A 72,089-nucleotide genomic window follows, 5' to 3' on the forward strand; every position below is an offset into this window, starting at 1 on the left:
GCCACCATAAGACAGTATAAAATATATATCTTAAATTAATTACCAATTCATGAATCGTTGCTCACCTCCCTGCATAGCCTTCATAAGGAGCCTGATAATAAGCTTTTTACATATAACTTCGCACTTAAATAAAAAGTAGTAGTACGGAATACTTTGAAAGGCACATTGACTTCTAGTAACCTCATTGTTATAGCACTGTTTTATAGCAGTGACAGCGTTCAGGCAAGGAGGCATGCAGATTCATTAAATACGAACTAGCCATGGATGATCTGCCATTCAATTTAGGAAGCTCGGCAGCGGTTGTAGCGACACTTGCACACTGTAGTCGTCGGAATAAGAATAAGAAGAACCCAGGCCGGCCAGCCACCATGTAAACCACACGTGGAGCGTGCTTCAGTGTGCTCACAGAGCCTTCCACGTGTCCTTTCTCGGCAATATCTTAGCGCCCATTCGCCGCACTACACGCCTCCCGTAGCGCAGGCGTAACAAGCTGGCTTCAGTTCATATTGCACATTCCTGACAGTCCATCGCCGTGCCGACATGTTGCTTTAAGCTGAAGCCCTTTTGGACAAATCACTTGTGGCAAGCGGATGGCTGCAACTTCCTATGCCACTGACGCCGACAATTTTTATAAAGGCTAAAGCCAATAATCTTTATAGTGCTGTGAAAAATATTGAAGTAATATTTTCTGTTCACTCGTGTCGAGCAGAAAGCTCAACTTGGTGGGATCCTCAAGCGCGCATGCTACGTACGTACAATAGAGATGTTGCACTGGAACTTTCGTTTGAACAGTTCGTATTTTACGGCATCTAAACCTTAGATTCAAATTAAATAAGCTGCATGGCGTAGCCTATTGGGATTATTGTTTAAATTTTTTAGACCTATTTGCTGGCTGCATAAAATGTGTTAGCGGGAGTAAGAGTAACAAAAAAATGAGCTATATCGGCAATATTTGGACCCGAAGAAATTGTTACTATATTGTGGATGTTAATCGTAATAATGCATTTCCTTAAATAAATTTCACCTTGATGACGCCCATAAACAGTAATAGCAACTTTTTATGTAGCACTATAGTGCGCGGAAAGAACGCCAACGTCTACAGAAGCGTCTTTTTACGATTGCATAAAGCACCTCTGACTGTCTTAGACACAAGAGAGCGTCCGTAAAATTGGTTCAAGTAGGCAGCCCGTCAGGCATTTTGTCCGGATATAAGTGGCATGCAAAGTGTTATATTTTTCGTGCCTTAAAAGGCAGTCGCCATAGGGACACTGCCATAAAAGTTGTAACGCCTCTCTGTGCTAGATTTACTGCCTTTTGCACACTGCAAACATTGCGCTTGCACAATATAGCGAATCTCTCCACGCTTGCGGCAATAATTTATAGCACTGTTCTCGCCAGTTTGACAGGCGGCACTTTCATAGGAGACGCCAGCAAGCTTCTGCTACACATTCGCCCGCACTGCGTCTGAAAAGCGAGCCATATTCTATCTCAACTGCAGGGTGGTCTTTCAGTTGCTTCATTCCAGCGTCGCCTGTGGTGTTGCTAAATGCTTCTATAGCTTTTAAATTTCAAGTGCTGCAAAATTGCCGCGAATGGATTCCGATCAACGAAATAGCTGGATTATATTCACTTGTTTGATCTTTGTTCACCGTACTGTTCAGGAGGCTTCGTGCATTCGAACAGGTGCATAAAATATACGTGTGCACTTACGCATTCGGTTCTGTGAACTTATGGGCATATGAATAAATTCCGCAAACGTATGCATAAAAAGGCGGATACGCATACGTCTGCGTGAACATATAGCAATATAACACGCTTCAGACACATATACATGCCGTAGTAGTAACCTATTCTCATAACGAGGGACTACCTTAGTAGCTTTTTGCCAAGCAGGCCCTTTATTTTTCAAGTGAATAGATTCAATACTCCTGAAGAACGCAACGTAGCGTTTCTGAAGCGTACATTTTTCTTTCAAGACTGGTCAGTGATCTACTAACTTCTTCAAGTTCAAAAAACGTACTCATTGAAGCACTTCCGAGTGAGAACATTTTCTTAGTTTCGACACAACAACTCGAAAACATCAAGCAACGGTTTAACTTCAGAGTGTCGCGAGAAACATATAATTCAAGGTCAGCACTTGAACACCATTGAAAAACATGCCCCCGATGCACCGCCCATTGACTGAGTGATGCGGTTAAGACGCGTGCGCAGTAAAGACATTCACAGGGGAACACTGTAACACTGCAGGTGCTTTCCGAAGTTTTCATTAAGTTGCATGAGTTCCATGAGTGTTCGCCAGTCGATTTCGGCTATGTTCAGAGCTGTGCAATATCGATTACCAAAAACTTCCATTGTCTGAAAGAAGGTGTTACGAAGATTGTTCAAATCATGCCGAACAATATAAAATAACAATTTTTTATGCCGCTTACTTTTGTTGCCCTGTTGCCACCCGGCGAGCAGTACAGTCAAAACGATTTACGCAATGTTTATGCAGAAGATTTTAAGCGATAAAACATGTAGCTGCTAACAACATTGAATTTCACGAAATCTTATTACCTTTTCTTACCAGAAGGGCTTAAACTGAAAATTTCTATGGAATTCTGTTTTAGGAGTTCCTAAACATCGCAGGATAGATGTAATTGAGTAGAGCTTGGTAGAAAGGAATGGTTCGATTGGCCTCCCCAGAATATAAAAATAAAGGCATGAATGAGTGACTTTCCAAATTAACCGTGGTTAATTAAAAACGGATAAAGAAAACACAATGCTTGAATTGTAAACATGTAGCGCCCTGAACCAACTGAACAGACCGACAGAGAAACAGACTGCTGCTTTTGCAATGTACCATATGGCAATTTCAAGACTCCTTCATTATATGACGTTGGGAGCATGAAGGTATACTTAGCGCGGGCACTCAAAATTCTAAGGATTTAAACTAGGCGTTGCAGACAGCCACAAATAAAAATGTATTACCCACGCTGTCACTGTACGTGTGAGAGGGGACAACTAAAGATATTACGTAATACATGAGTGAAACAAACCGCGTTAAGATACGCCAGATATTTAATTAGGACAGGTAGCTCAGAAATCTAGCTGAAAAACTTTCGGACTCAATCCAGCTGCTGAAGCTGGGGATCAGAACTCTCGTTGTTGCGACGGCTGCCTACCGGTGAACCCAACGCGCAAAAAGAAAAAATGTCGCATTTATATTTGGGAACACCGTAATGTACTCAAGCAGCTGGAAATGAGGCGTGCGCGTGTAATACGCGTGCATGATAACCCTCGGAGCTGATTCGGACTAACCATTTCTTTTACTTGTCCACATTATATTGTGCACACAGAAAACGACATGAATTACAGCCCTACAAGCGTCATATATTCTGTAAGCCCTTCATTTCAGCTACTAAAGTTGTGTATTTAAAGGTGAATTTAAAAATAGACAGATCCTTGGGCTCTCCTTTACCCAGACGCCTAGTTGCTATGTTCTTGTGCTTGGACTTTCTGTGTGAAATGAAGCTAACCCGAGTCGCGTACTGCGAATGAACGCACTCAACGTTGCGAAGTGCTGTGTTCCTGTATCTTAAACTTTATTCGCCGCTCTCACAGCTGGACAGCAGTACCGTATTAATTTTGGCACAGCTAAAATAATGGTAGCTTCACGCTTTATTCTAAGCTTATTTCATCAAAAGCTTTCGCAGGGGAAAGTTTAACCGTCATTCTCTGAAGGGTCCTACATTACCAATCTGTTCCTCTATTCCTTGAATCCATCAGCCGCACTGCCTTTCGAGGATTTCGGACTGAAGAACTTGGATGAGCGCCGAAAACATGAAATGCTTGCAGCGCCAATGTCATGCATTCGTAACCCTCGGCGCTGGATGCACACAGTCGCCTGAAAACATCGATCCCGTTAATCAGAAGGAAATTTACTACTAAAAACGCGTCTCGTAAACAACAGGCATTTTCTTCGCGGTGGAAGGCAGAAAGGGGCTCCCGTTCACTTGCTACGTTCTATGTACAGGAACTAGCGCTGACTGGAAATGGATTTGTGTCAGATGAATTTGAATCCGGTGACCTTCAAACCGCAGAAGCTAACGAGGCGTCAATGTCTGTACCCTCCCTTCCCCCTTCTTCCTTCTTTTCTTTTTGCTTCTTTGCTTCTCCTCTTTTTTTTCCTGTTCCATAACTCTAAGATGGGAAAGCCATGGACATGTATTCCGTTCCCTGTGCCCTCTCTTTTGAGGCGGGGGCTTCGCAATCCCTGCATCCTATAGCTTTCCGCGCGCTGTGCTCTAGAAAGAGTTACTTCCAGAAGTTTCCTTAATACGCCGTGATTTGGCAGCGAGATACATCCAATGCAATAGCCGGTAGGAATAGCATATCCGAGGTTAAACACTGGTTAAACACTGCGCTTATATGTTAATGTGCAGATCGCGTTGCTGCCTTCAAGCCGCTCAGCGCAAAGTGTGAAGGGTCAGGAGAAAGACGGGCTGAAAATGTAGACAGTAATGAAGACTCGTTCTGGAGTACATATTACAAGCGATTACATTGTCATTTATTTCGAAAAAGCAACGTCATTCGCTTGTCAAAGAGTAGTGAAAACCGCGAATCCTTCCTGCGACGATTGTGGGAACCAGGTGGCAAAATATGTAGGTACGGTCTCTGTCAAAAGTAACCAGGCTGCACCTTTTTCTTCTTAGTTGTATATTAAAGGTAATATGCCAGCCCTCAAGCTTTAAATCTCTGTATGGTAAGAAGAACCGCTGTCATTACCTTCAAAGAACTTTTTGATCTTTAGGGAAGCCGTGAGGGCTCTGTTATACGAATAAGAATCAAACCATGGAGCCTGATTACTTTTGACAAAGACTGTACATACGTTCAAAACAAACGCAATAAATAAAATTTTGAACAATTTTTTTATTTTTTAACTTAGATATAGGCTGTCTCTGGCTGAATTACAGTTCAGCGCACGAAAAAGTGAATCGAACCTCGCGTTCTTCACTTTTTTACTGCCTTAAGACTTTAATGAAGTATTTTTGTAGTTTTGGAGCCTGTACAGACATGTAAATGAAACAACGAAATATTTGCAAGCCCATTTCGCATCTCGGCACTGCGAAAGAATTACTAAGCGCGAATAAACAAAGCAATGATGCCCTCAAATGGCGCGTCACCCACCATTAAGCTTTCGACAGCAGTGAGTAAATGAATAAAGCGCAGATATTGGGTTTGAACTATGTTTTTCGTTTTCTTTTTCATATATCTCGAAACTGCCTGGGCTCCAGCACTTCATTATCCTCTATCTATTAACGTTTGACTCTAATCAGGTCTATATTTGTTTTCTTCGAACTTGTAGCTTGAACAAATTGTACAGCCTGTTTAGCGAAATGCAACTCCCTTTCTGACAATATAAGGGCGTTCACATTTCGTGAGAACGCTATGGAAAACAGACAGACATAAAAAAAACACTCCATTTCATACCATGTCTTTATCGGTGCGTTTCGCGAAGTCTAATAGACAGCACGTCATTTCCCATGCCGCTCAGCAGCAGAGATTTTTTCTCTTCTTTTGAAGGAAGAGGGAACATCTCCCAACCGTTGACAAAAAAAAGGAATAAGAGAGCGTTCCAAAACAAGGACACCTTGAAAGCATGCGAACATCAGGCCATTCCAGCGTCCTATGAAGATGAGATGTGTTCAAGAGATGTACCACTCCAAAGAGGATGTAAAAAGGTGCAAAATTTTGAACGGCACATCAGCTAGCTGTGAAATGATTTCAAGCTTCTCACTGGGCTCTTAAACGACTTTGAAAAGGAAAAACGTTCTTAGGGCTCGCTTCCGTGAAGTCATCTCGGTTGTATTTTTTTTTAAGTTCTGCTCTATCTTTTCTATATGTCGCATGATGTCCTACAGCGTGTCTTTGCGTCAACAAGCACTTACGAGCGTCACCGGACTGTAGTAACGGAAAGAGCAAAAGGCAATGACTAGGAATATAAAAGATGTCCTCCGTCGGCGTCTTCACTACCGAAGGCTGGGGCTAGAAAGCACTATAGATGCCAAGAACCGAAAGTGTTTTTCTGCATCACTTCTTTCTCTTGCGTTCATTGTGTCTTCTGATATTCAGTCCCTTAACTTCAAACGCGTCCCCAGTTGAGCGATCTTGTTTTATTCATGACCGTTGTACTAACAAACATTTTTTTTGCTGACTTGAAGTTTATATTTCGCTCTATCCAAATATTGATAGCATCGCTACCAGGAATTCCTTTGAATTGTTATTATACGAGCACTATTATTTTGCTTTTATTTGGAACCTAAGAAACTGCATGACATCGTGGCGTTGAAGTCGACAGTAATGATTTCGCTTCATGGCTTTTGGGAAGAAATCGATTTGATCTGCTGTCAGTGATTTTGTGCGGCGCTTGTCGATTATATCTTCCTGCGTTAGCCAAAGCAATCAGCTGCTTCACGCAAAATTGCATGCCTTTAATTTTAACTGATCGCACTCGATCTTAAGCCCTTTACCACAGCTGCTCATTCTCCATTTTTTCATACCTTCTTCATGCTTTCCATGATGTTATGGTAGAGGTGCCCACCGAGAAGTAACATGGATACTGGGATTTCTTATTCCCTCAAAACCAAATTTTCCTTTTTTTTTCATTTTCCTTTGACGGAAGATTGTGCGGCCTATATTGTCTAAAATGTGCTTACATGTGGTTTCCGATCACTGACCGCTTTTACGTTTCGGTTGCTTTGATTCACGGGCTTTAACGTCTCAGGCTATGAGGGGAGCCGTAGTGAAGGGTTTCGAAAATTTCGGAGACTTACGATTTTTTACCGCGCACTAGTATCGCAAAGTACAGGGGCCTCTAAAATTTCCCCTCCACTGAAACATGGCCTCTGCTTCCGAGATCGAACCCGCGTCTTCTGTGTCAGCAGCCGAGCACCGTAACCACTGAGCCACCACGGCGGCTCCATCTTTTTAAGTTTATGCACCGGAAATAGCATACTGAGAGTACAAACGTGGATTGGGAGGGCTGAACGGACACTTTCAATGTTGGAAGCAAACAAAATGAATCCGAAGTGACTAATTTAGCTATAATGTTCTTTATGTTTTGGCAATGAAAGTGATCCAGAAGAATTGGTGGTGGCCTCATGTACGTTTCATAATATCGTTTCTTTCAGAAATTGGGACCTACCTTTGATGGGCTGGTTAACTTAGAAATTATTATCATGAGTGAACCCTTGTAACAAGGAAGATGCAGCGCATGCAAAATATTAGGAACAAGAGTAGTTATAGCTAATGGAACTCCATTCTATCGTGAAAAACTCGCACACTCTCCGGAATATAAGGGCCTTGGCGTTACCTTTACAACATTCTACCGCTCAGCTAGGTTCACAAGGCGCGCATACTCAGCAGTACAGCGAATGCTTGGCTGCCGAGTTAGAGAGAAAAAAACTGTATAATGCTAGGTGGGGAATATAACATATAAACGGTACTGAACCAGAAGGAGGCGCCAAGCTCGCTCTCTGCACTTAGTGTCAGCTACAGCCGCCCGGTGTTCACAGATGTCGCTGACAGCCAGTGTATTCTTCCAGGAAAGAGCGCCTGATTCTTACAAGTGACCGAATCAGGCATTCCTTGCAGCGCGCGGTGGATACAGAGAAACTGTTTCACGACAGTGGCTCTCAGCAGTTGTTAGGAACGCCTGCATCCGACTGGACTGTAGCGCGAACGCAGAGTTCGGCTCACTGAGATTTTCAATGTGCCGTAATGAGTGCCTTGCTGCGGTCATCGCCAACACTACTTGCTCCTTCCCTGCACTACCCTGATAAAAATGGTTTGCAAGTACGTTTCAAACTATTTTCACTTCTGTTGCACCGTATTCTATCACGATATCAAAACATGTTTTTGGTCTCTGCAAAGAGAAGAGGACCTTTCACTGTTTTCCCGTGCCTGTTTAGGGCTCCGAGACGCAAGAAGAAATTCGTTTCATTTAAGGCGCGTGTGGCCACCTGCTTCGCTGCTGTTACATTCATTTCTACTGCAATCTGCTTGAATAAATTGCCAGCCGTGCACTTCTGCAGTGCCAGCGAGGCCTGCTACAAGAAGAGAGAAAATAAAACAACCTATCCGCAGAAGTGCAGTTACTACTGTTACCGCCAGTGAAAGCTACAGTTTGATTCATAGAGAGTTCCCAGTGCAAATACGAGTGAAATGGCACTGTTAATATCTGAATAAAGCTAGAGCGACGACCGAATACCTATCAGTCGTACTATCCTCATCGTTTCGAATACGACCACACTAGAAGCTATAAGGCGCAGCAGCAACACAACCTGCACAGCAGTGTCCAGAGCACATCCGTTACAAAAAACGCACACCTGTATGTGTTCCTATACGTATACCATTGTTTGAGAACTCATGCAGTAATTTTTGTGCCTAAATAAACAGATTTTAAAATTTCCAAGGCGCTACCTCCATTATGCGTTTCTCAGGTGCTGGGCCAGTTTCCGTTATCGTTTTATATATTCGCCGAATATATCGGCCTTTATTGGCAATTAATAATTTGTGGGAGACGACCTGAGCTCATCATCATCAGCCCAGCCACTTGAGTTCTAGGGCCCCTCATTGAGCAGTTAACCTGTTTTCCAGCCTGTGAGCAGCGCAATCGCTAATCATACATTGCATGCTTCCGATAGGCTCGAGGTCATGATGTACTGCGTATGCAATTCAGCAAGTGTTTCCAACACACTGCTTTCAGCATCTTTCAACAGATCTGCAATTATACTTTTCCTTTTTCCATTGCCTGCAGAAGATTCCCTACTTCCTCTTTTGTCGCACAAAAAAAAAAAAAATATCTGCTTCCTCGGTGCAACTTCCTCTACATTTATTACCGTATCTCTGACTACCTTCTTCGCTTTTCTTCTGCTTCACGTGGAAGAACCCTTACCGGTAAAAAAATTATATTTATTTTACGCGATAGCGTAAGGGAACCGTGTCGCACAACAGCAGGTGTTGGCGTTGCCGTCGGCGCGATGGAAAAATCCAGATTGTTCGAAAAGGTGGCTTTTACAACAGGCTCCCATAGATGTCGCAAGCCACACCAGAGGCGCACGGGTCGCGAATCAGACACACTAGGGCCACGCAACGCAGACACGTTCGTACAGGTTAGTTAAAGCAGGGCCTTATTCGTATGTATGTAGTGTGGTCTTGCACATAATTATTGTGATTGTGAAAAGGGAAATAGTGTCCTTGTCTGTGTGCGCAAAAGGAACCGCTGTTGCGTCATTCCCCTAAAGGCGGAGCTTAAGTGTCCCCCCAAATTTTCTTCTTATATTCGCCATCGTGCTAACGAGCCCCTGACCGATACCATCTTAACACGTTAGCGTTAAGGAGTTCATGTCGCAGAAAATCCCGCGTTGGCGCTTACCGTGAGCTGAAAATCCACGAAAAATCTCTAGTGAAGCAAACTAGGAGGCAGCTGGGCCACCTTGGCCACGTAACCTTGTGGCGTCATCACAACCTGCCCACCGAATTGTGAGCAGGGCACCACGACAGGTGGCGGTTAAACTTATGATCAATTACGCGAGGTTGTTCGGGAAGGGCAACCTGAATCGCCCATGTCCCACCAAGTGCAGCACCTGCCATTCTAGTGCAGTGGCGCTTCGCTTAACCACTGCACCAGGACTGGTATGAGTAGTCCCAGTGATCTGTGAATGTTACGCAGAGAAAGACCAAGTTTGCACATATGACCATTTAAAGATTAACTATCGAGCCATACCCTTAAGGCGGAGCTTAAATGTGTCCTCCAATTTTTTTTTTTTTTCACCGATTGTCTTACCGATTTCACCGATTGTCTACAATATTCAAGCCTAGGCGCCGTGGCTAGGCGTTGACCGAGGCGAAATGAAAATATGCCTGAGAGACTTGAGTCCCAGGGTGAGTAGCCGAGATAATTGACAATAATGTGGAGCACATTTCTACGCTATATAGCATTTTTTAAGCTATACGTCGTTCAGTCACATCAGATGGTGGATTGGTCTAGTTGATGTGACTCGGGGATGAGATGCAGCGCATGTGAATGCAGCCGTGTCTCTCATTCTGTAGTGTTTCTACCACGCGGTATCTCAACGCTATGCTGCATAATTCTTTCGTGTAGCGCAACAGTCAGCTCAAACGATAAGAGTTGGACCAATTTTTTCATAGCTTTTCCATCTCAACTCCTCCTAAACATTTTGCGATGTGGAAACGCGGATGTACAGTCTTTGTCAAAAGTAACCCGGCACAGGTGGTTTGTTTCTTAGCCGCGTAGCGAAGCACTCATGGCAGCACTTAAGCTCCGATTCTTTGTAAAGAAAGGTGAGACCTTGTCCTTACACTATGGCACCGTTCGGTCTTTAGGGCTGCTGTAAATGCTCCGTTATACGTTTGAGAAGCAAGAACCTGTTGCTCGGTTACTTTTGGAAAAGACTGTACGTGGGCTCTCTACGCTCCTGTCATTCTTCCTTGTGTCCATGCCTTTCTGAAGCCAAGATGCTTGAAATGAAGACAGAAGTAAGCGTTTTAGCGCTACGAACAGGAGTTCGCCTCAGCTATAGAGCTTCTCAATATTCCGTAGAGGGAAAGGTGGCGCCACAATCTATGAGAGTTTCATAAAAAGCAGCACTTCCTGCACCGCGAGAATGCCGGGGAGAGGTTTCGTATTTGCCTCGGCTAGTGTTGAGCCGAAAACGTCAATACCGCTATTCAATCGCCACCTTCACCGCGATCCTGCTCTGCGTGCCGACAAAATTATTTTGAAACTTTCTTTTGCACTTTTCCACTTTTTCACTAAACTTAACAAAAGAGCTATGCTGATATGGAAACTTTCACAGCTGTACTTTAAGGTTTGCAGAAAGAAGACTCGCATTTTTATTCCTTAATCTACGTTTCAGGTTTAACAACAGCCAACCCAAATACGAAACCTCATCTTCCTGGCATTCATCTGTCCCTCAATAGTGGGTGCGGTGTACTGGCGCTTGCCTTCCCTTCTGCAAAGTTGAGAAACTATACGCCCTCACCTTCCAGACATCCAGGCACTGGCGATGCAGAATGAGTCGTACTGCACTCATCCGAAGCAAATATGCTAGGCTGTACGTTCTTTACAAAGGCCATATTTGAAACAGAAATGATGTCCACCATCACGCACATTTTGCTTATCATACTCACAAGCAGCAGCGGTTTATACCTTCAAAGCTCGGTGCTTTACCTTTGCAGCTGTAAAAACCACAGAAAACAGCACGCTACATCACCGCTTTCCGGTGTAGACGAAGCAGGGCCTCTTTGTTCAAGATATATTATGGCCATTACGAAGCAAAGCACCGGAAGGCACAGAAGAGAGAGGAAGAATTGTGTCTTCCTGCTGGCACTGTCGTCCGTAGCGGTCGCAGGGGCGAAACCAACATTACCCTGCAGACTCTGAGGGAATGCTGCTGCCGCAGCGCCAACAACAAAGACAAATACAAGGGGCTCTTGACGCACGCTGCTTTGTGGCAGAGCAGGCCATTTCAGAGGTCCATCCTGAGACACTTCGCGAAGAAAGAAAGCGAACAAGACCACTGCTGCATATATAGCAAAAGAGCCATCGCTCAAAAAACGTTACTTACATAGCCTTTTGACTTTCCACACATTTCTGTCTGTAAAGTCTTTAGACTGTCTGTAGAAAAATCCTTATGAGCACTTATACACAAGCTATTTATTTATGGCTATACATTTCAATAGGCTTTTCCTATAGAAAATCTATAAACTATGAATAGACAAAAGAAATATCTATAGGAAGGGAATAGTCTATAAGAAGCCTATGGACCGTCTATAGACTATTATTATGACAAATTTGCGCCAGCTTTTCGTGTTGCGCATCCTCGACATCCCTTTAGAACATGTAAATAATAACTTTTTTATTTTCCTGGTGCCATTGAAAATGAGATACTTTTATCTTTGCTAACTGTGCGCAAACAGCTTCGATTTCAAGAAAGGAAAAGTAAACAAAAAAAGGACACTCTAATATAAAGCTAAAGTGAGCCGAATCACCAATTTCCGGTTCTCGTCATAGACGTCTACCAATCACTTTCTTATGCATGATATTTTGAAGAAGATATACTCTCTAAGTGATTAAAAATGATTTTCATCCGAACCCCCAAATCGTTAATTTTTTTTTTCTTGATGAGCCACTCACAAAACCACTGAGTAGATATTTACATGCCACTCAGGAATCAACAAGGTATGCTTACCCGCTTAGCTGGTTCTTGTTATGCGAGTTCTGCGCTAAGCTGCCATTCATCGCAGCTAGATTGTTACACTGGATTGCACAAACAACAATTTTTCTAACACCAACAAGAGAGAAATCACTGCCTTTCCTTGGACTTGTGCGGACGATTCGAACCACGCCTTTAACACAAAAATTAGTGCGGTGAAAGTAAATGGACCTAATCGAAGCTCCGAAAGAAAGTACTGCATTTGCAACAAAACTGTTATGCATGATACTAATACCGTCTACACCACAGGCACATTTATCGCAAATCTTTTTTTAGTTTACTCTCCCGCAGAGCCTACAGAGTTTACATATGTTTCATTTTCTATGTTTCGCCTTACAGCTAGCCCGTAGAAGGGTGGAAACTGCCAGGAGAAAAAGACGCTTTCTAGTTCAGTTTTGTTGGGTAGCAAGAGCGTGAGAACAGCCATGTTATAGAAGCTGTCGCTTCGCGCTTGTAGATTCCGTACGACCGAGAACAGCTTATGACATGAAGTGCAGTTGTATGCATTTTTCCTACGACTGGTGGCACGCTCATAAAAGTACAATTCGACTGAGAAGCATCTGTGTATAAATGACTTTCTGCAGTAGTGGAAGCGCATCTTGAGTTTCGAAAGCTTTGCGTTCGGAAATACTATGCATAGGTTACACTGCAAATAATTTACAATTTTATCCACACATGCAGAACAAGCAAGCTGCCACTATCTGAAAATATAATGGGACAGCCTAAGCGCCCAAATCTGTGTGCAGGCGTTGTAAACCATTTTTTTTTTAATTTAACTATTTGGCTTTTGTGAGTGTTTACCATGAACCTATATGAAAGAGTTTCTATATTACTGCTATCGGAGAGTTAAAAACATGCAGCATTTAATCTCAAAGCAAAACAATTAATTTACTCTTCAGTGCTTTGCAGTATCACTGAATAGGCGAGACATACCTTGAATTAAAGCTTTAGGTCGTCTTTCAGTCGCGCTTTGAGTACTTGAATGCTTCAGCTCGTTTTTTTGCGGCTAACCGCGGTGCACAGCTTCAGCGCACAAAAATTAAAAGGAAAGGTCCTTGTGGAGCCTGGCGTTATTTATCCATTTGACTTTCTACTCAGCGCAGACTGGTTGACACTGATTGGCAATGCCTGAATGTATCTCGCATGCGACAAATTAGCTCTCCTTCATTTGCTTCATTCTACCTCTCAGCAGTCACCCTATGCCTCTGACTTAGATACTTGTTGAACACAAGCTTAAACCTCAGACAGCTATCAGCCGCAGGCAGTGGGAGAAATCTGCAATAGTCTCGTCCATCAAAAAAAAAAGAAAAATTGCCCCAAACCGAAAAAAAACTGAGATAAAAACAAAAACACGTAAATGGCCCCAGCAGACGATGCCCCACATATACACCCCACGTGATTTGAGAAAATACGCATTTGAGATAACGATCCTCCATGCACTGGTAGGGTTATTAACGAGGTGTTTTATTAATTTATAGAATACTGTAGACCCTAAGATGGCTCCAAGCAGGAGGGGCAAAAATACTTAAAAGGAGCGCGCCAAATTACATAGCAGAAAGCTAACATTTGAGTATTAGAACAAAGTATCGCTTAAAATCTACAAAAAGTTGCCGGTCACCATTTCAGCCTGCTTACGTTCTTAGACTTTTTTTTGCTTTCTACACCTCGGCTTTTGTTAGCGGCAGCTTTTCAGAAAGCGCAAGCAAGGCATAAAAAAAAAATCTGTCCGCGTTCCTCTATTTTCACTCTCATGTCGGGTCAGCTTTGCCCTCTGCCTCGCAGTGGCACGAAGCGCAATGTCAGGAAGTGAGACCGCGTGGATAAATCGATGCCTTCAAGGCAGCTAACTCATTGCTTACCGGTGCAGAAAGTGGTTGCACACCCGACAAAGGCAGATAGAGAGATAGATGCAGGGGACAGAAATAGCGACAAAAAGAAAGACGAAGGAAAGTCATGTGCTCTCTGCTCCACTGGAGTGATGACTCACAGGGCAACGAGGTGACCCGAGGTGGAAGGAAAAAAGTGGACGGGTGTTTTTTTGTTCCGGCGACAGTCCCCAAACGAAAGCCAATGGGGTGAAAAAAGACGCATAGTAAGAAAGGAATGACAAGGCATGTAAGGCGAGAGTGAATGAGGGAAACTCATATTTCTCCTTTCAAAAAGGACTAGAAATATTGCCAGGGGGAAAGTCGGGCCATGAAAGGCTAAGCAGCGACTGTAGTGCTTGGCGGTGCTGTGGTCGATAAAATAGGAGTAAGTGATGAAAGGGATGAAGGGGGCTGTCCGAGAAAAAAGCGCATGCTTTCATTTTAGAGGCGCCAGTGAAACACGCAGAAACAAAAGCTACAATAAATTCGCAGACGCCTCTTTACACACAGATACGTTGCCTTCCCTTCCGCTGGGCCATTATTTCTTTCGGCGTTTTCCCCTGACGGAGAAGTTTCGAAACAGTGCGATGAAATTGACCGCTTCCTGTTCCTTTTATCTGCTTTCAACGTATGGAATTTTTTTTCTTCCTTTAGCCGCAGCCGAACCCTGCTCGCTCCGACAGCAAGTCACATTTGTTGTTGCTGGCCTCGCATTCGGGGAGGAGGAGGCTTGAAGGAGAATGTCGGCTAGTACGGAGTATACGGAGTACTGAGTAGAACGGAAAGTTCCATATTTGTATGAGCGTGCAGGGCTGTGTTCATTTGCTCGCACTCTTCGGCGTTAGCATCGTCCACACGGTAGGATAGGATAAGATAGGATAACTTTATTTGGCTCAGCACAAGTGTTTTTTTATGTGGTCAGATGAGTCCATCCGCAACGGTCGATTGCCCCTGTTCCAGGGCACCGCTGGATGCTGCCGTCAGCCGAGCTCGCCGTATCAAACCTATCTGGTCATCGCGGCAGTCGCTGGAGAGCAGACCCTGCCATTGCTCCGCACTTGGGTTTTGTATAACTGGGACGATGTCGACTTTCTGACATGCCCATGTGATGTGATACAGTGTAGGTTTTTCATGGCACCACGGACAATTGTGTGCGTAATGTGTTCCGTGTCCATTGATTCCTACGTCTTTGTCTTTTACAAATATGTCTGGACACGCTGATACTTCCGCCAAGTTCAGCTTCTGCTGCCAGGCGGGTTGCTAGTCTTCCAGCTGCGACGCTGCCCCTCCCCGGACGCCTGCGTGCGGACCCGGAGGGGCACGGGTCTTCTTCTGGCGGAAATAAAGTTTCTTCACTCACTCACTCCGCCAAGTTCCACATTTTCTGTGGGTAATTATTGATGAGTTAAAATTGAGATTTTTTTTAGCGATTATTAAGACAGAAGCTGGTTTTTTGGTTGAGCAGTAGCAAATCGGTATGAAGGTGAAGTGTGGAAAGTCGTGGTACACGAACTGTAGAAGAAAAGGTTTCAAAACGCCGTTCCTCTTGTATTGTTAAGAGCCAGTTAGACTTGTTGCCCTCTCACAATATGTACGGCGTGCCTTCAGCGGGTGCAAATGACTCCTACCTTTTCTGGCTCCCGAACGGGAGGCTTTGCACGAAGCGTCTTTGTAAAGCAGCAGTGCCATCCCCTTGGAGTCCAACACATGGGTTGTAGTCTCATTTCCCAGCAGATGAGTGCTTTCCCTAAGACATACCAACACAAACAACGTAAACGAAAAGCTCGCTATAAACCGAAGCGAAAGCCTCTCACACTGTGGAAGAACCGAAACCTGAGCGAGTTGGTGCATCGTTGAAGAAATAAAAAACAGCGCCGCGACGAAGGACAAGAAGAAAGAGGGACAAGCGCTGACTGTTGTTAGGAACCGCTTGTTGTCCTTGTCCGTTATCGCGATGCTGTTTGTTTCTCTCATGCCTTGCTAACACCGAGCCTTTCCGCCGTCCCAGCACCGATAAAATGACAACTGCACTGCCACCTCTCAAAACATGCAAGAGGTGGTGTGTGTCGTAGAAGGGCACTTGATCACATGTGTTGTACTCAACTGTTCATGTGGCCCGAACAATTCAATGCACATTGCTTTGCGAGACACTACGATCGGCTGTATACTTATTGAGCGTGCTGTGAACACAGCGCCCGCTTTTTTTTTAATATTTATTCATTTTTTCCGCGCGCTCCAGCGTAAACCTTCGACGCGGAAGCTTAGCTTCGGGAGCGGCTATCCCTGTTGCCGTCGTCCTTAGCGTCGTCCTTTCTCCTGTCCAATTTCTCTGGGTTGTCAGGACCGCCCGAATTCTGTAGCTGTTGCTGCTGCTCCTGTTCAGGCTCCTGTTTAGGCTTCTCAGCGCCGCCGTCCTTGGGCGTCGCCACGGCAGGCGTCCCTTCGGCATTCGGTGATGAGGCGGAGCTCTGTTTAAAACAATCAGAGGTTCTTTATTCTCGGGCGCCATTTTTTTTTGTCGTTTGTTGAGCACAGAACTCGGTGCACAAAGAGGAATCGAAGCCGGTACGTAGCCTCAATTTCAAACAGGCATCCTGTACATAATGTGTGCAGCTGTGCAACGGTTTCCGGCAGTGATTACAATTTGCTGTCTTATGTTAATATAGAGTACTAATATGTTAGAAAAGGAAATGCAGTGGCAAACTGTGTAACGGATATTTTTCTGTAATGTCGGAGTGGGAGAGTAGAAAATTACAAGGAATTTACAGGCACGCTTCTTCTTCAAATGAGCAGGCGTATATTCTGCCTAACTTAATAAAGTTCCTGCTTGAATTTTTGCGCGTTTAAAAGGTGCTACTGACGTCACCTCTTCGGGAGACGGTTTCTCAAAGTAGTTCTCTCGTTAGAACCGTTCACGATTAACCGGCGCATGTACTTACATGTTTGATTATCGATACTAAGTACTGCATAGAAGGCAACGAACTCTCGATTATTTCTCGCGCAGAGCCAGCTTCCGCTAAAGAGCAAAAACGTATCCCATAGACGGCCAGGACAGGTTACAAAAGCACTCTTGGCTACGTAACTTGTTTTTCCCCTTAACTTCTGGATTGTTTTTGTTCTGCGCCTCTTTCTTATTCATTAAGCAAAAAATAAAGCTAAAAAAAGCGCAGGACGGCTTCTACTATGCAATGCGAAGTTAAGCTAAATCTGTCTGCGGTGGTAGATACACGTCGTTCACCTTCTCTGGCAGACAGCGCGTGGCGTGTCACTGTGCTGTCACTGGTGAGGTTACTGTGTTCACACCACTCGATAACGTGTCTTGCACTGGAGCGTTGCAGTGACGTCACGCAATACGTGACGTTAAGCCTGACGTTGCTGCATACTGGTGGATTATAGGGTGGCACGCTGTTCCGCCCACGAAGGCGACGCTGCAAAACCGGGAATCGTGCTCAAAACAGCGGTCTCGGTAAAACCCCTGGCTGCGTTGGAGCAGTAGTTTAGGCGTTTAGGTGCTGATCCCAGGCTCGCGTGTTCGATCCCGGCCACGGTCGAGTGTTTTCATGAAGGCGAAATACAAAAGCTGCCCTATTCTTAAGTTAAAGCACACGTTAAAGAACAACAGGTTGTCTGAATGAATACAGAGTCCTCTCCTACTGCGTCTTTCATAGCTCTAGCGTCACTGCCTGACGTTTAACTTCAAAATTTACGACTTGTAAGCCCGATACATTCAATATATTGTGACACTGGGTGACGCGTGCATCTAGCTCAGGCCGCTTGGAGCACCCCATAGGGCGAATACGCAAAAATCAACAAGGCTGCTGTAGTTGAGTATCGCTGAGGCTTGTGTCATTCAGGCGACCAAATGCGCCTGAATGCGCCTGCGAACAGAACTGAGAAATCACCACATACCTGCATCCTGGCGCTGAGTGAAGCGCAGAAGAAGAAGAGTATAGAGGCCGACTTGACGCTGATCATGACACGGAACAGGTTCATGCCCATAGCCGAATTTTCATAGACGGCGCAGGCGCCCGAGCCACCACTGCATGTGCCCTGCCACAGGACACAGCTGCGGTCGATTAAGTGCCCGAACAGGATCGGTCCAGGGATGGTGCCTAGCGCAGAGCAAAGAGAGCAAGGATAATGCATTTCTCAATGATTCTGTACTAAATGGCATGCCTCTGCCCAGTTCTATCTTAATTACCGAAAGTATCCTTCGTCTCGATGTCGAAGGTTTAGAACTGGGTAGGCATCTCCGTATATATCAGGTAGAAAGAAGGGCAATGAAATGATGAGAAAACTAAGTTGGCGAAACCAACAATTACCTCGAGAGAATGAAGCAGCACAAGGTGCATGTCAAACAAATTAACAGAAAGTGAAGCGAGGTGACGGAACACTGTGAGGCATGTGACCTCAAAATTGACTTCAAGGGTGCCATTGTGCGCGGGGGGAATGCTAACCGCTTTCTAGGAACGGTTCAATTTCTTACATCCATGGTCCATAATCTCTGATAAGGTGGCTGACTAAACGAGGCCTTAAAAAGGCAAGCTCCAAATCGCCCACAGTCACACCTGTTGAAGAAACTAACCTATTACGTTCTGAAACGTCTTGTTTTCTCATTTTCGGTCGGCGTTCTTCTTCACCTAAATTAAATTCATTTTCCTACCAGACAGATCTCTATCGATTGTCTTCTTTTGAATTTATGGAATACTTCAGCAAACGTCAGTTCTGGAAAAGTTATTGGTTGCAACAGAAATGCGAAGAGAGCAAGCAGCTCAACAGCGTATGGGCGAAGTTTAAGCGCAAGGCTGGGTCAGCAGCGCAAACAAGAAATGAAATAAATGACTGTTTTAGCGGTACGATACTTCTGACAGCGTGTTCAGTGCCGTGTCGCGTGCTCTTCATACCAAGCAGCCTGATGGCCACGTAGTTGACACCGATGCCCGTGGATTTAATGTCCTCGTCGATGGACCGCAACAGCGCCGTCAAAGCGGGCACGATGAGCAGGAAAGTGAAGAAGAGAGCTATGAACATAGCACCCGCGTAGACGAGGATGAGGTTGCAGTCAGGGGAGCACGGATCCCGCTTGGCCATGTAGTAGAAAAGGGTGTCGTTGTCGAGCGGCATGCTCAGTGTAGGCCCGTTCACGCAAGTGCACTGCGTGTAAAGCTGGACACAGGCCAAAGATGCTGCAGGTAGGTGTGGCAGAGAACTACACGGCACAGATTGAAGCCGCTTTGAAACATGAAAAAGAGTCCTACTTTCACGCCGGTAATCTATAGAAACGGCTACTAATGAGAGCTGTTGCGCTCCGCAACTACTGGCCGCTGACTTACTAAGGCACCTCATCGCGACTGCAAACTCGTTGCGTCCTTAGTCAAGAACGAAAGCTCCGCCCTGGAGCGAGAATAGTTGCAGTACATCATATGTAGCTGCCTAGCCAGCTGATGTGCAGCGCCTGCTTCTGCGGTCGCCTCAAAAACTGACCGCATGTCATGTAGCGATTTAAATTCGTAGTTTTGTAGCTGCAATAATTAAATAACGCTCGGTAGGAATGCTAACGGCGCTAGTGCTGCCATATCTTCCAAACGTGCTGGCGAAAAGGCTGTTAAGCTTGGTCTGCATGGAGAGCATTAGTGCGAAAGTACTAGCTTCACGAGGTCCTAGCCAAGAATTTTGTGGCACCCCTGAACTTGAGGGCACAGAAAATAGACATTGCAATGGCTGTGTTTCGTACTCGCGGCGGCACGAACAAATGGGCTTCGCTGGCCACTGCAAGAAAACACTATGCTACCGCCGCAGCCATGCTAAACTGCAACACTATCTAGTCCTGTGCATTGTCAAAGTCTTCTCAATCAACTTCCATCTGCGCGCTAACCCTTCAGATCAGCTTAACCTCGAAAAGAGCTTAACCTGAGTCTGACATCTTCGCCAGACGTTTCGATGACCCAGCAAATAAAAACCATGCGCCAGCCAGGGTAAACACATTCTTTCGCAAGTCTACGCTCTTTAACTAGATTAAAACCCTACTACTTTTTCGCAGGCGAAAATGCGTCCGTGCGGCGAAACTTGCACTGTCATCGAAGCTCCCGTGATAGCCGAGTTTTTGCAAGCCAAAAAAGCACTTTTCCGCCTGAATGTGGAGGCAGGACGAAGTCGGGCACTCACCTTAGTCTTCTTGGATTGTTTCTCGTCAGCACAGCCGGCGACGCAGGGCGAGTAGTATGTGAAGTTGTCACTCCCGCAGACAGGGTCGAACATGACGCCCGTGCAGTTGCAGTGCGCATTGCACCCGCTCTCCAGGTCGGGGAAAGTGAGCTTTTGGCTGCACGCACGCACGAGCCGCGGCAGCTGCTGTCAGTCTTCGCGCTCTGATCGTTTCATGCGGATGTCCATCTTTATTGAAATTTATTAAAATTCAGACAAAATACAATTGTCCATGTGAAGAGGGCTAAAGGTGACACATGAGGTCACCTGACTAGGCCCTAAGCGCCCTGCATTCATACAGCACAGTGTGGACATGAAAAGAAATTCAGCAAAATTCTGCAAGAATATCTTAAGACAGCAAAAAAACACACACCTAAAAAAGAAAAAAAAAACATTACAACAAAATTCTACAGGAATACCGTGCGATTCCACATACAACTAGATTTGAAAAGCACACCCTTGCTACAAGTCAAAGTAATTGAGTAAAGAGAATAATCACCAATGTGTTCCCTTGAAAAAACAAACAAAGATAACCGGAATGAAAGGGATCGCCTGAAACATAACAGTAAATATACTGGCACCGCAGTTTCTACAAACATAGTCGGGTTTATCGGCAAGTCAAAAAAAAATTCTTTGCCTGCTTTCGGAAAGCATGGAGAGAAGAACAGTTTTCCATGAGGCCCAACAAATCAGGATGAAGATTCAGAAGGTTCGAAATAAGCCAACTGTATAATTGCTTTCCATATTTAGTCCTACATTTAGGTTTTATAAAAGCAGTTTTCCTAAACTCGTAATGCGACTCATGCTTCCTATGCTTCGATATGAATAGTTATTATCTTGCGCCATGAAACCCTCCTAGCGTGGTTTCACTGTGTGCAGGCCGAAATAACTTCCTTAATTTCGTCTTCCCGCGGCCCAAACGAAGGACAACACTTGCCTTATTGCGCGCCTCTCCAGTTACTACATTTAACCCCAATATTCTGTGACCACAACATGATCATCTGTGGTCACTCAGCCTATAGACCTTTCCAGGAAAGGCGTCACAGTATTACTCCGCTGAAATGCTATGCGAAGCTGGTGCAAATGGGGCATCTGTGAGGACCGGGTAAAGACAGCAGCCAAAAGAGCCAAAAATGCAAACCCAGAAAGAATGTTTTAGCCCCAGCTTCACGGAGAAGCCAGTCGACCAATAAGGGGACAGGCAGGGAACAATTTGTGTTGCATGGTAAAAAAAAAAAGAGACCAGTAAGGCGACGCCTAGGTTGGAGACGTCTGTATGTCCCTTCTGACTCGCGGCCCCACGGATAGCTTTGTCTTACAGTTGGTGAGCCCGGTAGTTTTGAACTATCGCACGGCATGACCCTGATGAAGGTACCGTTGACTGCGGAGAAAATCACCCTTGAACCTACCGCTGCAAAAGGTGAAATTTCGACCGAAATTAATGCGGTACGAGATTTGCATTTTCGCATAATCTTAGCATAAGGACATGTATTAGCGTAGACTTCAACCGGATAATCAAACGCCTGCGATGCACGCCCCGAGGAAAGTCCAGTGCCAAGTAAGGCGCACTATGCTGAAAACGCCCATCTTTTTGTAGGTGTTTTGTTAGCAGAGCTATCACGAAGCATCTCACATAATCTTAATGATTGCACTGTATTGAACCATCTAGTTCTCCTTTTCTTCTTTTTATTATCTGTCATTTCTGCATGCGTGTCGGTTCCAGTGCTCTGAGTAGACTGTAAATGACGTGTTGCGCAGACGAACTTGCATTTGCTTCTTCCAATTAAATTGGCGAAATTATGCATATTGCTCACGCTGTCAGAGAGCAAACTGACGCAGCAAGTAAAAACAAACCAGACATCGCTACGTCACTGGTATATTTATTTTCAATTTAATCTGCGCTTCATCACGCTATTTTTGATGGCGTATACTTGTGACAGAAAGCTCTCCACAAATACTATGGTTCGCAAGCCGACGCCGAATAGGTGGACTCAGCCTGCACAGGCCAAGACGCGGCAATAACAGTCGTTCACCATACACACTCCTGCCATCACCACTCTCCACTTTCCTGCCGCATCAATCCTCGGAGACTGCAGTCGCTCTTGCCCTTACACAAACTGATGTCCCGTACGTCCTTACCGTCTTAAAAACTGCACTCTTAAATTTAGCGCGACGGTGAATCCACGAAACTGCTTTCAACATCCTCATCTTTTCCCCCAGAAACCCGCCTCGCCATGCGGAGGTGATCTGGGCGCCTTCGCGCTCTGGAAACCCCGGCAACGAAGCCGCTAATGACCCCGGCAATGGTCTTATGAATCGGGTAGCGGCGAAATCAAATACGGGCTCTTCTTGCATGCGCTCCTTCTGCAAACTCACCCAGGCATATCGCGCTTAACGCCAGCTATGCCCAACCTCCCCTACAAATTCCTTAACAACTGCCAGCAAATATTATGGCGCAGCCTTCAGACCCGCCCCCTCCCCTCCACCTATTTGCTTTCCCACATCCACCCGGAACCATACATTCCCGCCTGTAGCCAGTGCACCCACACCAACGCTACTCTTAACCATATTTTCCTTGAATGCCCTGCGGACGCTCCCCCGTGGGGCGCGGAGGTCCTGACCGCTCGAAAGTAATAGATCCTACTGCACTCGACCGGCTGGGCTAGGCGGAAGATAGCCACTGACTGGGCCACCCACGCCATGGAACTCCATCGACTCATGAACGTATAGTGCAGTGGGGACATGCGGGGACCCGGAAACCTACGTGTCTCAGATATCTTGGTCATTAAAGTTATTTCTCTCTCTCTCTGTCTCTGCGTTCGTTATGAACAAATATGTACCTACATTTGATTGGTATGCCTACACATGTGGAGTGATGCACCTCTATGGAGAAAAGAGAAGGGAAGATAAACCCTTATGGGACCTATACAATGCTCCACGAAGCTGTTAGCTTTGCCGCCGAGACTCCCCGATGCCTTAAATTCATCATACAATACTGGCATATCCTAAATTATCTCTCCAAAATACGATTAATCTGCGGTAACTATACTGTATCGTACTGTCAATGCTAAGCAATATTTTAAAACGACTGGGCCGGGCACAAGTTAGTAACAAAACGCACATAGCCAACTTGTCGAATGACACGGCGCACTAGGCATTTTGCCCTATAGGTCGAGCAGCATGGACGTGCTTACGCGCCACTCTTGGTGGTGAGGTTAACGAGCGCGCTGTGGGTGTTGTCGCACGAGTGCATGAAGACAAACATCGTGAACCAGGGCACGAACGAGAGGATGACGCAGTAGCGCACGATGGTCGACGACTTCACGTTCAGCTTGGTGATGACGTAGCCGCCCAGCAGGGTGCCGCCGCAGGCACTGGGCACGGCCACGGCGCCTGCACGCGGCATGTGGAGGGCGCACGGGTCAGGTCCTCTGGCGATTTGTTGCGCCATAAATGCGGAGGCGACAATCTTATCATCATCAGATGCAGCAGCCTGACTACCGTCACCTACAGAGTAGAGACCTCCACCAGATCCCTCCAAGTAACTTTGTCCTGTACCACGTAGATTTGCTATTCTCATCTTCCCACATAACTTTATGCCGCCACTTGCTACGCTTGCCTTTTATCAGACTCCATCCGTTACGCACCCTTAACGACCATCGCTTATCTTCCCTTCAAATTACATGCCCTGCCCAAGCTCATTTCTTGCTCTTGGTTTTGAATATGATGTCATTAACCCGCACTTGCTCCCCGACTCACTCCGCTCTCTTCTGGCTTGTCAACGTTATACGTATTGTTTTTCTTCCCATGGCGATATGTAGAGATTACTAATTATGCGGCGTCCTGAATGAGACATTCATCGTCCTTTTCCCAGTGTCAAAGCCCTTACGGAGTAAAAGCCGCTTGTTCATCATGGAGTGTTAAATCAAAACGAAAACAAAATATATACTATACCAACCAATTACGAAATCCTTTCCTACGTACTCGTAAAGTTCTTTTCCTAGTGCTATATCACCCGCCTGACAATTATTTTTCGCTACATGGAGAGTGCCAGTTCGTGCAAGCATTTGTTTACACTCTTTTTATAGGCGGTGGTTTCAGCAGCAATATGGATCAAAGTTATTTCCGACGCAAACTTATGCTGCCTTTTCTATAATCATTTTCCCTTCAGAACGTGATTAAGTTGCTTACGCTCATCACCCATAAATCCGCAACAATGCAGGGCATGTTAAATGCCGGCATTTCAACGGAACCTATTTGAGCGCTTACTGAGTTCCCTTAGTGAAAAACCAATTTTTCCAAACGATCATTGTTTCGTGTCCGCGAGACACACATACACTGAAACACGCCCGCGGGTAATGCGCGAGACCTATTCAAGACCGTCAATGGACTAACACATTTCGGATGATCAAAGTGCACTGAAACTCGATGCATTATTTGGATTAGTGCTTGGATGAGCAAATTTCTGTGCCAGGCGTCGACGGATGCCACCGAGAAGGAGCGCCCTGCTCGGAACGCTACACGTAAACGGAAGGCGAGAACCCGCAATCCTGCGGCAGGTGGAGTACACAGCGAACGCTCTCGGAACACTGGCCACAAAGGGCTGCGCGAGATCTCGCAGTACCCTAAATCTAAACGTACAGGCGCGGCCATAAGTAAACGGAGCACGCTATTGCGTTCTAAGTGCAATCACGCTTTCTCGATTGGTAATGAAGTATTGTTTGTCTACAAGAAAGCCCACCAACCTCCACTACCAGCATGCGCGTACCACTGCTGGAAATTTCAATTAGGTTACGCGTGAAAAATATTCGAAGGCAGTTGCGTGCTCCGTTTACTTTTGTCCGCGCCTGTACGTGCTGCCGATATCGTGGCAGAACTACTTAGGCGTGACCACGCAGTGCAGCAGTTGGCGCCGCCGTTAAAGCAATAGAACATATTTTTTATTAGCATACCTGCTTTGATTATAGCTGACAGTCACCGCCTGCCTTACTATTATGTGCGTCTCTAAGCCCTATGCTTCACAGCACTATCCTATTTGCCAAACTTATGTGCAGCATGACAAAACCATATGAGATTCCTTTCTTGCCCTTCATAAATCGGTGCTACTGCTTACACGCATTTATGGCTATAGTTGTCAAGATTCATTTTCCTGCAGTTCAGTGCGCCTTCGGTGTGGTTACGGTGGAGGCGAAATTCTAGAGTCGCGTGTACTGTGCGATGTAAGTGCACGTTAAAGAACTCCAGGTGCTCGGAATTTCCGGAGCCCTTCACTACGGCGTCCCTCATAGCATGAGTCAGTTTGGGACGTTAAGATTAATCAGTACCAACTCGCCCCGTCGTCAGCCTTGTTTAGCCCCATAAACAACAAACTTTCCAGCAGAAAGGCAGCAGGTTGACGGTGGTTATGTGTGGCAGAGAGGCGCCCAAATAAGAGGCTGATGAAGCACAATACAGCGCATATCTTGTTAGCCTGAAGCAAGACTCGTAAACTTCTCGGGAGCTGAGTGGTAAAGGTACAACATAATGAAGTTGACACAGCGTGACTTGTTACCGCAATACCCTTCCCCAAACCAGCAGACCGCTATACTTACAGCAGTGCATAAAGTTCATGGTACAATGTCAAAGAGTGCATTAAAACGCAAAACCGTTATGAGTGAATGCACGCAGCGTATGAAAAGCCAAAATTGGCAGGGCATGCATATTTCAGCGAATTTGCGGTGTCAGAAGAGGTCCTCGAGCTATACACTGTTCACGTACCTAAGATACCAGAGGCCTTTGAAGAGGATATGCCGAACATGGATATGAAGATCTTCGTGGCGAATCCAGTCAGCCCCGATGCCACCATTGCTGAAACAAAGACCACAGCGACTCAAAATTTTCACTACTGGGATTTAAGCATCCCTTCCTAAGAAAGTTATAAAATGCAATACATCGCCTTAACTAATTCCTTACCGCGCCAATCAAATCGTTCCATTTGAACAATGACGCAAAATGCCCCACTCTGGGCAATCGTGAATGCTTCTGGGCAGCTGACGCCACTCAGCACGTTGCAAAAGGATGCTTCAGTGTCGGAATCGGATTTTTCGTCAGCAGCACGGGGAGAATTTCTAAGCTTGACCCGAAACCTGTCAACACGGAGCGATAGCGCAAGCATGGCGACAATGATGGCGCCTTCTTCTCGCACCCACTTTGCTTAGCGCAGGCGGTATTCACGCGATTTCGCAGCCTCAATAGTCGACTCTGCAGGTGCAAGCGATAGTTTTGTAAGTAAAGACGACGTTCAGTCGGCTTGTCCGCATAATTTCGGACAGAGAATATTGTTCCTTCAGCCTGCACTATAAACAAGTGCCCGACTCTAACTTTCCGTTCCACCATTGCTTCCAGAACTTCTCTGTAGGTAGCGGGTACGTTTTCAACTATTCAGCGTCATCAGCAGTGTAGCGGACGCAGTTATTGGCAAGACAGACAGGGGTACACCTTCGCACTGTACTGCAGAGTAGCCCAAAGCGCTATGAGCGAGCAATTCGTTTCGTTTTGGAATTTTTGTGGACCAGAAAGTTTAGCATGAATTGCTCTGTAACTCAATATACTTTTTGGTCTAGTGTCGCACAAAGCGTTTATTCTAGATTAATAATTCCTATTTTCTGATTGGCTACGGTAAATAATTTTGCGAGAGCCTCTCGAAATTCGCCTATGAAATATTTTTACTTCCTAAGTAACGCATATTGTTTTTTTTTTTATTTTATAACAGAAATCACAATTATACAAGTACATAATGATGTGCTCCAAAAAAAAGGTATTAAATTATTGGGTGAAAAAAAATTTAGGCACATCGCACTGAAGCCACCTGTTTTCTCGGGGTAAGAAAATAATTAAGTGGCATCAATACGATGAGACTTTGTAGATGGAAAGGCTTCGAAGGGTGCAAAGAAGCCCAAATAGCGCGGAAAAAAATGTCGGTCAAGAAACGATGCATGTCTCAAATCTCTCTTGAACACACCACATGGTGAAGCCGCTGATGTGTACTGCCACGGTTCTCCATGAATTCGCGGAATACCATTCGTGTTTGAAGACAATTTCCAAAACACGTTTTCCCTTTACTGCCCGGCCTATTTCCAAAAGGCATTCTTGCGCCATTAGCTGATATTTTAAATCCTATATATAGGTGGCCTATCAAATGAATCTTCAAATCTACTTTTACATCAAAAGATCGATTCACAGCCACCTCCTCCATTGCCCTAGCTGGAATCAACTCGAGCCTGCCTTCAAAGCTTAATTACGCAGAACATTGAACTTGAGTTGTCTTTTCATTCACCACTTGGCCGCAAGAAATCCAATGTCTTCCATCAGCTCCTACAGGTTAGATGAATATATTTATATACAGCCGCATTTACTTAAGCACAGTGCACAAACACTTCAGTCACTGTCAGTTTTTCAGCCGATCTAATTTTTACCTTCGTGTAAAAAATAACAGTTCTGTTTTAACTCCACTGCTTCAAAAAATCCCAATCCATACCGTCACCTATCGCGCCGCCTGTCGAGAGCAAGACGAACCTACGCCTTATCAAGAACTGCAGCGCGTATAGTGAATTGCCTTTAATTATTTCTGAGTATACGCAATTGCAGTCTACAATAATGAAAACTGGTTTTTTAGAAACGGAAATGGAAAAGTAACAGGCTCCCGTATCTCGGTGGACAACCAAATGGCGCGGTAAAGAGGGGATAAAGGAGGGAGTGAAAGAAGAAAGGAAGAAAAAGGGGTGCCGTAGTGGAGGTCACCGAATAGTTTCGACCACCAGAAAATCTTTAACGTGCACTGACATCGTACAGCACATGGACACATTTTTGCGTCTCGCCTCCATTGAAACGCGGCAGCCGCGGTCGCGTTCAAGCCACTGTTCTCCGGCTCAGTGTAGGAGCGCCTTAACCACTGAGCCACTGCGCCGAGTGCAGATTGTACATTCCCTTTGCAAAATTTTTGCCAAATATATGCTGGCATAAAGACACATGGAGAACAATCGGCGAACGAGTGCCTGATAAATCCCAGAGCCCTTAACAAGACAGGGCAGCTTGGAGAAGAAATTACGAAGAAGCTTTTAGGGCGCAGCTCTTAGGCGCCCGTTTCTGAGTTTCGCGGTGTCACCATCGCCGTCGTTGTTAGCCGATGTAACCAGGAGAGGGTAAAAGCGCAACCTCCTCAAAAGCAAGAAACAAAAAAAAAATGCCAACGATTACGTTACTTCCTAATGCAAAATTTGAGCGCGGCTCATCAGCTGTTTCAGCTTTTCGATAGATTGAGGCAAAGAATCCGAGCAAGGCATGCATGTACAATTACAGACGACTTGTTATTTTTCGCACATTTTCCTTCCTCAAGAAACACTCCACTAACAGTTCTTTATTGTCATGAAGGAAGCTTTGTGGTCGGAGAAGTAGATGGATATATGCTAGACTTGCTGCACCAATGCCTGGTTCTCAAAGACGAGGTCTGTGCAAGTGTTTCGCACGGTTGTCACAGCTGTGGGAGCCGTTACGAGCGAGAGGAACGGGATTCTCTCCCGTATAAGAGCTATGAAATTCCCGCTTGTCTTTATATCTACATCCTAGTCCCCACTTCGGCGGCGCGAACGGCAGGGTCTTCTCGGCGGCGGCGCTTAGCCTGTGCCTCAGCGACGCGCACTCCTGGATCATCTCGACGGCGGGAACGGGAAGCTTGCGCTTAGGCGGCACGAAACTCTGGATTCTGGCGGCGACAGCGCTGGGCATGTGCTCTGGTAGCTCGTTTAGCAGCAGCGGCAGGCGGACTTCCACCGGTTGCCTCTCTCATGGCTCACAAAGAACTTGCAGAGAGTAAACTGTTTATATAGGCAGGCGGTTCGCAGTGACAAACGGCGGCGGTTGTGCGTTTCGGCCCGGGCGGTTGTTACCCAACTTCGCGCACTTGTTGCGTGCCTTCCCAGACACCCCTAGAGCGTGTGGGGGTAGCGGTGTCGGACACAAAGGAGATGCCCTCGACTCAGCGTTGTAAGCTCAGCGGAGACCAGCTACCAAGTGACAAGAGGTTTTTGGTCGTTTGATGCCCACCTTTCGCCAGTCGCAAGCCAGAGAATGGTTAGGAGCCAAACGTTCACAAAACAAAGGTTGTACAGCAATGAGACAATACAGAGGATTTCACAATCACTAGTACAAACACATACAAAGTGATTAACAAAACGCAGCTGGTGCAAAGTTACACTTGAGAGAGATTACAGTACAAAAGAATTATCACACTTAAAGTGCACTACCACGAGAGAGAGAGGAACCCCTGGAGAGCGACTAGCCTTTTGTGTGTGGCTGCCCATTCTCTAACCGCTCGCCGACGCGGCGCCCGGGGGGATTGCGGTCCATTGTGCTAGACTGTCCGAGTCGTTTCTAGCCTTGCGTGCGCTAAGAGATGCCCTCCACCTCTTCACTACCACGACGGCAGCGGCGCTACGACAGAGAGTTCCAGGTACTCCTCGAAGCCACTCCCAGCGTTTGACCAAAGGAGACAGCACTGCCGACGCTGTGTGTATGTGCACGCCTGCTTTGCCACGAAGAGCAGACAGACGTGGAGCGAGCCTGTATAAGTAGGGCGCCGAACGCTCAAGCCGCTGTTTAAGCTTCAGTGAACAAATTGTGCTTTGTATGCATCTTTCTCTTGTGGTAGTGCACTTCAAGTGAAATAATTATTTTGTATTGTAATCTCTCTCAAGTGTAACTTTGTAAGAGTTGCGTTTTGTTAATCACTTTGTATGTGCTTGTACTAGTGATTGTGAAATCCTCTGTATTGTCTCATTGCAGTATAAACTGCTTTGTGAACCTTTGGCTCCGACCCATACTCTGGCTTGCGACCGGCGAAAGCTGGGCAACAAATGACCAAAAACGCCTTGTAACTTGGTAGCTGGTCTCCGCTGAGCTTGCCGCGCTGAGTCGAGGGCATCTGCTTTGTGTCCGAAACCACTACCCCCCCACGCTCAAGGGGTACCTCGGAACGCACTCAACAAGAGCGCGTGACAACCACCCGAGCCGAAACGCATAGCCGCCGCCATTTGTCACTGCGAACCGCCTGCCTATATAAATAGTTTACTCTCTGCAAGTTCTTTGTGAGCCATGAGCGAGGGAACCGGTGGAAGTCCTTCGTCTGCCGCTGCTGCTAAACTAGCTGCCAGAGAAGTGGCCCGGCGCCGTCACCGCCAGAATCCAGAGGTGCGTGCCGCCGAAGCGGTAGCTTCCCGTCGTCGCCGTCTAGATGATCTAGGAGTGCGCGACGCTGAGGCACAGGCTAAGCGGCGCCGCCGAGAAGATCCTGCCGTTCGCGCCGCCGAAGTGGGGACTTTGATGTAGATATAAAGACAAGCGGGAGTTTCTTACCACTTATGGGTAAGAACATCCCGTTCCTCTCGCTCGCAACGGCTGCCAGAGCTGTGACAACCTCGCGAAATACTTGCGCAGACCTCGTCTTTGAGAACCAGGCATTGGTGCAGCAAGTCGAGCATATATCCATCTATTTCTCCGACCACAAGGCTTCCTTCATGACAATCAAGAACTGCTGGTGGAGTGTTTCTTGAAGAAAGAATATGTGTGCAAAATAACAAGTTGTCTGTAATTGTACTTACATGTCTTCGTCGAATTCTTTGCCTCAATCTATCGAAAAGCTGAACCAGCTGATGAGCTGCGCTGAACGTTCGCCTTAGGAAGTAACGTAATCATCGGCAATTTTTTTATGGGGTCGTGGTGTTTCCTTAGAAAAGGGGGCAGGGTTTATCACACAGGTTTAGAGGCACCCATCTCGCTCCGCTTCAGTGAGAAGCGCGGGTTTCAGACTCCGGGTAATACTTGAGTCTTCTCGCTCGCTATAACCGAGATGTGCGGCCACACTTGTTCTTTGTATCTGAGATGCGGTGTCATAGCTCTAGTACATATTGCGGCATAGTATATATACTGCCGCCGTTTTAAGTTCCCTCCACTAAAACGAATTACTAGCACGAACTGCGACTGCCTGTTAACGTGCGTTGACTGCGTCGCGCAATCATGCGTCGAATTCTAAAGCACGTTAGAACACACTTTACTGGTGCTAGCAGGTTTACCAATCGACTATAGCTATCTTTTTTTTTTTGGTGAGAGTTGGCATTCACTAGTGGCAAGTGGACTCACTTTCGGCTGACGCCGCAAGCGTCAGGCACATGAAGGTGGGATTGTAGACCAGCCTCCGGACGTGGTTAACGAAGCTGCGCTCCCCGATCACCGGAATCGGGCTTGACCCAAAGTTCGCCTGCGGGCTCTGCACATCCTTTGGCTCCAGCGAGTCGTGCTGTTGGTTCGGTGCGTCCTTTTGTTCCCGAGCATCTTCCATCGGTTCTGGTGCGTCCTTCGGCTCCTCTGCTGCCTTCATGTCTTGCACATCGGGCGTGAGCCGGGATTGCTTCGACTGCTGCTTTTCCTTTTCCTTCTTCTTTTGGGCCACTTCTAATGCTTTCTGCTTGGCAGCTGCGGGAAAAACACGAACGAACATCACGTGACCATCCACCTAGTAATTTTGAAGCGACAGCTTCACTCTGCTAGGTAAAGCCATGTGTGCAACATGACTGTGGAAGGTGGTGTCCAAAGAGCAACCTAGGAGGCAGGTGGGCCACCTAGGTCACGTGACCTTGAACCGTCATCACAACCTGCCCACCGCATAGTGAGCAACCTGCCCGCCATGGAGGGTGGCAGTTAAATTAATGATTGGTCGCTTGGGAAAATGATCTTGGGCCGCGCAAGACCCACCCCTGGACAGCACCTTCCATCGCAGTGCAGTGGCTCATTGCTTAATCTCTCCACCAATGCGCCAGGAGTGGTATGACGAGGCTGAGGGATCTGTGATTGTAAAGTATAGAATGACCGTCTGTACATATGGGAATTAGCCCTCTACGCTATAGCGTCATATTGTCAAGGCGGAGCTCACGTGCCCCGTCTTTTTTTTTTTGCCAATTCCATTTCATAGCTCTCTACTGAAAGTTTCCGTATAAGGAGACCTATAGTTCCAAATGTTTCCATATTGATCTCATGGAGTCAGTATAAAGCATATGGAGTCTCTATGGACTATATGGAAGCACATTTTAAAGTTGCGGACGCCATATTACGTCATGTACACTGTATGGAAATCGTGGAAACATTTTTTATGTCTTATGGATTGCATATTTCCTTATTTCGTGCGAGCGGCTGATATGGAACGCTTCAACAGGGAACTACGGCTTTTTGCGTTGCTGGTGGTGGTAGCGTCAGAAAATTGTGAGCGATCTCTGGATATTGCGACGCGAAATATGCTAGAAAGAGAGCGCATTATGTAGTTCTAGACCCCTAATAGAATGCTGTCGCACTTGTTAGGTACTCTCCCGTCGGTGATTCCCCTAAAGATTTTTGTCGTGGTCTACTTTATGCGGCTTAATCGGACATTCATTAAAATTCAGTCTAGTTCTTGCTCTGAATAAAAATTTTGTTGCTCTTTCTGGTTGTGTTGGCCTTCGTCCTGCAGGAAAAAGCTCACGATAATGGTGGTGGGCTGGGGTGATGACGCAAGTGCTCAGCGGTGAACAATAGAATTTAGCACAAAGGCAAAATGTAGTTATATTTCAGTGCGTTGCAAGGTAGGGGAGGTTACCTGGAGCTTTTAGTGATGTAACACTGGTGCGGCAAAAATAGTCTGAATATATGAACGCACCGCGCGTTTCTGGACGGATTCCAAGGCGTTTGCAAGGTTGACTACATGGTCGTCCAAGATGGCAGATGCATATTCAAGTTTCGGCCTTACCTAAGTTAAACAGGCGGGCAGTTTTACTGAGGGCGGAGTTAAGTCGTATCTTGTATTATGATCTGGCTAGTGGCGACGGCTTCCATAAGTGTGCTCTCCTCAAGCGTGCTAGCAAGCTGAAATGTTCCCTTTCTGGAGCCGTCAAGTTGAGCTCTGACTTGCACTCTGCTGTTACACGTAGCGTGATGAAGTAGATACCTTATTGAGAGCAGCGTTATCTGTCGCACTAAACTAAAGAACGTTCGTTGAGGCACGCATCTGTCAAAGGCCACAATGTGGTCTCGCTTTTTTTTCAGTCAGAAATGGCCGTCTCCGCCAGGTTTTGGAATAGTGGCTTAACCTATCGCAGCCTAGACAGTGCAATATCTCCAAACGTCGCGTGGATGCGGGAATGGCATAACATTTCTAGAGTGGGAACCTAAAGCCTGCATGGTGTGTTTCATGGCGGCATTGCAGCTTAGTGACACGAAATATAATAAATTTGTCCAACACGTGACCCTGTATCCCACGTCATAGTAAGTAATAAATAGGGCCGAGCACGACTCCTCTTATCCTATAAACGGCAAGGGAAGAGGAGAGTCTGAGTGACCGCTTTCAGACCAGAAAAATGACGCTTCCAAAGAGGGAAATGACAAAATGGACGCTTGATCGAGGAAGTAAACATATTTACGATGATATCACTAGGACAGAAATGGTAAGAGCGCTACAGCAAGACGTACATAAGAAAGACTGACGCAGGACATGCGCATGTCCTGTGTCAGTCTTTCTTGTGTACTTCTTGCTATATTACCATTTCTATCTCAAATAATGCACCATCTAGCCCAAATTGACGTTCTTCTAAATCACTAGGACGTGGCACCAAAACTTTGGGTCATTTGTTTCGGCATTGTTAATGTCTATGATTTGCTCTGTTTCCAAGGAAGCTGTCATCTTCTCGGTTCCTCGAAGTCATCATACTGAATTATTCACATTTTTGTGGTGAACATGAGACCTTACATATCGAAGTTTCACAATAGGCAGATCTTGCAAACAAATGAGCTTCTTGTACGTACTTGGTAACTCCCTTGGAAAGCTGGCGACGGGAAAAGCAGAGAGGAACATAACGATCGAAGCCCCGAAGAATCCTACCCACCAGGCGCCCACCCAGTTTGTGCTGGAAGAGTCCATGCCCAGCCTGCGCAGCGCAATTATTGTATTGTGCGCATTAAAATGGGTACTATTTAGTACAAGAGCTACAGCGTCCTGTGAAACAAACACAGCTCCACCCGCCTAGCAAGATACGGTCACTCAAACATGCCATAAAGCCTTTTTGCTTACGTTGGCTTGTCAAGAAACCAAATTTGTGGCTCACCAAAAGGTGTCTCAAAATGCGCGAATCGTCTCCGCTCACAAAACTAGGTGCAGAATAGGTATTTCAAAAAATATATACGGCAAAGCTTCCGATGAGCCAGGATACTTGCATATTAGTTTTTCTTTTAGAACAAAGCTGCTAAATAGGAAACTCGGGGTGAATAAAACTTTTCACTGCTAGCACTATACTTAAAACTATTTAAATGAGAGCCTTTTATCTAAGCATGCGTTCTGGTGCAAATATTTGTCACATTCTCTTTCCTCCACAAATAAAAAGTCATCGCGTCAAATTCGTTCAGCTTCGCATAAACCTGCCATTATTTTGCGATTGCATTCAAGCAAAAGGCAAAACACATTATAGCACGAATTTTAGTTGGTTCGACGATCTTTCTATGCAGTTGCTGAGTTGGACAACTGGCTTACATTTCCGCTAACATTCGTGGCTTTTGTTTCGTAACTGAAATAGAACTGTCATCGGCAATGACGACTAGCCAACATCCTTTAACGAAATGACAGTGCATCTAGAAACGTATTGTCGAAAAGGGAAACAAAAAAAAGATTCAGCTTGATACCCAGCCCAGCATCTCAAGCGCATAGGCAATACAGTTAGCAAGCATATACCACAAACTTCAATGAGCATGTGACCGAAAGTTTGAGCTCTGTATAAGCACTACAGAAGATAAGGCGTCGTCGCAAGCTGAGTTTAGGAGCCTTCTATTTCTCCCTCCTTGTTGCAAACGTGTATCTTATTCGTGGCAACAGGTAAGAACATAACGAAAAACCTTGGTTGTACTCACTGTGAAGTATCGACGGTTATGTCCGTATATTTCGACAGAAAAAATCCACCTAGAAGAAAGCCCATGGCGGGTCCCAGGACAGATGTGGCGTAAAAAATACCTGCAAGACGAGTCGGTCACACGGGTTCATTTAACGTATTCAGCCCACTTTTATTTAGCCCACTGCCGGTTAACCGCGCAGAATTATTAATGCGTGCCAAATTTTCTGCACGACTTGCTCCGCGTAACACAAATTGCCAATGCTTGTCAATTAAAAAATTCAGTGGTGAATTTTGTTGGCCTAAAGTGCGGTGAGGCGGGAGCCTTAAGCGCGGTGTTGCTGCTTGTGTCACTGATGTGTGGTTAAAATGTTAAGCTTCGCCACTGAGTGGAACGTGACCGCGTCTTGCAACGCTGCCAGGGAGTCCACAGAACGCCATCGCCCGTTCGGCTCTGCGCCTTGTTGGTCGGTAAATTGATTTTTGAGGAAAGGAAATGTGTCTGTCTCGCATATCTCGGTGGACACCTGAACCTCGTCGTAAGGGAAGGAAGGAAGATGGGAGTGAGCAAAGACACCGTATTCACTACATGCGCCTTTGTTCATTCCAAACCATCGAGCTGGCATTGCGGAGTGGTTAGCGTGCTCGCCTCGCACTCCGAAGACCCTGGTTCGATTCCCAAACTCGACCAATTTCCTACTCTGGTTTATTTATTTGTTTGGTCTGACAAAAAATATTAATTAGGCTAATTGGTTAATTAACTAATTAACTAAACTCAGCCCCACTTACTTGGACCATCACTATACCATCCCTTTAATTGGTTGCATCGTTACTAGCCAAAGTACAGTTAGCCCCCCTTGAAATTCGCGCACTGTGACGTCACGACCATTTCGACGAGTTCATTCATTCATTCATTCATTCATTCATTCATTCATTTATTGGTCTTTGTTGCTTTACAAATGTACGCAAACACTGCTCGGACACACAGCCAACGGCTAGTAACGGGTCCAATAGAAAAAAAGTATACAAGCATGCAGGCAACAATATACCAAAATAAATAAAGCAAGTTAGTATAAAGAAGGCTATACATCACTCTCAACACTTGTAAGAGCATCAACAAAAGAAACACATATATTACAGATCATATAAACTAAAAACTTCCAGATCAAACAAAACGCGTAGAACTTGCACAAAAATTAAGGCATCACAAAAAGCTAGAGGAAAATAGCTGTTAAGTATTTACAAAACATCACAAGGGTACAACACACGAGAAGGGGATACAATGATTTCAGTGCACACTTTTTAATCACAAAACATCCTTAGAATAGACGCAAATGTATAAATCTATAAATAAATCAAGGTATCAGGTTTCGGCTACATGCAAATAATATCAGGCAAATATCTAAGACGACTAGTAAAAAATGAAAGTATGAACTCAAAGTGTGTCATTCTTTTTAAGGTAGTAATTTTTTATTCCAATGGAAAAGTTCTAGGCAGTCTTTAGGTCATGTGGCAGATTATTCCAAATGTTAACGCCCGTGAACTTTAGGAGACGCTCTCCATATACATTTCTTTTCACTGGCAAGTTAAAATTGCCGTACGTGCGGCTCCGTGTTGGAAGTGGCGGGATGTTAAAGATTGATATATCAAACGGAAGGTTGTTTGTCACTATTTTGTGGACACATTCAGCCGTTCTTTTCTCACGAAAACTGTGACATTTCTGTCGACAACTCCTGCTTACAACGATCAGGCATTAAAGGCTTCCGCCTTAAAAGTTAGTCAAAGGTTTTAAGCTTATTTTTGGCTCGCTTCCTTTTCGTTAGTCGCCACATAAGCTCATGGCGTCGTAATTACCCATGTAGATGGATGCGCTGGCGGTGGGCACATTCTGGTCCAGGTAAGCCACCCCGAGTGTGAAGAATGGCGACGAGCCGACCCCGTGCAGCGCATGGCCTATCTGCGTCAGAAATGGGCATCGGAGAAAATATCAGGACGCGTTTTGATGGAGCCGTAATTCCGAGAGAACCGTGTCCTGTGTGTCAGCAAAGAGCTCCAGTTGGTTAAACCTGTTTGAGAGCCCTCCAGGCTACGTCGTATCTGCTAGACGTGAGTGCAGTTCCGCGACATAGCAAAGTAAATGCCGAGGTGTACTTGTAGTCGTAGGCGAAAAGTTTTCTTATTCACAACACTATGTTCGGAGCTGTTCTTTCCAGCCTCATGGCTCGCTCCACAATCGAACCTGTTTGGAGAGCTCGGTTCATTTACTAGTCACGATGTGGCCCCACCTATCGTCTAGAAAGCGCGCTTTAAAAGGTGAAAAAACAAGAGTACTGTCCTCTGCTTACTGTATTCCAAGCCCACCAATACAAGACTTTTGACAGATTTGCAGCTCCGGACAAATCTGCCGTTCGCTTTTAAAAGCAGATGATTATAATTGGCTCTGTATATAGTTTAAGTTGAGTGATGCCCAAAATGCCATTCCAAGCACTTAATTATAAGGTAAACGTGGCGAGCAGTTGCATTAAAATGAAAGGCCAGAAATGCCAGGCTGTCCGCGGCTCCAGCCGCTCCAATGTTTCGCCAACCATTACCGGGAAAACGAAGCGCTGGGACATTTCTTTAGTGCATCACTAGTGTTAATCGCAAGGCTTCTATTTTCGAAATTCAGAACTTTTTTGTACTTTTGAAAACACAGGAGCAAACGTGATTGGTCATCAGTGCTCTCGATGCTCCTTAGAGTGCTTCGCTTTCGATTTGAAAACCATTCAGGCGTCACAGAAACCTGGCGCCGTAGCACGTGAACAGATGTGAAGAAAACACGAGCTGTTCTGCATTTTGCAAGCTTAAAAATTCAGGTATGCGAACAGATCAAGAAGGTGGCCAGTAAAAGAGAGGAACGGCGATAAACAACTGGAATGACAACTGAGGCACGCACGCCTCGACGACGTCAGAGCTGTCGTCACGGAACTGGATCGAGAGGCGCTTCCGTAAGGAACTCCCAAAGTAAGGAGAATTGTTGGTAGGTACTTTAAAGGGAAATATACATCAGTGTCGCTTAAAAAGATTGCTGTATCACTGACATCTTGTTGACTTGATTTTATTAATAGATTTTATTTAAATTCGTTTCATTAATTATTTATGTTTACTTTCTGTGTGCTGACTTGTCTCGTGCTGCCAAATGTCGTCAAATATTGGAGAAGACACCCCGTCAAGCGGCTCTTCGAAGCAGCTTCTTTGGGGCTGCTCCTTTTCATTGTACCGAAGAGAAATAAACTCATTGTTTTTATTGTTATTGCTACTACTATTATTATTACACATTCCAAAGACACGATGTTATCTCAGAGCAGACTTTCCCTTTTGTATAGGTGACCTGTTCTTAGTGTGGAATAGAATCCTGTCCACAGAAGCGTGACGTCAAAAACTAGCTGCGCAGATGCTTTGTCACGTGCGCAGGATTTTACGGCAGGTTAAGAGCTTTGGACCTTCGGCTTCGCGAGCAGAGGGCAGCTTCCCAAGACATGTTTTCTCAGATCACGTTCAACCATACCTGCCGGTATCTGCACACGCGCGGGGTCCGGCCCATTGTTGCGCAACATCAAGTGATTAACACCCAGAAATCAGAACTGCAACTACTCGCTGGCCTAACGACGTAAAACAAAGAGACGGATCACCCCCAAGGTTTATTTCTTCTACATGAGCAAACAACAGCTCTTGCAGTGGCGGTGTGGAAGACAACGAGTGTGGTTTAGAAAAAATTACGAAAGCAACTTCATCCGTTTCTTCAGCCCGCATCCGCCGTGTCTACCGCCGCTGTGCACCGACGGCACGAGCTGGAGCTTTCTTTATACAACTGGTATGACGTCACTCCGACCGCAGCGCTCCTAGAGGGAGGAGCGAGAGGCTCACCGCCCGCCGTGTCTACCGCCGCTCTCCGCCGACGGCACGAGTTGGGGCCCTTCTCTTCCACAGATGGTGTGACGTCATTCCTACCGCAGCGCCTCTAGTGGGAGAAGTGAGAGGCTCACCGCCCGCCGTGTCTACCGCCGCTCTACGCTGACGAGCCCAACTGGGGCCCTGGTTTTTCGCAGCTAGTATGACGTCACGTCTAAGGTCACGCTAAAAGTTAAAAGTGTCCACCGCCGCGCAACGCTGAAGGGCTCAAACTGTGAGCAGTATTGCTTTCGCAATAAAAGAAAAGAGTCTGGAAGACGGCGTAGAGTGAGGTAACGGCACATAAACGATAGATGCTGCCGCATTTAGAGAGCCCTTACCATGAAGAAGTACTTGAAGGCGTTGGCGTTGGTGCCTCTGCCAGTAAGGGAGCACTTCCCAAGGCCATGTTCGGGGCAGAGGTTGGTGCTGCCGCTCTCCAGTACCAGGTACTGCGGCGCAATAAAGTGAGGCGAGGCGAACACCATAGCACCAGCGGACATGACCAAGGCCCCGATGCCCAATATGACCGGCTTGTGGCCCACGCCGCCGTGGTAGCTCACCGGCGTCACCATGATGCATGACGCCACGTTGAACATGCTCTGTATCATCTGCACGTCGTCCACCCCAAATTATATCGTCACAGGTCGAGACTATCATAGAGCAACCGAGAGCTGCAGCCGCCGGGTATGCACAGCCTTTGTCAAAAGCTTGGAGCCCAGGGAGTTTGCTTCTGAAGCACACTGTCTGGTTCGTAATGCATCTCCAGCGATCCAAATTTGCTGATGGTAAGAAGATTTCTGGTCCTGCCTCCTCCAATGGGTAGGACTACCACGCATGTTACAGGAGTCCCACTGCGAGGCTTAGAAACAAACCCCCTGGGCTCTAAACTTTTGACAAAGACTGTACCTATATCTAAACAATCGGTTGTAAATTGAAGTTGCGTGCTAGGACATGTGTAGCAGTGCTGCTTGATTGCTACTCTGATACCCTGAACAAAAATTGCGCCATAATGCGTGTGTGTGCTGAAACTCATCGTCAGCACCCCATAACGCTGCCACTACATGTTACCAGTCATGTCCTGCCGTCAATATCAACGTCTGTAACAAAATACCCTAGGGCCAATTGTTTCATGAACAAAGTTAACACGGAGCTACAATACACGGACAAAGGAATTAATTACGAGAATGGCGCAATTAGTAACAAGTTGATCCAGATAACTTATTTACTATGCCAGGCACACCTGTTGGTCCCCCAAAAATCTTCGGCGTTAGCTGTGTCGTCGTGTAGGAGAAAAACGAGTGCTTACAGCCTTTAGTACCCTGCTTTTCACAAACTAGTTTGGGCTCTGTCAAAACTAAACTAAGGCTCCCAAGCCATTTGCAGTTTAAAGTTTGGTGCTACAAGTCGGCATAGCGGTTTCCTTCCAGTGAGATACTTTGTCGAAAATATAGAGGCGTCCGCCACGTCTCTTTGTTGGCGAGCTTGGTTTGGGCATATTCCTTTAGCTGGATTAGAAATGCATGCAGCGTTCGTTTCTCTTCCGAGCATGCATACACACTGCATGCATGCAAGAAGAGCGTGTTTCCTTAACAAAAACGCAGACACTAATTTAACGCCTTCGTTTTTACAGCCCTATGTTTTGTACCCATCTAGGCACTGCAGTTCCGGTTTGTTACTGCGGAGGCTTTATCAATCGCAGTGCCAAGACGTAACCTAGCCGACTGAAAACAAAATTTTGTAGCGCATGACCGCTGCTACCGCCGCGTCTTTTGCATAACAGGCAGCGATGTTCGCGCTTTTTTGTGAAAGAACGACCCGGTTCGTCACTATTCCATGTTTCTTGTTGACTGCAGGGAATTGCGAAGGGTAAGCTACCAAGACCAATACCGGACCCGCTGCTGCCTGAGCTTCGCTGTCTGGCTGCTTGGAATACACCCTGGACGTTTCATGCAGGTAATGTACTCCAGAGAAAGAGGGGCTACTAAACGCTATCTTGTCTGCCCCGGTACCAATCCAAGCACTGAGCCGAACATTTCGGGAGTTATTCCGCCGGGACCGTTTTGGGAGACCCTATCGTGAATAGCTGCCGGGTTAAAAAAAGCAAAAAAGCTACACTTAATCACATCTGACATGCGGCAGATTGCCGAAGTACATGAGGGTGCAAAAAATCACGATCCTTGGTACCCACACAGAGAAAAAGATCGTTTTTGTTGCGAACGCAACACTACGCGAGTCGCCGAGCCATTTCGCAAAGCTGACGAAAGGCCATACTGCGCATGCGCGAGGAGCCGTGACGTCACATGGCGCACAGCTGGCGCGCCGCCGCCATCACTGTGTGGGTGACTCAGAGGTGCCGCCGCCACGCTCGCCAGTTGCCCATGCTCAGTAGCAGCGCACAGCTAGCGGTGCCGGGGCCGCCGCCGCTGCCGCGCGCTCTCCATCGCCTCTCGCTCTCTCCTAGTTGCTTTCGCAATCCTCCAGGTTTAACCAGAGCTAAACCACTGCAAATTTTTTTGAGTAAATTGTAATATCCCTAGAGGAACATGTTTGTAAACATTGGGCTCAAGGGCGTATGAATGGCTATGTGAGCTAAATAAGCAAGCGGGAACTATGAGGGAACAGGTTGCTTGCCCCCACTTCGATGCCAAGCAGCTGGAAGCGCTTCTCGATAGTGGGAGTCACCACGGAGACGAGCCCGTTGACGACAAAGCCCTGCGTCATGCCCAGCACGCAGAGGAAAAACAGGTAGCATCTGGGCGTGCGGTAGCTCTGCAGGAACGATGGGTAGAAGCCCAGCATGCCGCAGTGGACGTCGTGGTTGGTGCCTGAGCCCAACTGAGCACGCTGCAGCCGCGAGCCCTTCACTAGCTGCGGTACCGAGATGCCGAACGACGAGACCGAGAACTCCGAGGACCCCTGGTTTTCTCCAGTCCACATGGCTGGATGGAGCGCCTCCACGGCAAAACTGCAGAGCACACGCCACTAGGGCGTCAGATTGTCCCACCGCTCTGAGGATGCGAAACAGGTTGAACTGAGTCGCCATAAGTTGGGGCCATCTATGCTGAGGCGGCATCTTGAGTTAATCACACTTTCAGAGCAATACCTGTATTAGAGATTGGAGTTAACAACTTTTTGGCAGCACTGTTTCATCGTTTTGGCCGGTGAAAGCAGCAGTACCAGGAACAAGTCGGACGAGGCTTGGAGCTCTCCTTCCAACGGCAGCTACTGGGACAGGAGGAAAACTAATCTCCCCAGTCCGTCCCATTCCGGGAAAGCTTGAACGGTGGCTACCCCAGCGCCCTTAGCTCTCCTCTCTCGGTTCTGGTCCCACAACCAATAAACAAATTTTCCCTCAAAAACCCTGTCCCCGAGAACACACAGTCTGCGGATATGTAAGGGAAAGGAAAACAAAGCAATGCATAATGCAAAACTAAAATCTCTTTCGACAAGTTTAAAACTAACTTTGTTTTCGTCGCCGTACCTGTGATTGTGAACGACGCAGCTCAGCAGAGTTCTGAGTACGCTTCCGAGAAGTGCACTCGCTTGATTTCTATGCCCTGGGCGAAGGTGACGCTTTGAAGCTGGCGGCCACGCTGAAGACAACTCCCAGTAATGCTCACGTCGCGTGAAAGCAGGAAAAAAGGGCCGAAGCGATGATGGCGGTTGATGCCTTCCCTGGAAGCTGACGCGTGCACCACGCGCCGTCCGGGTTTCTTCTTCCTCTCTTCTTTCTTTTCGTCTACGGAGCTCTTCGTCTTAAATAACTGTCCGCATGCTCCAAGGATGTTTGCAGGACTATTAAATTTGCGTTTAGTGGTTCCTCTGTTCTTGCAAATTTTTACGAATTCCTAAAATATCTGGAGGAAAATACAAAATGACAGTTTTAGGCAAGGGTCATTTATTTTTTACATTCAGAGTTTCCCAGCTTAGTAAATCTTGTATATAGATATTTCAGTGCATTCATAGCGTCCAATCTAATTCACGGCAGCCATTCGTTAATAGTTGCTCCTATCGGGTGATTGCTAGTGATGTTTGCTTGACCTCATCTCTACCAGCATACTAGGATATCTTCAATGTCCTTTACCAAAGGCGCTTAGGCAGGAGTGTCGGTAATGTGGCAATTACCAGCACTGTACTCCTCAGCAAAGGCAGGCTAGGCCCAACGCACACGCGCTGTGCCTCCTGCCTTGTGTACCGACATTTCTTCCTCTCTTCCTCCTTTCACACCGTTCTTCCTTTCACTAAATGTCGGCGTTAAAGATTTGAAACTGGCAGAAAGTGCTCCAGATCCCTCCACTGTAGCACCTCTATGTATCTTTCTTCCTTAACTTCCACCTTCCTCCCTTCCCTAACTGCAAATGCCCTTTCTAAATACCAATTTTCATTTTCACTTGTCGTAAGGTTTCCACTTAGAGCGACGCATTTACTCTTGCCCTTTGAATTTGTGAGCGAAAAGGTTTTCAACAACTCACATTTACTGCGTCTTTCTGTGCTTCATAACTTCATTCACCGACTTTCCGGTTTGAACCGAAAAACCGATGAACCTCCACCATTAAAAGAGGAGGAAATAGTTTTAATCAGAAGGAAGAGATCTGGCTTTTGTAACGAAAGGTCGAAGTAAAAGGATTAGGGAATTGAGGTTAAATTCTGCCGAGCCGCTAACTCCCACAAGAAGGCATCAGAAAATATCCAGGATTGCTTAAAATCAAAATTCACCGGTTACTGGGCATGTTGGGCTTATACCACTGACGGTGTTCACCAAAAAACTTCCTCGGTGTTCCCCTCCTAAACCACACAAATGCTGAGTACAACTCACAAAACAATAGGGACGCCTAAATCACCGTAAGGGTATAATGCGGCGCCTTTGTTGTTCACATTTGTCGTAGCTTCTGTTTCAACTTCTGTGTGTGTCTGCGTCAAGTTATTTGCAATTTGTGGTCTATCAACTGTCAAATTCGGACTGCTAGCTACCGTTGCAGATATCCGCTATGGAGTGACGGACCCCACATTTCTATTTATCATATTGTTTTCTGTCTTTTTTATTTCGATTCTTCGTTTAGGTTTCTGTGAAGAAACTATGTTGTTCAAAAACAACTGGGCAGGTTGCGATAACGTCACAAGGTCGTACGACCTTTCTTGACAGATCGCTAATTTATTTCCTACCTGCCATGGTGGGCAGGTTGGGATGACATCACACGGTCACGGGACGTCTCTTGACCAATATGGCGGCCCATCAGGCCACATTGTGATAACGTCTTAACCGTCTTGTGACAACCATCTTCTATTACATCTTCTCGTATGCGTCGGCATAAATTCGTTGAGCTTTATCTTTCCCGTGAATAATCCCATGCAACCACAGCAAACAACTGATGGAACTTCTGCACATCAACACTAGAGCAATGGAAGACACAAAGCACATTGAGTACCGAAAACGTTAGACACAGTACTTCTCGTAAAAACAGATGGGTCCGAACTTTCTTTTAAAGCAGTGGTTTGTTGCTTCTAACAGGGCTCGCTGTCATGACAGCATCCCGAAAGAACACCTACGTACCTTACGGGTGCTGGAACCCAAGGCGTGTTTGCGAAAGTGTCTAGGTTTGCGGGCCAATTATTATGCAACAAACTCAGGCTTTTATTCTTGTTCACAGTGGTGCAACTGACAGCGCAGAAACATTTTGCAATTTGTACTCTTTCAATAACACTCCAGTTTTTTTATTATTATTGGACGCAATAGAAATCAGATGAGATCAGAAAAAGAAATAGTACCTTGCATGTTCAACTGCCAGCCTCTCTCGGTGTGCTTTGGATGTCGTTGTCTTCACCAGCTTTCATCCAAGGGCACGCAGGCATCTGCGCGCGCAAGCCCTAATTCGAAAGCTATCCCCTCTGGAGGGTACTATACCGAAGAAATCAAGGCGCGGCGGCCTCCGCGTCGCTTGTCAGCGGTTTCTGGTTGAGTGCTGACGTGCGTCCGAGAGTTCCAGCCACACACCGCTAAAGCAATTCACTCTTTAGGTGACTATTTTTCACGAAAAACTTGAAATTTAGTGGAGTGTTGCCAAAGTAAGTTCTTTGTGCTCATTGGTAAAGCAGTTTTAAAGGTGCCTTCAGGCCTCCCACAAAACAGTGCCTCTTTTGCCGAATTTAATTTTTTTTATCCACCCAGGTAAGGATATCCAAAACAAATGTATTATAAAACAATTCTGCCAACCAAGTAGAATTTCTGTACGAAATTTGAGCCCGAACAATTAAACAGTTTAGCTTAGAGAAGCATTCTACTGAACACGCTGTACAAATCAAATATTGTTCGCTATTTTGTGGCAAATGCTGAAAAAAAAGAGCATGGCACGTGATGAACTTAATAAAAATTACAGGCGAAATTACATTGCAAAAAAAAACTTACCACGATTATGCAAAGCAGGAGCGAAAACTGAGACTGCTGCGTGTTAATTCATGCAAAAAACTTTATTCTAGAGAGCGTATTTGAGCGGAATCAAAAGCCCAGCGGCAGCCCCGTTTAACATAAGTGTCCTGACACGAACCGTGCACCACACAATCACCCTATCGCAGATCGTAGCTAGGCGCCATTCTTACCATTCATTTCAGTCCTGTATCCGATCTTCGGCTGAAGGCTTTTACCAAGGTCATGTTGGACACCTATACCAACAATCTACATCTGAGCCGGTAACGGCATGGTAGTTGGTCTTTCTACCCATCAGAAAGAACTCCGCTCAAGTAGCGAGCTGCCCCATTGCCAGCTGGAATTAGATTTCATAACCTTAGCCGGATGTCCTTCAAGGCCAAACGTAAGCTCTATTGAAAGAGCTCACACCTGCGAATCGAGCGTCAGTGAACAAAAGCTATGAACGGAGAAAACCTTAACGATAATCAGCTGCTTCCCAGGGCTTGCACAAGCAATTGGGCTTACACGTGTCCCACGGCACTAAAACTTATGTCGGCTTCGAAGGCTCGCTGGACCGCTGGGACTGTTGAATGCGAGCTCTATTATGACAAAATAAATGAACTCGTCTATAATTTCTTGCGTGCAGGAACCTCGTAAGATTTTTACTTAGGCCGCAAAATCAGGTGAACATATAATGCTTCCTGTGATACAAAGTGTACTCATTATCATCATCACCACCATCATCAGCCTGATTACGCGCACTGCAGGGCAAAGGCCTCTCCCGTGTTTCTCGAATTAACCTTGTCCTTTGCCAGTTGCGGCCATTGTATCTCCGCAAACTTCTTAATCTCATCCGCCCACCTAACTTTCTGCCACCCCCTGCTCATTTGCCTTGTATTGGAATCCACTCCGTTACCCTTAAAGACCACCCTTTACATTACCTTCCCTCCTATGTAATACCCTCTTCTGGAAGGCCTTTAGGCGTAACTTGAATAAATAAATAAATAAATAAATAAATAAATAAATAAATAAATAAATAAATAAATAAATAAATAAATAAATAAATAAATGACATGCCCTGCCCAAGCCTATTTCTTCCTCTTGATTTCGATTAGGATGTCTTTAACCCGCGTTTGTTCCCTCACCCACTCATTCCGCTTCCAATCTCTTAACGCTACACCTATCTCTTTTTTTTCCACAGCTCGCTCCGTTGTCCTTAACTTAAGCTGAACCCTCTTTGTTAGCCTCCACGTTTCTGCTGCATAGATGAGTACCGGTAAGATACAGCTGTTGTAGACTTTTGCACTTGAGAGATATTGGCAAACTGCCATTCGTAATCTCAGAGAACCTGCGATATGCGCTCCACCCCATTCTTATTCTCCTAGTTATTTCCCTCTCATGATCCGGATCAGCTGTCACTACCTGCCCTAAAAAGACATATTCTCTTACTACTTGCAGCACCTCGCTACCATCTGCGAACTGCTGCTCCCTTGCTATACTGTTGAACATTACTTTGGATTCATGCATGTTAATTTTTAGCCCCACTTTTCTGCTCTGCCTGTCTAACTCATTTATTTGTTGTCTAACTCGCATACACTTCCACGATATATTATTGCGGCCGACAAAACGTTAGCTTGAAGCTACAGTAGGACGAAGAAATGACATGAGAGCCGTCATTTCTCTTACTCTAGCTCGACGGTGCACTAAAGTTTGATAACAATCTCTAGACATGCATTGTTATTTATTTTTCCTGCTTTACTTCATCGATCGGTTTTACAATGTTTGGACACGCCTGGACACATATACAAACAAACGCTCCTGCCGTGAGCAAGCAGCAAAAGTGGCAATGCTACCGCAATGGGGCGCTGCTCCGGAACCTCATCTTTCTGAATCACCTGACATCCGATCCAATTTACTCAGCCCTTTGGAGCCAGCGTTCGTTGTCCTTCTTAACAATTCGTGGACGGGCACAGAGTCGCTTAGTCGCTTCCTCTTATTCCTCCCTGCATCCACCTTCTCCCTATTACTTTTTCCTTTAGTTCCTATATTCCTCTAACCTTTACTTGCGGTCAGAAAGAAAATGATTACTCGTTTTTCGTTTGTACCGTTTGGCAAACAATGCCTTGTTCTTTTCCAGCCAGCATTTTTCGAGCGGTAGCTGGACATTCTCACGGTTGCGACCCATTTAATCACGTCTCGAGCTCATTTTTAAAACGAGCGAACAGCCGCCAGAAAGGCAGACGGTAAGCCGATGTAGTTGGAGTTAAAAGTAGAGGAGACTGGGAAGCGTGAGGGTATAACAAAGTAAGATACGCAGTTATATAACATATACTGGGAGCACACTCCGTATAGAGCACAATGAGGTCGCATTATGGACCCCTTGCATGTTACTTCGTCTCTCGAAACGCGCGTGGCTACATTCAGAGAATAATAAAGGGAGTAGAGTTGACGCGGGGACGCCACAAATGAAATGCTCTATTTTGTGTTTATTACTTCTTTTTCGGAAGAGCTGGACCCCCCTCTCTGTGTGCTATGCTGCCCGAGGCGAAAAGCTTCCAAGCACACTGAAAATAATTTCGAGAGCAGGCGCATCACTCTTTAGTGCATGTGCCTCCCGTGTATGAAATGCGCTGGCACTCGAAATGAGGCTGTGGTATTTCTGAACACTCCGTCGCTGCCTCTCTGGCTGTAATGTTCTGGGAATATATATGAACGCAGGCCATTGTGGCACTAAGAGAACGGTACATGAAGCGTTTCGGGATGCCCAACTTCACTGTGACTGGAATGCTTTTCCCAACGACCATGCTCGCATGTGTCGCGTCGTTGCACTTTCGGGCCATTCGCAACGCGCATATTTCCGAGCCAGAACGTGAATCTCCACCAGAACCTCTCCTCTTTACTTTTTGCATCTGTGTGCATTCGGTTTGTCAGTGTTTTTCTTTTGTTTTCGCTGTCTGATCTCTCACAGTGAATGAACGTGATGGAATGAGCTGCTGTGCTCCAAGGTGCTTCTTTGTTGAAGTCTATATTCTTACTCACGTAATAAATTTTCGATGAGAGTCTTTTTGCTCTCTGAGCTTGTTACTGCGAGAAACGATGCAGTCTGAGACACCGAAAAAAAAATACTTTAGCGGCATTGGATCGTGAGGGTGCAGTTCCTTGGTTTCCCTTGACTGAAGAAAGAAACACCTCTATTAAACTATTACTGTCACGGTGGTTTTGAAGATGACACATGGAGCGCAGAAGAGGAAAATAACATCAGCTCGTGCCGGCCAAGATCCTTGGTTGGTTGGTTTATGGGGTTTACCGTCCCAAAGCAACTCAGGCTATGAGGGACGCCGTAGTGGAGGGCTCCGGAAATTTCGACCACCTGGGGTTCTTCAACGTGCACTGACATCGCACAGTACACGGGCCTCTAGAATTTCGCCTCCAAAGCCAAGATCTTTAAGGTAGCGCACGGACTGATGCTTTGTTTTCTTATTCAGTGTAAACGTCCCTGTGGAGAATTTCTGGCATGTCACCGCGAATAACTCATCCGCCTCGCATGCGGGGGTTCTGGGTTCGATTCCCAGTGCCTCCGGGTACCCGCCAGTTTATCAATGGGTAAGAGCATCCCTCCGGCCTGTTGCTCAGCTATAGTGGAGGAAAATGCTTAAAAAGCATTTTGCACTCGTCCTTGCACTCGTCCAGGGTTCCTTGTAACGCAGAGTGCCCTGTAGCAATACAAATGTGCTTGGATCCCTAGGCTCCACTTTCGTGGCGTTAATATTTCTGCACGATGCAGCGGACTTGACTTGAAGCTTCTATATTTCCGCCCTTGGATTTTGTTTTGGTGTTGGTTTTTCTGCTTTTGTATACACACTCTGCTTGGCATGGGATTTTCTTGCATAAATAACGCCGCCATCCTTGTCGGTGTATCATACAGATACGAGTCCACAGGACAGAAAAAGCTCCCAAGCTTTTTAAGGCGAAAGCCTTTAATGCCTCATCGTTGTCCACAGAAGACTGTCAGCAGAAGCTTGTCAGCAGAGGTGTCATGCTTTTGACGGGTGTCCACCGAGATATGTGAGACCGTTACTGCGTAATTTCTCTGCATCAAATATATGGCATAGGCTTCTGCCTTTTTGGAATTCGCTCTGTGATGGTATTCAGGGGAAGCTAGGGGTGTCAAAGACTTGGAAGCTCCTACGTGTCCTAATCGACCCCAGCAGCAGCAAGTCGGCCACTAAAGACAGGCTCACGAAGATCGTACACGCCACCCCGGGTACGGACACAGAGTTGATGGAAAAGCTAAAGACCAGGTATCTGCGCACGGACCAAGTCGTGGAACAGCCGGAGTATTCTGGGCTGCCGAATCCCGAGCTGGACATCCCACTCACGAAAGAAGAAATCAAAGCAGAAATCGCGGCCATGAGAAAAAATGCAGCTCCAGGTCCAGATCAGATAACAGCGAAGCTCTTATTTACCCTCAGCGATGACACCATCACCTCGCTGGTGGAATGCTTCAACGAGCAGCATTGGGCTACTGGAACGTTACCAATATCCTGGAAGACAGCCGAGGTTCGGTTCATTCCGAAGCCGAACAAACCCCTTAACCTGGATAATCTAAGGCCGATATCGCTGACCTCGTGTTTGGGGAAACTCATAGAGAGGGTCATCAACACGAGACTGAGTAGACACTTAGAAGATAACAACCTCCTACCCAACACTCAATTCGGCTTTCGCCCTCACCTATCAACACAGGACGCCCTATTGTATTTGTACAAAGACCTCCTTGAGACACCTCCCAAGTCACCGACAAGGGCCATCCTGGCACTAGATTTTAAAGGAGCGTTCGATAACATTCTACATAAAAATATCCTGCAAAGCCTCGCCGATACCAACTGTGGCGCAAGAACCTACAACTATATCAAAAACTTCTTATCAGCCAGGCAAGCCACTATAAACTTCGGTGGAATAAAATCAGATCCCATCACTCTAGGCCCGAGGGGAACTCCGCAAGGGGCGGTACTGTCACCCCTCTTGTTCAACTTGGCTATGAAAGATCTACCAGGCCTTCTTTCCGAAATTCCCGGCATCAAACACACATTGTATGCGGATAATATCACTGTCTGGTGCAACTCGGGGAGTGACGCCGAGATCGAGGAGCGTCTTCAAGCAGCAGCGGACACGGTGGCCCGGTACGCCAGAGAGAGAGGCCTCTAGTGTGCGCCGGAAAAGTCCGAGTTGCTAATTCTGAAGAACCCGAGGACACCCCTAGCGCAGAACATATCGGTGTATATAGAGAGCCACCCAGTACAGAAAACCACGGAGATCAAGATCCTAGGGCAGTATATCCCGCAGGGGCGACAGAACACCACCACAATGAAGAAGCTTACAACATCCACCGAGCAAATCCTCCGGATGATACATCGTATCCGAAATAAGCACCATGGCATGAAGGAAAGGGACACCATCCGCTTAGTGCAAGCTTTCGTGATCTCGCGGATAATGTACGGGACGGCATTCCTTAACCTCTCCAGGTCAGAAATTGAAAAGTTGGAGACACTCATCAGGAAAGCCTACAAGACGGCACTGGGGCTACCGAACTCCACGCTAACGGCCAAGCTCATGGCTCTAGGAGTACATAACACCCTCAAAGAGATGTGGGAAGCACAATGGCTCTCACAACTCAATAGGCTCGCACTTACAACACCCGGCAGAGAACTGCTCGAGAAGATCCATGTTAAACAGCCCTATACAATTGACCAAAGGGAAGAGGTCCCACGCGATGTGAGAAGACGCATCAACGTGCACCCCATTCCGCGGAATATGCATCCCGCATATAACATCGAGAGGAGGAAGGCAAGAGGGGAAGCCCTGCAGAAGAAATGGGACAAGCAGACTAACACCCTTTACGTGGACGCAGCAGGACCACAGAATGGAGTCATGACTATTGTAGTCTCAACGCCTTCAGGGTCGATGGTGAACTGCGCCTCGGTGAAAACATCTAACCCCACTCACGCAGAGGAGGCAGCTATTGCATTAGCTGTAGCATCTAACCCCAACGCCGTTGTGCTCACTGATTCCCAGAACGCCTGTCGCAACTTCAAGTACGGATTAATTCATAAGTCAGGGTTGTCATTGCTGACTAAGCATCCACCCAACCAAGCCTCAATCATCTGGTTTCCCGGTCACCTGGAACTACCAGGAGGAAACGAAGCCGCTCACAGGCATGCCCGAGCTCTTCTATAACGGGCGTCTCCCCCTGATGACCATGAAGGGTGCCGTGACCTGATAGGTTTAGCAGTGTATGCTGACAATCTCGCGCCATACAGAACAGCCAGAAAGGAGTACCCAACACCACACAAATCCCTCAATAAGTTAGAAGAGAACACCCTTAGGAGACTACAAACCAACACATACCCAATACCAGCTAAATTACACCTATGGTACCCTACACTATACTCTCCGCAGTGCCCACACTGTGGAGATGTAGCTAACCTCTACCATATGGTGTGGGCATGCCAATATAATCCCTTACTTGACCCCATTCCCAACCCCTCGGAGGAGCAGTGGGAGGCTATTCTGCTCAGCGATGATCCTGACCGTCAGCACTGGCTGGTGGGGAGGGCCACCGCAGCAGCAGCAGCCAATGGACTACCGGATTAGGCGGCCCACCCACACGTTCTGAAAATACTGAATAAATAAACATGTTTTCAATCAATCTGCATCAAATACAATTTTCATTTTCTTCATTACGGCCCCTCTTTTTCTTTCTTCTTGCACTCCGACCTCCTCCCTTCCTGTACGGTCCGGTTCAAGTATCCACCGAGATGACAGAGATTTACTGCGCCATTTCCTTTCCTCAAAAAGCGTTGCGTTCAAAGGGCAAGGCATCGCGCCGAGCGGGTGGTGGCGTTCCGTGGACTCCCTGGCAGCGCTACATGTTGTCGAGTTCCACTCCTACAGGCGAAGCTTAAGCGTCATTAATTAGCAGTTAATCAGTATTCAGTCATTAATCAGTAATTAGCCATTAATTAGTAATTTGTCATTACTTAGTAATTAACCAATAATTATGCGTCACTTTATCCAGTGGTGATGTATCCAGTGCCACACAGGAAGTCAAAGTGGTGCGGAAAACGCTTTCGCCTCTACGCGCTTAAGGCAATCAATGTGCCCCTGAATTTTTTGCTTTGTCCTTCGGCAAGAAACTAAACCGCTGGGTGTACTATGCTTTCTGAGTCCACATTAAGACTTGGGCACTTCATGAATCTCATTGTATTGGGACACGCTCAACTTCTCACTGTTTCTGTTTTTCTATCCTTCCCTTCCTCTTCGCCTGTATGGAACTGCAGGCTGAAGTGACATTGCTCCGGGGAAACTCTGCAGCTTTCCCGTGTGTAGTTCTTTCCGGAATTTTCTGGTTTTCTTCTTTGACGTCATCATCATCAGCCGTTCCAGCCTGTTTTTCTGGCGTTTTGCCGTTAGCATAGCCAAGACTAGGACAGTAGAACGACTCAACCAAGGTCAACCTTCCTTCTTGTGATCGTAATTCTCTCCGGCCATTTCCCCATACAACGCTCGTCATTATAGGGGTGAAGATTCTCGTTTTTCGCAGGGCTTTTCTATGTCCCAGAGGTCAATTTTTTTTTCGCACTCAACTTGATCTTGGTGACTTGCACACCGATGTGTGAAATATTTTCATGCGGTACACTGGTCCTAACAAGTACTTTCCTACAAGTCGACTGGTGCTGGGAAAATGTTCCTATTCTCAAGCGGTTCCTACCTCATGCTACTTATTATGTAAGGCAATTTGCTAACGCAGAAGTGTCCTTCTCTTGCCCTAATCAGACGCCCACAACGACCCATGACCTAGAAGAAACGGCTAGAGGAAGAGAATCCTCGTGCAATTCACGGACTGAGTTCAGAATTGTCTCCCACGTAGAGAAGTTAAAATACATGACAATATCAACATTTTTCACAAAATAACAAACATCCAAGAGCTCTCGAGGGGCCCCTGACCACCCTCAGGTCGAATATTTGCGGTACTCTGGCTTCTCTGATGCATCATCTCACCAGTCCGAGTGAGAACCCTTCAAAAAGAAAATTTTCGTCTTTTAATGCTTACAGAGGGAGACGGTGCGTGCGTCAGATGTCTACGTCGTGACCGCGACTCATCGTTAACTTTTTTCTTTGCTTTTCGCTTCCCGGCGTCGCGGTACGCTTGAAATACGATTAGCAGTTTTGGAGGGCGGGAGCATAAAAACGAGAGAACAACCCTATGGCGACCCGGTGGGCGCGCGTTCATGGTAAAAAATAAGGAATTAACGAGGTGAGTGTCGAATGAAGACAGAGGAGTGCCCATCGCACGCATTGACATGAATGTGCACAAGCAGGGAAATACACCGTATACTGCTTTTTCATGCTTCAGAAGACCGGCGCAACAAAAATGAATGAAAGCGACTGCCAGAAGACGGGACGTGGCCCGCCATTTGCCCATCATTGCCTGTGGGCTGCAATGATAGGCTAATGAAACGCAACTAATTGCGCTGTGTCAGAGCGAAGGTAAAGGTGCCGGCATGCAGGATATATCCTTGACTGGGTGCTGACAGCACCAAATTGGAGCGAGGTGTCAGGAGTGAAATTTGAGCGCTCGTTGCCTGCGCTTCTGCTTTTATGTGCTCTCGAGAACATGAATATGGAACTGCTCAAAAAATGAATTAACAATTTAGGGTGCGAATATTCAACAATTTGTGATCAACATTACCCCTCCTGTTTTGTTTCTGATTTACTGATTTGTTGAAGCAACTCACCAAAACGATAAAATAAAGGAAACACTTATTTTTTTAAGGGAGGCATGCTTTAGTTTCTATGGGATGCAGTCGAGACTTTCACGCGACATGAAAGGGTCTCTCGAACTGCATTCCTGTAGAGATTGGGCTTCATTCCGAAAACTTTTGACCTGTTCTTGGATTCTATAATTGTTTGTTCCGTAGGAACTATTCGCTCGCGGCCAATGGCGACGGCGTCGTCTTTTCTGCAACAAAGACCTAACGCTATCACGTTTAAAAAAAACACACATTCTTGAAATACGTGCTCACAATGCTTTTCGACTCGCGGTTAAACTGAGTTAGAGAATGAAGCCACTGACAGATAGGTATACGTGAGGGCTGGTGTGCCAAGGCAACGGCTCACTTTGGGGTGGATGTGCGCTGGTAAATAATTGTCCTCATTGTTTCCTTTTAGGACGAGAAGCGCGCGACAACGTCTGTGTGAAGCTGCTGGCAGGGCCCTTTGCTCAAAAGAGAAAGAGATCCCGGTCAGCATTTTTATTTCCCTTCGAACATCAGCTCTGCACCTATCTTTTGTTTCCAATCTCAGAATGTTTAAACAAACAAACTTTTTTTGCGCAAAACGGTTTCAACACTACGCGCTGCGTAATGCCGTCTTCCTATCTACCCGACTGAAGCAACTCATACTTTGCACAAAGGTCTTGTTTAATTCTTATTTTTCATTGCGGCGTTGCATGCGTTTCTTTCTTGTTAATCGCTCCGGCGGTTTCATTTAAATACATAAAAGAGCTGCCCGCTACAAGTACATTTAACCAATACAGTCAGGTAAAAGAGTTAAACCCTATAATATATCAGCCTTTCAGTTTTATTTCAGCTGGGTAACTAATTCAGCCCTTGAAAGGAAAGACGGCGCCGCGTTCAACTATTCATAAGAATGAATGATGTTGTTCTCAGAAAACTCTCTTCCGCTTGAACAGTTCTGAACGTCCTGTCTTGAGCACCTTGTAGCTATGAAAGCACAAAGCGAGCAAGCCCTTTGCTCAAAAGTTTGGGCGAATTTCGCGGCTGGGTTGCTGCACTACTAGTTTCATTGTGGTTTTCCAGCAACGCTAGCGAAGAGCTGCACGAAGATAAAAAGAGCTTTGAATTTTAGCACATACCTTTGAAGCAGTAGGTAGCTGAACAAATAAGCACCCAAACACAACTCGTAAACCACCTTCATGGATAAAGTCATGCTAAGACCATGAGCCCTAAGTCATGGACATGTTCTCTAAGACCATGAGCCCTAAGTCAGGGACGTGTTCTCATTAGTACTAGATAGTGGTGCCTTTAAGGGGCGTCTCTTCCTTCATTTCTGTTGAGTGTTCAGCCTTCAGTGGCTTTTTTCAAGTTACTTTCACCAACACAGCAATTAAGGAAAAAAGATCTCATGATCTACGTATGCTGGACAATCATAGGCGGAATCATCATCGTCACCATCATCAGCCTGACTACGTCACTGCAGGGCAAAGGACTGTCCCATGTCTCTCCAATTAACCCTGTCCTTTGCCAGTTGCAGCCGCCTTGTCCCCGCAAACTTCCTAACCTCATTCGCCCACCTTACTTTCTAGCGCTCCCTGCCACGCTTGCCTTCTCTTGGAATCCACTCCGTTGCCCTTAAGGACCAGCGGTTACCTTGCCTTTGCATCACATGCAAGACCATTTCTTCCTCTTGATTTAACTCGCGTTTGTTCCCTCACCTAGAGCAATAGCTATGATAGCTCGTGTTTGAGCGCACAGCTACGGATACGATTTCGACCGGAACGGTTGCACCTCGTCCGATGCTAACATTGTGGACGGGAACCCGACTATGGCATGCCTCTTCCACTGCAATGCTGCTCTGGCATGCCATTTAATTACCTAATCAAGCCAGTCAGTCAGTCAGTCGGTCGGTCTGTAAATCAATCTATCAATCCCAGTAATTTCAAATTACTCAGAAACTATTCATTAAACTAAGTACATTTCTTGGCCATGAGAGTTGGTAGTCCTGTACAACCTGTGTCTATCAAAGTAAGGTGGGCAATAGCGTGCTGACGTCATACGTAAGTGGAGCTAGAAGCGCTCCAGAAAAAACATGTCAAACTGTGCAGTATTATCTCGTAATTTCATTAAGATTTATTTCTTAGCTTGTGTTTTGCCTTGATAATTTTGATGCGCTTTTGATTTTTTTCCACGTTCTGTTCTATTAGAGTATACACTGTTGTCAGCGTAACAGAAAAGGAAGAATATGCATTTAAAACATTGGCCTGTTTATGCAGTAAGCCTAAACTTACCGGTCTTCTAATGGCATTGCCTAAACGACCAAAGAACGACGCGAGGGTGGCTTGAACGGAGCTACTTCGAGCAAGAAAGTAGAAATGCGGCGTGGGTCTCTCAAGAGGCATAAGAGAGAACAAAGAACAATGCAGAGTATCAATTTGAAGATAAAAGGAATGCTGGAAAACACATAGGCCAATTCAAGGCATATCATGCGCAACCAAAGTAGAAGGTCGTCGGCATGGTCGCGCATGGCGACCTGTGTTCATTATCAATCCTTATATCCTGTCTCTACTGACTGGTCTTCCTTTCAACTTTCCTCTCACGCATTCATAGAAAAATGCAGAGAGTTCCTTCGTTGCATTTGCTTCATTTCCACCTGACTCGCCGTCCCCTCCGGCGCACCTCAGAGTCCGCTCCATGCAGAAAAATATACCTCGAAAGCAACATTTTGAAAATCGGTATGTTTAGATTGAAACTCCCGCATTCCTTCTAGAGCATTCATTCTAATATTTCTCGCATCATAGAATACGTCAATAATGCCGCTTCAAATAGCGGATAAAAGACATCAAGTCCTGTGGCGTGGCGCAAGCATTTCCGCTCCCAACGATGCCGATTCCCCACTCACAGAGATCACGCGAAACCTGAGGGAAGAATCTACATCTACCATCGACTGTTCTCGATGTGAGCGCCTCCAGTGAATAGTGTGTGGACAGAAGTAAGGCAGTGGAGGGTGTATTTAATCACTGCAGCTCCTATTTTCTAATTAAATGTTTAATTAAAATATTTCGGTTTACGCCTTTTACGTTACGTCCATTCGGCCTGCTTCTACTCTTCCATGGTTGCTCACCGCGTAGTCTGATCCTGCGCAGCCGTCGATACTGAATTTGCATCGGCATACTTCTGTGCCCGGCTTTTCCGTTGCGAGGATTTACAACTACATAAGATACATGAGGTGTTCATTCTGGCTTCATGACAGCCGCATACACGGAGCTCTGTGGCCATGTCTGCACATAACCAAGCGCAGCAACTAGCTCATGCACAATGGTCTCATGCGTTATAACTACTCCCCTCGCTTAGCGCGTTTATCATGCGAGTCTTCTACCTCGCTGCTGATCTCTACAAGGAAATGTAGAAAAACTAGCCACAACATCAGACAACTTTTCATAATTACGAACAACAACTGCATTAGTTAAAATATTAAGCAAGCCGCATTAGTTCATTCTATCCGAGTATATTCATGTTGGAATAAAAAAAGCCTGGAGGAATAAAACGCAAAAATAATCAATTACTTCTCTATGATAGTTCGTTACTTTTCTGGGGTTCCGTTTCACTGCTGAAATCAGTTGGATTTCAGACGAACTAAATGCTCACTGCAATTAGTTACATAGTTTCTCTAGCATATGAAAGTGTGCTCCAAAGCATATTTTCCGCACTAGTTCATTCTATCCGAGTATATTCACGTCGGAGTAATAAAAGCCTGGAGGAACATAACGCAGAAGTAATCAATTACTTCCCTGTGATTGTTCGTTACTTTTCTGGGGTTCCGCTTCACCGCTGAGATCAGTTGGATTTCAGACCAGCTAAATGCTCACTGCAATTAGTTATAGTTTCTCTAGCATATACAAGTGTGCTCCAAAGCATACTTTCCAGCCCTGAGCATTTTTTCACTGGGGCTGTATTGAAGCGAAAAGCTTCACTAGGCTAGTTAACACCGCGCTTCGCGTGAGCCGGAGGCCAGGTTTTCCTCGTCTGCGCATGTGCGAAACCGAGTGACGTCACGCACGGCGCAGGTGGCCGCCGCCGCCCCTGACTTCGTCACCTGACCTTTCGCCGCAGCTGCGCCCTACTGCGCATGTGCGCCGCCGCTTCTCCTCCTCTCCACCGTTTGACCTTTCGCCGCAGCCGTGCGCAGTGCGCATACGAAAGGAGGGGTATATAAGGCGCGCTTGCCCGTAGAACTCTCTCATTCCTCTGATCTTTTAACTCTCCTCTATCTGCACGTGGCAGCGGTGGTGGCTTGGCTCGAGCCAGTAGCAGGCCCGTGCAATTTCCTTTTCATCCTTCTCTCAGTCACAACAACAACAACAGAACAGGCGCAGACACTCGCCATGGAAGGAGAAGAAGAAGCAACAGCCGGACGGCGCATAAACACCGATCTAGAAGTGGTAACTTGGGAGTTGGCCGAAAAGCACCGAGAGCTTTTCGCTTCGAGATATCCAGGCTTAACCTTAGCCAAGCCCTAGCCAATTTTTTTTCAGTACCACTGTGCAAGGAGCTCTGTGTGTTTCTCTCTCTCCTCTTTATTTTCTTTTTATAAGGATACGGTACAGCAACCGATATGTTAAATAGACTCGGAGGGCAAATTGGTGTTGGCCTATATCGAAAGGCTCTTGATGTCTAATAACAAAGACGCAATTTTCTCTCAAAAAAGTAGTATTTTTAGACAAATTTTCAAGTTCGAAATATGACGAAATTGAAGGCAGGTAGCACCGCAACCAGCCCTTTCCTAGAGAAAAGAACGGTTTCGTAATGACTGTTTTTAAGTCGCAGACTGTCTGACTAGGCTATACGTCAATTCAGCTGCAAATGAGGATCACGGACTCTTTTTTTTTTTGCTTTAATTTGCTTCCACAGTTTGAAGCAAATGGCGAGCAAAATGTTTCTATTTTATATTATACATTTCCTTAGCTTAAACTTTCCTTTGCGGCCATACATTTCCATTTCCTTTGCGGCCATACAACATCACCATTGTCTAAAATACCCACAGAGTCGCTTTTTACTGCCGACTGTCCACTTCAGAAGATTGAGAACTCTTCTTAGCTTCGACGGTACTCCACAAAAATATGTGCGTTACCTGAGCGGCTGTTTCTCTGCCTGAAGACGGAAGCAAAATCAAATCTATACGTTGTTAGTAAAACTGAAGGCTGGAGAAAAAAGTATAAATCTGTAAGTAACCGAAGTACTTCTGTTTAATAAAGTTTTCCATTGTCTTTATACCCTGAGGATTAATTTAATTTTTCATTTATTTCTCCTTCATTTATTTGCTCGTTGCTCCTGTGACGCAGGCTGCGCGAGAGGACGTCAGGTTGCTCTGGACAGAAACTCGCTCTTGACACCATTACTTATTTTTACCCGCCGCGGTGCCTCAGTAGTAAGGCGCTACCGAGCCGGAGTACCCGGGTTCGAACCCGACCGCGGCGGCCGCGTTTCGATGGAGGCGAAACGCAAGAGGCGCCCGTGTGCTGTGCGATGTCAGTGCACGTTAAAGAACCCCAGGTGGTCGAAATTATTCCGGAGACCTCCACTACGACAGCTCTTTCTCTCTTTCTTCTTTCACTCCCACCTTCCTCCCCTCCCTAACGGCGCAGTTCAGGAGTCCGTTGATATATGTGAGACAGATACTGCGCCATTTCCTTTCCTCAAAAACCAATTTTACTACTAATTTGCATAAACGCGTCCCCCACCCATAGCGCGGACCGGCACTGACGCCGACTAATGACGGAGCATGACGGTGCGTTTACATGCATTCCGAGCTTTATCGGCGCTAATACAGTTTCGGCTAAGAAACTTGGCATCAGTTGTGGGACGAATCGGCACAGCGGAGTCTACGTGGCTCGTCTACTAGACGCGGCGGCTGGAGGGTGGTTAGCGGCGATATCGCGACCAGACCAGCCGTTTCTGCGATTGACCACATTCATCCCCACCTGTTTTTGCTTTCGTAACAATCGACTTTATGACCTAGTGAAACAAAGGATGAAATGGACAGTTAGACAATACCGTCCTAGTAGGCGCAGGCGCATGGCCACAAACGCACGAAGTATCAGTGATCAGTGCGCTATGCGGTGTAAAAAGGAAATTAACTATGGAGGTCTTCACATGAATGACGCGAAAATAACAGCGGTTCGGGGGTGGTGGTGGAAAACATTTATGTACAGGTATAATACAGGAGGTTATGCATGAGCTGACCCAGAGGGGGCCAGCCCTTACAAATACTAGGTGGAGGTCCCTAGTTCGGGACGCCAGTGGCATCGGCCGCCGCCCAGGCTCGCCCGACCAAGGCCCGTTGGGCCTGCAGGTCAGAGCAGCCGAGCAGGGTCGCCTCCCGGTCCTCCCGGGTTGGGTTGGGGTGAGGGGGGATAGCAGGGTTGGAGGGGCAGGCCCACACCATGTGCTAGATGTCCGAAGAATTCTCCGCACAGTGCGGACAGCTACCCGAGAAAGAAGGGTCGAAGTGTTTGAGAGCTGCCGGGCACAGCAAAGTATTAGTATACAGGCGGAGCAGAAGCCGCTCCTCCGCCTTTGACAGACCTTTACACGGGCGGGGATAAAGACCATGGCCAGATTGATAGAGTAAAATGATGGCTTTGAAGGTGTAAGCTGGAATAAATTCAAGTTCCTGATCGTCAGGGTCGGAGGGGAATGTCCGGTGAGAGAGTGCGCGGGCGGCGGCGTCAGCTGCCAGGAGACCCTCGGCATCAGGAGACCCTCGGTAGCGACCACTGCATCATTAACACTACACTACGCACACGCCCCCTCAAGCGTCCCAGAACACAAGCCCATATCCCAGATTGGACGAAATTTAGGCAAAATTTTAACTCACTTGATAATACACCCATTTCCGCGCAAGGCTACACAGCATGGTCCCAACAGCTGCTGGCACACCTTTCCTCGCATGAAACACACATCCAGCTCTCAGAGGCGGTCACGGACGTGGATAACCACCTTCTACACCTCTGGGAAGCCCGTCGCAGCCTCGTCCGCCGTTGGCGACGCCAGAAACACAATAGAAAGCTTAAAGCTCGAATTGCCGAGCTTACCCAGAAAGCGGCAGAGTACGCGGCCCAACTCGCCGACTCCAACTGGGTAGATAGATGCAACACGGCCGCGCGACAAATGTCCAGCCGAAACACGTGGCGTCTCTTTCGAGCCCTAATCGACCCAACACAAACACGAACCGAAACACAAAAACATTTGCACCGAGCCCTGCACGCTTTTTCTGGCAACACGACTCAACTGGCACAGAAACTTCGGGACCAGTATCTGTGTACAGCCCAAGACACCCGTGGATCTGCGTACTCTTATGCAGGCAGAGAGAACACGGAGCTGGATCAACCTTTCCAGCTCCATGATCTGCGGGCGGCTCTCGCCAAAATGAAACGGGGCACTGCGCCAGGACGGGATAAGGTCACCGTCAAGCTTTTGACGAACCTGCCCGACTTGGCATACCAGTCCCTCCTGGAATACGTCAATGCGATTTGGCGCGGGGACACCCCCCTGCCAATCGAATGGAAAACGGCTTTGGTCACTTTTATTCCTAAAGCTGGCAAACCAATTGACACAGATAACCTCCGCCCCATCTCTCTCACCTCATGTGTGGGCAAACTAATGGAGACGATGGTGCGGGATCGGTTATCTACATATCTTGAAAACAAACAAGTCTTTGCGAGCACCATGTTCGGATTCCGCCCACACAGATCCGCACAGGATGTCCTCCTGCAACTCAATCGGGAAGTCCTTGACCCCCTCGAATGCCCCCATAATGACCGGGTAGTACTCGCCTTGGATCTTAAAGGGGCATTTGACAATGTAACACATGAGATCATACTCACTAACCTAAGTCACTCCGACTGTGGCCTCAATACATTCCAATACATAAGCCAATTTTTAATAGATCGTCAATCCTACATTCGAATTCAAGATAGAGACCATGGTCCTTACCTACTCGGCACGCGGGGAACCCCTCAAGGCGCGGTACTTTCCCCGCTGCTCTCTGGCCATGATGCACCTGCCGGCCCAGCTGAGTGGTGTCGCCGGCGTGCAGCACGCCCTGTACGCCGATGACATCACTCTGTGGGCCACGCAGGGCAGCACAGGAGACATTGAAACCAGCCTGCAAACAGCGGCGACGATAGTAGACCGCTACGCCCGCCGCTGCGGTCTTCAATGTTCCCCTCAAAAATCGGAATTTGTGCACCTCCGCCCCTCACAGAAGTGCACAACTAAAATATCTCTCTCTCTTGAGAGTGGTCCCATACGCGAAAGTGATGAGATACGGGTACTCGGACTCTACATCCACAAACACAGGCGGCCAGACACTACATTGGCCAAACTCCGTAAGGTGGGGGACCAGGTGGGCCGCATGGTCCGCCGGGTTTCCAACAAACGCGGAGGGTTACGAAGTAAGGATGCCTTGCGGCTGGCAAACGCCTTTGTAACCAGTCGAATTCTCTATTCGACTCCTTATCTCCACCTACGGAAACAAGAGGAGGACGCCCTTGAGGTCATCCTTCGCAAAATTGTTAAACGTGCCCTTGACCTCCCCATCACTACTTCAAACAGCCGGCTTATGACTCTTGGGTGGTGAATACTTTCCGGGAACTCCGGGAGGCGCACCTTACAAACCAGTACACGCGCTTGTCGCTAACGGAGTCGGGTCGCCGCCTTCTTGCTCGACTCCATATCCAACACACCCCTCCAATGGAAGACAGGTTTCGCATCCCGGAACTGTGGAGACGTGCCCTCCACGTGCGGCCTCTTCCAGCAAACATGTCACATGAAGACCATAATGGTCGGCGCCTGGCACGAGCGGAAGCGCTAGCCCGATATTATGGCAACAAAACAGGTGTATACTACGTGGACGCCTCCGGCCCTCACCACGGGGGATGGTACACGGCCGCGGTAGTTCACAACAGCAACACAGTTAACGGCCTAACTTTCAGAGCCCGCAGTGCAACACAAGCAGAAGAGGTCGCGATTGCTCTCGCGGCCTCACATTCCAATTCAAAATACATAATCACCGACTCGCGAGGGGCCTGTCGGAACGTCGAACAAGGCTGCACTCCCTTCCTAGCCTATCGAATATACCAAAATTGCATACGGGATACGGACCCCGCACACCGTTACCTCATATGGGCCCCTGCTCATCAGGGGTTATCAGGAAACGAGGCAGCAGACGCAGCCGCCCGCGCGCTCTCTCACCGGGCTGTTTTCTCCTCCCCGTCCGATCAGGAACCCGATTTTAATCCGGTCTATACATTCAAAGATATTACAACATATTATCAAAATTGTCAGCGCCTTTACCCTAGCCCATGTAAAGGCCTTAAGAAGGCGGATGAGCGGCTCCTTCTCCGCCTTCTCACCAATACATTGCTGTGCCCGGCAGCGCTAAAACATTTTGACCCCTCCTTTAGCGGCAGCTGCCCACACTGTAGTGCAGTGTCTTCTGACACTTATCACATGGTGTGGGCCTGCCCCTCCAACCCCGCTATTCCCCCCATCCCCAACCCAACCCGGGAGGACTGGGAGGCGACCCTGCTCGGCTGCCACGACTTACAGGCCCAACAAGCCTTAGTCGGGCGCGCCCGGGCGGCGGCAACCGCCACTGGGGTCCCATACTAGGGACCTCCACCTAGTGTTTGTAAGGATCGGTCCCTTACGGGCTGATCCAAACATACTTCCTGCTCATTCGAGCACCATTTCCCTCAAGGCCCATGTGAGCGGGAGCCCAAACGATACGCCGGTGCGCGGGGTCACCGGTGTAGACGCTGTTTTGAAGAATGCGGTAGGCTAGATACGGTACCCAGCCCTGCTCGACGTTCCGACATGCCCCTCGCGAGTCGGAAATAATTGTTTTTGAATTGGAATCAGATGCAGCCAACGCAATGGCGACCTCTTCCGCGTGTGTTATGTCACGGGCTCGGAAAGTAAGGCCGTTCACTGTTTTGGATTGGTGGATGACTGCGGCTGTGTACCATCCCCCATGGTGGGGGCCTGAGGCATCCACGTAGAATACGCCGGGTTTCGATCCATAGTGGCGGGCCAGGGCTTCCGCCCGCGCCAGGCGCCGGCCATTATGGTCCTCACGGTTCATGTTCGCGCGAAGATGGCGCACGTGGAGGGCGCATCTCCACTGGGATGGAATACGGGGAAGCGACAGTGGGTTGACCACAAGGCTTTCGGCAACTAAAAATTGGTAAATTGGTTTTTGAGGAAAGGAAATGGCGCAGTATCTGTCTCACATATCTCGGCGGACACCTGAACCGCGCTGTAAGGGAAGGGGGGAAGGTAGGAGTGAAAGAAGAAAGAGAGAGAGAGGTGCCGTAGTGGAGGTCTCCGGAATAAATTCGACCACCTGGGGATCTTTAACGTGCACTGCCATCGCATAGCACACTGGCGCCTCTTGCGTTTCGCTTCCATCGAAACGAGGCCGCCGCGGTCCAGTTTGAAAACCCGCTCCAAGCACACTTTAAAATTTACAGCCTCTTCGGTATTTTTTTGAGGAAAGGAAATGTGCAGTATCTGTCTCCCACAGCTGCGAAACCAATAGAGCGGGGGCTTGGAAAGCAGAGGGTAAAATTTGTAAATTGGTTTCTGAGGAAACGAACTGCGCAGTATCTGTATCACACATCTCGGTGGACACCTGAACCAGAGGAAAGGCTACATGGCGGTAGTGACAGATGTGCGCTGCATGCTTTGGCATTGACAACGTTGTGCTAGAAACGCTGCCAGCTTCCAGGGTGGCAGGGTGGGTGGGGACATTAATGGAGATATGAAGACAAGCGGGAATTTCTTGCCACTTATGCTGGAGAACATCCCGTTCCTCTCGCTCGTAACGGCTCCCACAGCTGTGACAACCTCGTGAAATACTTGCGCAGATCTCGTCTTTGGGAACTTGGCATTGGTGCAGCAAGTCAAGCATATATCCATCTATTTCTCCGACCACAAAGCTTTCTTCCTGACAATCAAGAAGTGTTAGTGGAGTGTTTCTTAAGGAGGGAATATGTGTGAAAGTTCTGTGTAATTGTACACACATGTCTTGCTCGAATTTTTTGCCTCAATTTATCGAAAAACTGGAACAGCTGATGATCTGGGCTCAGATTTTGCATTAGGAAGTAAAGTAATCGTCGGCAATTTTTCTTTATGATCTGTGAAGTCTGTACCTGTTCACAGCACTGAGGAAAACTTTAGAGGTCGGAACTATCGAGCGCAACTTGGTTTCTCTGCTACTGATCAAACTCGAGCCGTAAGAACCAACTGAGTTTGTTGATGAGTCTCCGTCTAGGTCCTCGTGCTCGACTGCTCTTCTTTAAGTAGTTCTTCCTGCGCGCAAGTTGCTGATGCAAATTCCTTATTTTTTACGACTAACCCTAACCATAGGGTTGTCACAAGGTTGTTTACTTCGGCGTCACGTTGGCCTTCGAGTGATACGACACATTAACGCAAAAGAAGAATATTTCAGAAGGATAGTTAAACCAGAACTTATCTGCAGACGCGCGCGTGCTCGAACATTCCATAAGAACCTCCCTGCGAAAAAAAATTCAAATAATAAAAAAGTAGGTAGGATTTTGCGCGAAAGCTAGACTGCGAGCTCCCAAAAGAAAATGAGCCAAGCTACGCGCAGGTAAACACCGCACCTGTTTTATCACCGCTGATGGCACACCGACCGGTTCTTGCAAACGTAGAGTAACCATTCTTGCTTTTCTGTTGCGTTGAACTCCAAACTTCTTGAATTTTAGCTAACGTTTTTTTTTGTTTCTGTTTTTTCAGCTGGTTCCTCCCTCTCCCGCTCGGCTTTGCCGCCCTGCTTTTGAGATCAAAAGAAAAACAATGCAATGCCATTTTCAGCAGCAACACTCACTTTTTCTTGCTTTTCTATTCCCTTGAATCTCTTTCCATACGCGCAACAGCCTTCCTGAGCCTTCAACAAACACTCCTCCTGCCGCTTGCGTTCTGGCTCTGCGAAGCGACCGACAGGAATGTCGAATGGGAATAAGAGTGGCGAAACAAGAGATATTCATACAGCCTTCAGTTTGGTTCGTTCTCTGAATTTGCATGGTCCTGTCACGGTTTCGATTATTCTGATTTTGCTTCTTGGTCTCCCTTTACTCCTGTAGCCTCCTTCATACTGAGCACTGAATTCGCGTCGCCAGCGAACTTCAAGATTTTGAGAAGATTTCAAATATGGCCTTTTTCTTGCGTCCTTTTTTATTTTATGTGTAGGGGTACGTTTATTATGTGTCCTCGGAGACAGCGAGCCCCTGTGGTTGATCTTGCAGCGTATTCAGGCGTAGCCAGCACTAAGATAAGCGGGGCGACTTCTTCGTCTTCAGGCGTAGCTTAGTGTCGGTGCATGCCGGTAGCGGAACCCGTGACAGTTGGTACACTACATATGCAATAGGCATATATTTCCAACGGGTTTTCTGTCTACAACGAACCACGTCGCATCCAAGATGCAGTGAAGTTGGTTGCGAACTTTCCCCATGCATAGTTGCTTTTAAAATGTCGTAGCCTGCACGCTTCCTGGCGGTATCTGCATCATCCCAAAAGGAGCATATTTTAAATTATAGTGAACGTTATTTGATTCGTAGCTTTATAAACTAAATGCACTGACCAATAGCAGCCTAAACAACAATATTATTTTTTGTCTTTAAGCTATTTTTTGCTATCTTGACGGCAGGAAAAGAGAAAGGGCACCTTCAGTCACAAGGGAACGAAATAAGCAGCACTGCGTATGGGTCAAGTAAGATAAAATTCTGCACGATACAGAAGTAATTGACTGCAAACCGCAAATTTACGATTGCTTTTCCGCTAGCCTACGAAAAAAATTGTCACAAAATGCTTCGGTCCTGATTAGAAGTGCAGTAGGGCTACGTCATAAAAAAAAACAGGCACAACGGCTGCAGTGAGTCCACTGCGCGTGTAAGAATGTGGGAGGTAAGACCAAAGCCAGGTTTTCAAATACGATTGCGAATGTAAAATAAATTGAGATAAAATTACCGAACTCATTTTCTTAACGTCGGCCCCCCAGCGTATGCGCTGACCCAGACTTACATTTAGCATTTGTGCAAACACCTGAAGCCTGTAAAAGCAAAATATAATCAAGAAAAGGTTCCTTGAAAATACTTTCCACTCAGTAATCATGATGGTGCATGTTTTTTTTTTTATCGTTTTCCTAATGTACGACATCAGAAACGACTGAATAACATAATTTCCCCACCGGTGTAATTGCCTAGCTCTGAAAGTCTATCGAATTTATTATTATTAATTTACGGCCAAAAGAAGATAACTTCGCGAAGCCCTTCTTCCGGACGTTTGCGCTCTATTTTGGAGGAAAGACACCTCCTTCGCCCGATGCTAATTGTTGAAGCTTGACCACCAGCGACAGCTGCGTTATCTTCTCGTGCCAAAGAGGCACGGGTATTCATGCTCGATGCATTCATAGAATGCTGCATCTGTGTAAAGTGTCCATGAATATTTGAACAGAGTATCTCTGTATGGTGTCTATGAATGTGTTTGCAGGTGAATTGTTTGCATGTAGTCAGCGTCCTGGTACTCTGCACAGCGAGTGTGCTGCTCTACGTTTTACAGTGTTAAAATCTTCTGGCATAACTGTCTTTTCGTAATATTGTGCCTGTTTGCTGACCTGCAATGCAGATTAGTCCATAGCCGCGTTTCTCAGGCTGTGCTCTCCATCAATTTTCTTATGAAAAACTCTAGGCAGTGTGGCCGTTTCACGTGTTTAAAAGAATTGTCATCGTTTACGCTATGTCGCGTACTACGCCGAAGTTCGCGAGAGCTGAGCTGCATGTGCCCAAAGGCTAGCTAATTGTAGCTTCGAGTAACATTTATGAATGCCATCTCTGCTATTATCAAGGTACACAACCTCGTTTTCTCATTCTAGCTTCCATCGTGCTTCTCCTCACCCGTTCCGCACTATGAAAGCCGAGTGCGCTGGCGCCGCGAATTTTCCTCCCTCCTGACTTGTTCTTCCCTCTCTTATGCGGAACGGTTGCGCGTTGTTACTTGTGGAAGGCGTCCCATAAATAATATCTCGTTTTAAAAGAAGGAACTACTTGTGCATCTTGTTTGTAAAGTAAGGCAGATGAAGAGATCCTCTGTGTTCAAGACGCATTCGGGCACGCCCCAGACATATGCAGGGTGGCGACGTCCCATTTACGAGCGGTCTGGACGATAGTCGGTTGCACGCATTTCACATGATGCCCAGTCTGCTTTCGTGGATGCATCAGGCGTCGAACACTTGCTGTGACTGTTGTTCATTTCCCACGAGTACGACAAGCTTACAGCTGCCTGATAGGCGCAGATATTGGCCGTTTTACGGACCCTGCGCAAGCGCTTTTCATTACCAGAAATGCTCGCTTCCTTCCAGAATTTCCTCTAAAGCGATTTGCGATTATAGAGCTGTACCACCAAATTAATGCGACATTGTCCGCCGCTCCTCGAAGTGGTCACGTGACGATGCCCCTGCCACGTGACCCCCCTCCCCATCACCCGCGCACTAGCATGCAACCGTCTTGAACAGGACCTCTTCGCTGCCGCTGGCGCCGCGCGCCAAACCACAGCTCGCATGACGGCCCAGCTGCTCTTTCCCGCATTTCACGCCGCGCCCCAGGGCCACGCTATGGAGAGTTTCGCATTGTGGACGCGATGCTGATTGACTGAGCAGTCGTCTGCGGCCGGTTGCAAACGTGGCTTGACTAGGAACGAAAGCATCAACGGCGACAAAACCCAGTGGCGCCTAAATCCCACTGAGAACATGGTACACTTCATGACTGAATCGAGAACCACGTCAGCTACTCACCTGTTTATTCTTTTCAAGCGACAAGTCTGACCCTAACAATTCCCTCCAGCCTTCAACATAACGGCCCAAGTGTCCGTTGTGTGAGCATATGTCCCATACTTGTCACAGACTTGACTGCACACGAGCGATGAACCGTTTGCAAGTTATGTCTAAAAGGTTTCCTTTTGGACGTAATGTTTTCTAAAATTTTCAGGCTCTTCCGCATAATTTGCTGTTCTTACTTTTGTTTGGTTGAGTTGTAAGTTGTTTTTTTATTATACTTAGATGTATGAGCTTGGCCAACAATGTGCGCAGTTCCTACAAGAGATCTCGCTGTCTAATGTGCTTTATCTGCATGTGTGCACAGCGAGTGGTGATTCTCCGCCTCCATCCTTTTTTTGTTTTTAATGTTTGTCAAAATTTTGAATCCATTGCTTTTCTCGAACTCTAACGAAACTCTTTCAAAGATTTGAGCCAGTGCATTTTAACGCAGTTGTGGACTCACTTCATGGAAATTTTTGCGCACGATAATGACATCTTGCATCCTTATTTATGAAATAAGAGTAAGGAAATCAGAAATCAGAGATTGGTCAATATATACATATTAAGGAAGCGAACAGTTGGTGAAATGAAAGGGTTCTTTATTGTGGCGTTGCTCAGTGTGAAATTAGTGGTGTAATCACATTTCTTAGGTCAATTATTTAACAGAAGCTACAACAAAAATATAACTACCCATTTTCTTGCGGAGATTGCGTTTGCGCCATTTAGACGCCTGCATGGGCAAGCCAGGAATCATAAAGTACAATAGTCGTATAACTTCGACAAAAAAAAAATGCCTCTGTCACCTTTTATGCTTTTCTCTCCTACCACACATGGACTTCAGAACAAGTGCACTGAGTGGAATGATGTGCAAGGCGGGCCTGAAAAGAATTTTAAGAAAAAGAAAATTACTACAAGTAGATGAGACTTCAGCCACCTTTTGCGAGCCAGAATAAATTATTCACAAAGAGCAACGCGTGAAACACTGAAAAAAAGTTACAGGCAGCGGCGGTACTTTTTCTTTTCTCCGCAGATGTTGGAGTGAAAATACGAATGAGAAATCAATACACAAAAAAATGAGGACATAGTATTATGAAAAGTATGGTCATGGTCAGAGCATGTCACCCAGGAAGGGAATAATGTGCCAGCCGAAATAACGACGCATGCAAATAAGGTAGCAGGTAGGCTGCGATACATACAGTACCAAGCATATGCGCATAACGTGAGCATGGAAATAGTGTTTTGGGACGCGGAGCGTATTCATTTATGCCACGGAGCCGATGCTCATGCGAGATGTATGTGCATAAGGTAATTCGTAAAAATAAAATGATGATCGTCCTATCAGCAAACGCAGGTATACTTCAAGTTGTATTTACCTGAACAACAACAACAACAGAGTTCACCTATAGAAACCGCACTGAGGTAATGGCATTCAGACAGCGCAGGAATAAGGCCGCATAATACGCGAACGCGAGGCAATATTAAAAAAAAATATAATTCACATCCCGGAGGTCCGAGGAACGGCTCAATTGCTGTGTTTACAGGGAGCTCACAATGATTCGGAAGCAAATGAAATAAAGTCTTACGGTGAAGTTATTTCGCTTTTCTAGCAGCATTTTCAAACCTCATCTGATAATGAGCTATTACTTTTGTGGGGACTGAAGGCTACATTTTCAGCAGTGATATTTGCGAAAAGTTTAAAATCACTCAATTCAAAGGACCAGAACCCAATCACGCAGAGTGCGAATCAGACATTATTACATGCAGTTCCTCAGTGACGTAGGACGTAACACTCGACAACTTCTTCCTCTTAAGCTCCTATAATTGTGGCATACAAAAACAAAATGTTGAAGTTTCTTCTTGACATGAACCACCCGCGTATATATAAATGTAACTCCCGAACGTTGTATAGAAGTGCAGATATATAAACTTGTTGATGACGATGGAACTTCCCACGTTGTTCATTCTCCGTCTGTTCTAAATTATTGTTAACTTGCTTTCACTTTCAGGTGAGATGTTCTGCGGTTACATATAAAACTGCGCATTTTTACAAGCGGTGGGCGGATTTTAATGTTAACATAACATCAGGAAGACTGCTGAAATGGCAATTATCCGCGGCCACAACTATGGAATGAAACACCACCGCCATCCACTGGATTTCAGAGCAGCGCCGTGTACGCCTTCACAACTTTTGACGACATGTAGGTTCAGACGGGGTTTTGTTCTTGAGCCTTCGCAGGAGACGCACCACGACCACCAGCCAGGTTCTCGAAAAAGACATTGTTGGCGCGAGCCTACAACTCTAGACTGGCTGTTATAGAGCTTTCCGAATAGCTGGCCCTCTTATCAGGCCCTACAGTAACACCATGGACTGTGAGACATCATGTGCAATGTCCTAAACTAAACGACAAGAGCCCAGTTCAAACGCAGCACTAAAGTGTTTGTCTCAACGCATCTTCACGACAGCTAATAGCTGAGCATCACATTTCCCCCAAGCACATGAATCAGTAGGCGAACTTTTGCTGCTTCAACAGGGTTGCATGTAGCTTTGCACCATCTTCAATATGAAGGATGCGCAAATCACAGGGTACTTCACGTGTCGTATTCTGTGTTACTGTAGGACAGTATTGGTCGTTTTCACTGGGCACGATTATTAGATTCCTTTTCATCAGAAACCGGTATGTCATCTCCAGGCAGCGTAAATACGTGTCCGTATATAATTAGTTGGCAACTACACTCTTTTTCTTACTTTCTGCGACCTTCACTCGTGCGTTCACAG

At 46.6% G+C, this 72,089-nt stretch overlaps 1 protein-coding gene across 1 annotated transcript; it reads right to left on the reverse strand.

Annotated features, from left to right (window-relative positions):
* Positions 1-16,410: 16,410 nt before the first annotated feature.
* Positions 16,411-42,156, reverse strand: LOC149371144 (solute carrier organic anion transporter family member 4A1-like). Its single transcript, XM_089579482.1, has 12 exons — positions 41,851-42,156; positions 39,558-39,827; positions 37,141-37,243; positions 35,309-35,408; positions 34,214-34,335; positions 31,526-31,858; positions 26,111-26,200; positions 23,548-23,746; positions 20,315-20,471; positions 19,054-19,315; positions 18,059-18,261; positions 16,411-16,617 (listed from the first exon to the last, which is right to left on the reverse strand). The coding sequence occupies exons 1-12, from the start codon at positions 42,154-42,156 to the stop codon at positions 16,411-16,413; spliced, it is 2,352 nt and encodes a 783-aa protein (XP_089435608.1).
* Positions 42,157-72,089: the final 29,933 nt, after the last annotated feature.

The sequence above is a fragment of the Amblyomma mixtum genome, chromosome 1, assembly GCF_055824585.1.
Source record: "Amblyomma mixtum isolate Tamu chromosome 1, ASM5582458v1, whole genome shotgun sequence".
NCBI lineage: Eukaryota > Metazoa > Arthropoda > Arachnida > Ixodida > Ixodidae > Amblyomma > Amblyomma mixtum.

Coding starts and splice junctions, on each gene's coding strand:
- LOC149371144 (XM_089579482.1), bottom strand. CDS start 42,156: ATGTGGACTGGAGAAAACCAGGGGTCCTCGGAGTTCTCGGTCTCGTCG. Junction 39,828..41,850: donor TGCTTGGCATCGAAGTGGGG/GCAAGCAACCTG, acceptor GACGACGTGCAG/ATGATACAGAGCATGTTCAA. Junction 34,336..35,308: donor ATAACCGTCGATACTTCACA/GTGAGTACAACC, acceptor TGCGCTGCGCAG/GCTGGGCATGGACTCTTCCA.